We start from the raw sequence: 72,089 nt of genomic DNA on the forward strand, positions 1-72,089 counted from the left end.
TCAGTTGGTAGATAGCCAATTCTTCCACACTGTGGAACTATAGTACAATGATTGTTGAGAATTGCTCACAGTTTAAAAGAAGTCAATTATAATTCAACTAATCAACGTTCCGAACACTGATTAGGAGGGAAAAAACAAAAATATTTACAGCTGTATATACTGTATATTTCTTTGTTAGCGAGGTAATGCCATGCTCACAAATGCAAAAATGTACACTACACTATTATTAAATAATAGTTCCATAATTCAAAGAATTGGACAACTGATGTTGAACCTTTTTCTGTTTATTTCCGGATGAGAGGTTGTGAGATAGGCAATAACTAAGCCAATGTTATTTTTACAATAATTCTAATAGTTAAAATAACACAGCGGATAGTAATACGTACAAATGTAAGCTAAATAAGGATCCTATTTTATTTAGGTTTGAACTTCGGGTAAAATGCTTATAAAATTCGAGACAAGTATCTGACAAATTTTGATTTTGGATCTAGATCAGTAAATTATGGTACCCAAAGTTTATTTAAGTCTAAAGCTCAGTTCAGCCTTTCCACTTTTTGTTGTATAATATTTTTCCCTGCCCGATTTTTGTGTATATTTAACACAGACATTCAATTTCTATGTAGTGAAATGAAGGGTAGGGGTGAGAGATAACAAGAAAAAATGAAGAATACTTCATAAGAAGAAGTGAAGGGATAACTCTCACTTCTTCTGAGAGTCCTACCCACTTCTACTTTCTTTGGCGTTTTGTGTCGGTAATACGTGAAGAGTAATTCGAACCTATTTTAATAAAAAATCCCATCATTTTATGGTTACATGCATGGAAAACATTGTAAATCGTCTTCCTCGAGGCCCGGGTTTACACCGCGATGGCTTTCTTGGACAATTCCGCGTGGAGGAGAGTTGCTATCTCAATCTTCTTCTCGCACTGTGTGCTCATGGCAGCGACTAATGCAATATTTTGTTAGGAATCGACTGCTAATGATGGGTTCTACAACATTCCTCAAAGGGAAATTGTAAAAAAAAAAAAAAATGACCTCACAAATTTGCATAATAGAGATGACTAACTTCATCTGACCAATAAAAGGAGCATTAAAAAACAAAAAATATATATACAGAAACTTTTCCTTGTGGACAGGATGTAAGGAAACAGATTGACATTGTAAAAATCAACATACTTCTACATAGTATTGCTTGTGGGAAATTATAAATTATAAATTTCACAGAGAAAGGAAGATTAACAATTACATGCATATAATGTGTTCGAAACAGAAAAGGGGGAAATCCCCAGTTTTGACGAGTTACATTTTTCATAGTCACTTTTCGACATGGCCTCTAGCTCCTACCACTAATTTTTTTTATGGATTCAAAAGACTCAAAACTGGTTTCACGGAGTGGCAATTTAAGTTTGGGGATCAACAAAAAGTGACACACGGGGCTAAATCCGTTGAATATGGTGGTTGATCAATGGTATTTATTCCATGTGTAGCATTGAATTCACTCACAATCTTGGCCTTTCGCTCAACAATTTCGTTCATCCTACAAATCGTGAAGCTTAGTTAGGTAGACTAACTTATCCAGCTGTTGCAAGCAAATTTTTTTACGGATCGCGCTCAAATTTGGCATTATATTGAAAGACAGTGCTGCCGACCTAGAAAAAAAATGTTTTTAAATCCCTTCAGCACGGGCAATTTCAATTAAGAATTCCCGTTACTTTTTGACAGAATGTACATCATGAATAATTCCATTAGAAACCTCTCATAGCTCAGCGATAGCTAATTAGAATTCAACCAATCAATGTTTAGAACACTGATTAGGCTAAAATGAGTAAAAATATCGATAGCAGCTGATAACGAAATATAGTATAAATTTTTGTATAGTTCTTGTAAAAATACATATTTCATTTCGCTCAAAAAGAAGAATTCAACAATTCCTGCCTTTGTTAATAGTAAGTATTGCTTTGAAATGCAAATTTAGATAAATATATCTATAATTATACTTGTAAGGTTCAAGGATATGTAGATTGTCCCTGAAAAATCTTATCATTAGCTGCTGATTTTGACAGCTCTGGGACGTGTTAAGTCATTGGCGATGATCGATTACTAATAATTAATCGAAAATAATAATTACTGTAGTCAACAAAAGTGTACATTGTCCAAAATGTTTTTAAATTCCATATTCAATTCAGTAAAATTTAGTTTTAGATCATTTTTGAGTATTTTTACAATTTTATTTATTTATTTATTTTATTTTTTTGTTAATTAATGTTTCATGTAACATCTCAAGCAATGTTTGAATATATGTGCTGTTTTTCTTGTGCATTGTTTTAATTTGATCAAAATTGGACAAAAAATGAGTGAACATGAATAAAAAAAGGGCAAAGGGTTTCAGATTATCTAGACGCAGATGTTGATCCAAACAGAATTTAAGGCATTGTCGGCGTGGCCGTCAGGACAGTCCAGAAGATCAGGGGTGGCCAAGGAGAATGGGAAAGGAGTCAACAGAAAGACAGGAAGTGGAGGAAATGGTTTGAAGCAAGATGAAACATTTCTCAATTTCCTAGAGGCTAAGATCAAGGAAGATCCAGGAGCATCAATGCACCGCAAGGCTGACGAGTTCAACGTGGACGATATCACCATTAGCAGGGTAGTTCATGATGACCTCAGACTTTAGTGTTTTGTCAGGACTCCAAGACATCTCATCACCGACAGGATGAAAGCCTTAAGGCTTGAGAGATGCAAAAAAGTCCTTAATTACTTGATAATTAATCATCCGTCAACTGTGAAGATCTTCTCATACAAGAAGATATTCACAGTCGACGAAGTTTTGAACCGCAGAAATGATAGATTGATAGCAGCATTGAAAAAAAATTAAAAATCTACAGTTGTTCACAAAAAATAAAAAATTTCGAAAAAAAAATTTAAATATTAAATTTTTTGGGAAAAAAAAATTGAAAAATTATATCAATATTAAAATTAAATATTAAATTAACGATTTTTTTTTGTTTTTCTGATCGTCCTGAACAGTATAAGAAGACAACTCTCAGTCAGGGAATAACTAAGAAATGACATTTGCTTAGTTACCTGGACAAAAAAGGAATAAATATGGAGAGGATAATATTTAGAAACGAACTCGAATAGAAAAAATTGGAAAGGAACACGCTGTCAGTATAGAATAACTTCCTTAATTATTCCATTATACGGCCTTTTAATCACGTTTTCTCTATATTCTCTATATATATACTTTGTATCACCTAGTTTCCTGCTCTTATCACATAACTAAGACTCAATTTATCACTAAACATAATACCCGTAGATAAAGACACTTTTTGCCCATAGATAAATATTCAATCTTTTTACAGAAATTAATACAGATTATTACATTAATGTACTCAATTATCCTAGATCTAGTTGCATCAAGTCGACATAAGTTTAAATTAAATATTGATGACGTTTATGAATTTAATGTCTACCTAAACTTAAGCTCGACTTAAACTTACGTGAAGTTGCTGCAACCAGGCCGAAGTTTGAGTACGTTAGCAACACAGATGAAGCAAAACTAATATTAACTATATTATATGATTGTATGATAACTTTGTCATTGTAATGCTGAAATAAAGAATTTGACCCTGAACATAACAGAAATATTAATTATGTGAGTATACAGGGTGTCCACGATAAATTGGAACTACTTTAAACTTCATCCAGATCCATAATGTGAAAATTCGGGGTTAAATCATACTAATATAACAGGTTGCGTAAACAATACACTATAAATTCCACCACAATTGTTTTGACAACAAACAATAGTCATCATGGAACAAGCAAGGAGAGACGCCATCCTCGAATTGGCTCGCGCGGGACACAAACCCTCTGCTATCTACAAGCTTCTTAACTACCCCAAGACCACAGTATATCGGGTCTTCCATGCCTGGGAGGTTGAGGGGAAGGTCTGCTGCAAGGCCCACAACATGAGAAGTGACCGAAACCGCAGTCCCCGCTTCTTTGAAGGCCTCTGTAAGTTCATCAAGGCTTCGCCGGAGACTTCCTTGTCCAGGTTGGCCAAGAACCGTGGAGTAAGCAAGCAGCTGGTCTCCAAGGCTGTGAATGAGGACCTCGGGTAAAGGTCATACCGAATGGTCAAACAACACATCCTCACGGCATCCATGAAGGCCACCAGACTCACCAACGGTAAGCGTCTCCCCAATGACCTGAAGAGCCATGGAGGAAGAATCATCTTCTTCTCCGACGAGAAGAACTGGACTGTCAACAGAAGGTAAAACGTCCAAAATGGCAGGTGGCTTGCCAAGGAGAGAGAAGAGGTCCCTGCAGTCTTCACCACAAAGTTCCCGGCCTCCGTGATGACCCTGGGTGTCATCTGCAGCACCGGTGAGGTGATGCCTCCTTTCTTCTTCAATCCCAAGGAAAGGGTTAACACGATAAGGTACAGCGAAGTCATGGAGGAGTTTGTCATCCCCTGGATGAATGATACGGCCGCTGGGAGGGAGTTTATATTCCAACAAGACTCAGCGCCTGCACACATCGCCATGAGGACCATTAACCTTTTCAACTCACACGACATTACTTTCCGGGATCGCAACACCTGGCCCTCCAACTCACCCCACCTCAATCCGTGTGATTACTACTGGTAGTGAAAGTTGGAGAGGGAGGTGTGCAAGGTCAAGCCACAAGAGCATCGCGGCCCTGAAGGGCTCCATTAGGAGGGAGTGGAATGCTGTCGATTCTGCAGAAGTCATCAGGGCATGCAAATCCTTTAGGGGCAGGATTGAGAAGATGGTGGCTGCTGAGGGAGGACATGTTGAATAAATTTATTGTTTAATATCATGTCTAACTTTTTCATAATAACAAATATACTCCAAATTCCATTTTTATCCAGCAGGTTGAATTTTAAGATAGTTCCAATTTATCGTAGACATTGTTTTTTTTTTTTTTTTTTGGTTATTATAATATAACTTTATAAATAAAGTCGACGCTCTAAAAATGAACAGTTCCTTCATGTACCCCATACAATGAAAAGTGGGTCCACAATACTTGTCCTTTAAATATAAAGTAGAATGGGCACTCAGTAGAGATCAATAAGGACACAAATTTGAGCTCTGTACCTTAATATGTCCCAAAGTTATGGTCGATCATTTATTCAGTCAAACTTGAACGGTCTCTTACGGTGACCATATACAATCTTCTACCAGGTTTGACCTAAATCGATTAGTAACTTCTGTCTTAATCTTGGAGACCAACATCCAAACAAACTAAGAAAGAAACAGAAGTAAAAATATTAGACTTCGTTCAACTTTGTTGGCAGAGTTAAAAAAGATTCTACTACAAGGGTATAATGATTTTTAATACATTTTTCTACTTTTTGAATACATGTCCATTAATTTCTGTAAAAAATTTAAATATTTTTACATTAAGAACTTGGCAATTTTTGAATGATGTTTTTATTGCTTTAAAATTTGACCAAAAATAAACATATATTAAACATTAAAATTTTTGACAACAACAGCTGTCTTTTATCAAAAAAATAATACAAATGCTTCAAATATTGATTTTCGTCAAGTAACTCAAGATTGTTTGGAATGCTTCCACGTTCTTCAAATTATTTGGTTTTGTAATGTGAGTAGAAAATCATTCATTTAATCATATGAAAACCTAGGAGTGGCCTATTTATAAGTTATAATCTTTGTAAACAACAGGAAATTTTTTTGACCTGTCTATACAGAAAGGAATACATAAATTAAGTTTTGTCATTCAACTCTCAAATTTTTTACTACAGGGTTGATTTTATTTTAAGTCAAATATATTTGTCGAAACTAAACAATAATTATCCATAGATATTTATCAAACTAACATAGCATTTATATTCACAAGATGAACCTTTGGCTTAATCAAACAAATAAGTTCATCACGTATGTATTGTACCATTGCAACCCTTCCTCTTAAAAGAAACGTAAATTATTGGCCCAAATTAGGTTGTAGTATGTTAATTCTTCCCAATGACCAAATTATTGTTCAACCAATGGCAAATGTTCACAGCTTAACAAATACAAGTTCGAATTCAACCATTTAACATAAATTACACTCATGATTGAAAAAGAATCAGAAATGGAATCGACGTAGCTCATGGACAACACGCTCGGGAGAAATTATTATCTTGAACTCAATGTGCATAAGTTTATAGCCTGGTCATTCCAAGAAAAAGATATATACAGGGTGTGGTTTTACAATTAAGAATTCTTTTAAACTGATTTTTCTTGGAAACCCTTAGCTGTACAGCTTTAAACCCCAGTTTATCAGATTCAGCAGACAATTTTGTATAAGTTATGTTTACAAAGCGTTGAAAATGTCCTCCAAGTACGACCATCGTGCTGCGATCATTGCCCCCCTCCGTGCAGGCCGTTCGCCCAAAGAGTTCATCTATTTTCTCAAGTTGTCCTCTGCCACCGAGTACAAAGTCACAAAGGAGTTTAAGGAGTCTGAAGGGATAGGAACACAAGCAAGGAAGAAGGCAGATCGATCTGCGTACAAAAGTGGCTTTCGGACAATTTGGAGACGTTCTGGTCTCAGGAAATGTGGCCCCCTAGCTCATCAGAATACAACCCTTTGGACTATTTCGTGTGGGGCATCTCGGAGAGGGAGTCCAACAAGCGTGCTCAAAACAATTTGGCTTCTCTGAGAGTATCCATTATTGAGGCTGTGAACAATATGAATAAAGAAGACCGGATCAAGGCGTGCAGCAGGTTCTGCGCCAGGTTGGAGGCCGTGGTTGATGCTGAGGGTGGTTGGGTTGAACGATTAGGTTCATGGAGGATCCTTACGTTTGTATATAAATGGATTTGTGAATATCTCAACTAATTTAAGATATAAAAAGGTTTATGTCCTGGTCTCGAAAATTCTTAATTGTTAAACTGCACCCTGTACAATATGTATATGGACTTCAAAGAAGATTCCTAGGTCACATCGAGTATATTTAATACTATATTTTTTACTTATACTTCATCCGTGCAGCTCCATCTAACCAATTAAAGGAACTTTTTTTTAAAGCAGAGAAATCGAGAGTTGACAAAAAAATACAGATTTTTACCTGAATGACGTAACACCGTGTCATATTGTTAATGAGGAAAAGAGGTTGCATTTTTTAGCACTCTGTTATTTTTAAGGTGGCAAACTGAAGAAGGAATTTTCTTTTCCTAAGCTGTTGTCTTCATTATTATTTAATTCCTGAGAAGCAATACGAGAATAGGATGGAAAATTTGCGTGTGCTATTAAAGACGCAAAGTACCCTTGATGATTTTTTGCGGAGTTATAATTGTAAGTCCATGTTGGACTCAGAGTAGAATTTAGGATCGACGTCGGAGTAATTAGTGTCAATGCCCTTTTTATTTCCATTCCCCCCCCCCCTCTTTATAGCTTCTTCTAGCTGATATAATGATTGTCATGACCGCTAAATTGCTCTCCTCCAAAACATTTTTCAAATTGCTACCCTGGCAATTTTACTTCTTTTCTTTAACGTGCCCATAAAGCTCCTATTTGCATCCCTGCATATTATAATACCCTAACAGCCGATAGGGAATACACAAATTAACCAACTTTCATTTTTATAAGATTTCGCCGCAATACTAAGTAATAGTAATCAATCAAATAAATAAACAAGTAACAATCTTTACATCTTACTACTTTCCACTCTTATTACCATAACTACAGTTGTAAATTCTAAGCATTTTCTCACGTGCGATATGTTTTGTTATTGAGAATATGAGTAGGTTTTTTTTAAAACTTTATTATCCAAAGCTACTGTGTGTACTCATACGAATAACACTGAGGATTTGTGAGGAGTTATAAGTCTAAGTTTTTGTAGGACACAGCGTAGAATGGGTAATTGCTATAGGAGCTCTTCCTGCCTATGTCCTTGCTAGTCACGGAGAGGCATTTGTGTTTATTTCCTTCCTCATAGCGGCTAATATATTGTTTTCATTAGCCATGTCCCGCGAGCTGAATTTTGCTGCATGAGTATTATCGAGTTTCTAAAAAAGTACTCGAGGAATTACATGGTTTACTCGTTACTTTCTTGGATACTCGTTAGTCGCCTGAATACTCGTTACTCATCCTAACCCTTTCGCAGGCTAAAAAACTCGTCCGACAAAAAAATCATATTTTTTAAAGATTTAGTTAAACTTGTAATTTAAAAATTGTCTTCGCCATTAATTTTCCAAGATTCATTTAAAAAATATTTTAATTAGTTTACTCTAATGTGTAACTGTTACTTAAACAAAGAAGATAAGGATAGTTACTAAGATATAATGTAAATGTTAGAGGAATGGGGATTATGTTATAGCTTAAATCTTAACGGATATGCCAAACGAATTATCAGCCGGTAGATTGAAAATACAATGTATCCATTCAAATTTAGGTTTAATACTGCCCGTCCACATGCATTTAGATATATTTATTAATCTTTATTAATGCAGCCAAGTTTGTCGTACGTCTATTGGTCTGAGTATAACTTTTTGAGTGTGTACTTGATAAAATATATACTGAAAATTCCAGTAAAATGTCTAAATTTGCACAGTTTTTTGTTTTGTTAATCGATGAGAGATGAGAAAAGTAGGATAATTAAAGAATAATATCTTATTCATACAATTGTAATAATTCATTTTTATCCACAAATTATAAATAAGATTGAATACTGATAAAAAACCATATCTATAATGCACATAGTATATGATATATACTAAAATTAGGTATTAGAGTGATAAATCTTTGATAGGCAGTAAGGTTTAAGTCGTTTTATTTTGTTAGTCTCAATTTGACATTTAATAATTTACTATTTTTTTCTTAATTTTAACGAAAAAGGCGTTTTCATTGTTATAAAACTTGGTTATTTAGACCCCCAAAATGGACATCATCAACAATACTGACTTCACATCAAAACGCTTCATTAACTAATATAATAAAACGTCATAAGAGCTAATCTGTTCTCCTCCCAAACATTCTTCCTAACATTTATATCCGCAAGATGGCGCAAAGTAAATAAACAAATAAGTAAACAACGTTCACACCCATTGAGATAAAAACAGAGTGATGCACGTCCTTATCTATATTGTATCACACAACCTTTCCTCCAAAAAGAAACAAAATCAAGGCCCAAAATCATCTCTTATTAGCCAAATAAGTTAATCATGCCAACTGCTATGTATATCTTATATACTCGGAAGCTATCCTTTTCATATTATTTCTTCACTATTTTTAAAATAAATTACATATTATTAAATTCTATATAGTATTTTAATGTACTATAATATTGCTTAGTAATATTTGTTTATAAGAGTATTATTATATTATTTCTATGAAGAAATAGCCAAAATTACGTTCGGCTTTAAAAAATTTCCCTTGTTTTTGCTAAGCGTAAGCACTCTATGTATTTTATCTTTATGCTCACACTATAATATTTTCCACTCTTATCACCATAGTTCTTAATTGCAAAATGTAAATGTAACTAATCGGCATCCTCTGTTATCTTCCTTTCTACACCAAGTGACTTTGTATTATTTTAAATCTTGAGGAGGAAAGATGTGTTCTAATTTTGAATTGATCTAATATTATGTTATTTTGAAATATTTTCATTGATTATTTAATTATTTGGTATAGTTTTAGCTTTATGCTCGTATCTGGATATTTTACTTATGTTATATCCACATATGATTAAATGGACAATGAGACATGAGTTTTGTTTACTTATATTACTTTGTAAACAATCATACAGAGAGCTCTAACGTCTTGCAGCAAGATAACACAACTCCCTAAAGTATCATACTTTTTAATACAAAATATGGAGCTACTGAGGTTTTCTAAAGTCTTTATACTAATTTTAATACATTATTATGAGGTTTCTAGTAAACTGCTCTGCACATTTTTGGAAAATACAGTATATCAGCTGTCGAATGCTACGTAATTTTTAAACAAAAATAACTAATTTAACATCAAGAAAGTACGAATGAATTGAAGTGGCGACTTTACTTTACGCTGACCATCCCATTTCTGAGATGATCAAGATATCTAATATGTTTAAGAAGACCGTTTTTAAAGACAAAAACGGTGAAGGATGATGAAAAGACCTCAATGACCGATCTCAAAGTGACAAATTAGGCAAGTTAAGATTTCCAGACGTGGAAACAGCCTTCAAAGTCAATCCAAATATGAGGATGACGACTTTTGCCAAATAGAAGAATATGTCAGTACAGCATAGTGTCATAGGGCGTTGAATAATGCTGATGGCAAGTCTCTCTGATGTATGGAAATACCTTTTATAACTAAAAATTGTAAGAAGTCCGCCTGGACCATTGTAGGCGCCTTCTAAACAGCTTGAAGCACAATAGTGGACGAATTCTCATCTTTTTTTATGAGATCCAGTGATTAAAAAGCAGAATAAGAATCATTTGCTTCAACATTGTAGGGACCTCAGAAAGGTCTTAACCACAAAATACCCAGCATGTGGGATGATGCTAAAGTCGTACTATCAACTGGGGAACAAGATGCCACCAGTCTGATTCTCGAAGTACTGGCACGTACCCCTTTCACATTTTGGATACAAAGATCAAACCTTAGGTCTTGAAGATCACCAAGAAATATCCATAATTCTTCCACAAGATAGGCGCCGACCCAAGTAGCCAAGATTGTACAGTCCTGGTTGATTGACGAAATATTATTTTGCCCAAGAACTTCTGCCCCCCCCTCCGCCCCGAGTCAAGACCTTAAAACTCTGGATTACAGCATCTGGAGTCCAATGCCTGCATAAATCACAACAACTATATAAATAACCTCAAAGTCTCTGTGAACAAATTATGGATGTCCATGAGGAAGAAATACATCATAAAAGCATTTCATTTAAGCCAATGGTACGGTTATTAATTAAATTATATTGAAATATGTTGAATAATCCTGTCAAACTTAATATCTATCATAAGAATTATTTTTAATTCACAAAAAGTGCAAAGACTTTTGAAATCCTAGTATGTTACTATGAAAATTCTTCTCAGTTTTTTTAAAAACAACCAGCTACAGACTGTCACACCACCTTGCGGATAATATATAGTTTTTAGTTTGGTCTTGTCGTATTGACATTCATCACTATTCCATAATATATCAATTATTTCATATTAATATCTAATAACATAAACTCGCATTGTTCAATTTGCATAAGGAACATGTCGTGTGACTAGAGTGAAAACGTTATTAAAAGACCTAAAAGTAAGGTTGAATGATTCAATCCTGACATTTTTCATTAAAAAGAAGGCAATAGTTATAGATGTAAGGGGTTATGTACAAAGTAAGTACGCAGATAAGAGGAACGAGGCTCTCGCGAAGAAAATTTAATTTCTTAATTTGTTAAATATTTCTCAGAAAAATTTAATATTCAACTTTTTTTTTTTTTTAATTTGAGAGCAGCTGTGGATTTTTGAACTTTATTTAAAAATAATTTTATTTTTTGTCAACAGATGTTGATTTTGAAAAATTTCTGTGAATAGCCAGGGTTTTTGAAAAAATTATAAGTCAAATTTGATATCTATAAAAGAAAAAAACTTTTCAATCAAAACTATCGACAAAAACAAACGCCTATAAAATATCTGCGAACGCCCCTGATGACATCAACGTTAAATAATTCGGCCCTCTCCGTCACTTGAAAATATATTCCGGCACAGGTGGAGGGAAGTATTTTGAAATTGCAAACACAAGCTGTACAAAAATACTAAATGCGGGGGGGCAAATTGGGAATTTCTAAGAGCTTAAAAAGAGTTCATTTTCTAATTCAATCAATCAACTTTTAAAAGAAGGAGAAAAAATCAACAACTCATTTCAAAATAAACTGTATATTTTTGTGTCAGCCACATAAGGCCGTGAATCGTGATTAATAAGAACAAGGAAATTAACACAAATAATTGTATTATGTAATAAATTATGAAATGATTAATAAGTTGTGTCAATAGGGAAGAAGCACTGATGCATAAAATCTTATTTAAAGCCGCCTACATACTTTTAATAATCATAATGTACATACATTCTATAAATACAGTACATTTAAGCCATAGTGATTTTAAAAATATTGTATACCGATAAAGTCCGTCTAACCTAGGAATCCTGTTTTAATTTTTGCACATAAAGTATATTTATTTATCTAAGAATGGCCAGGCTTCAAATCTAGACATATTGAGTTCAAGTGAATTCATTCTCCCGAGCACGTTGTCTATTGAGCTCCATCGTCGACTCCATAACTTTTTTATTCATAAAACACAAACGTTTAAATATCTTGCCAAATTTATTATTTCAATACAAAACATATACATTTATGTAGGAAAACCGATTGTTCCTGCCTGACCACCATGAGCTTGTTTACAGAAGTCCAATCGCTGAACCCAAATTTCCATTACTTTTTTCCAATAAATTAACCGATATTGCAGCAATTTTGCGTTCGATATTTTCTCTGAACTCTTTTAAAGTCACCGCCTAATTGGTTAGACCAATAACTTCACGTGACTACAAAGAAAATAATCTAAAGGCGTTAAATCAGACGATCGAAGGGCCTATCAACTTATTTCTCGAAATAACCCGCTCACCAAATTTGCTTTGGAATAACTCGAATGTAGCGTGTGTTGTATGACAAGTGACACCGTCTTGTTCAAACCACATGTTTGTCAAGTTGCAATTGTAATACCTTGCAATTGGGGGCAAAAACAAATCAGTTATCCAGGTGCGATTTCCATTTACAATAATGTGAAGATTATGATACTCTATCCGAAATAATATGTCCCAATGATCCCTCCAGCAAGAAATCCACACCATACAGTCATTTTTTTCGCATGCAATGATGTTTCGTGAAGCACTGGTAGATTGCTGGCTGAACAATGACGTGCTACATGCAAAACGCCTGCGAGGTTTCATTAATATGGCATTAAACTTTTTGTAAATATATATGAGCAAACCACTAAATTATTTATTTTTTTATTATTCTTTAGACGGGTCTCATATTGAAGACTCCGATATACCCTTTCAAATTGAAACTATCATATTTGAGTTTATTTAAAAAAATATTAACAGTGAATTTTACAACACGTGTGTAGATGTGGCATGATAAAAAGAAAGATCAGACGAAATGAGACAAAATGTGCAGTAACAAAACGAAGACCAAAGGAACTGAGACATGAAAAACGGTACGAAACGAAATTAAACAAAGGCCAGACGAAAGGAGGCGAGACAAAACGTCTCAGAAGATACCAAATGAGACGGGGGGAGAAATGTGACAAATCGAAATGAATTTGTGACGAAATTAACACTATAGCAAAGTCATCTACATAATATATGCCTTCATTACCATTAACACTTAAAGATTCTGAAGGTTTCACTTTATATATTTATAACTATTATTCAATTTCAAATCAATATCATCTCAAAAAGATATTGTATTAAAGATTTATATTCTTCAATTAATACCCCATGGGTATTAATTGAGAAATATCATACAGTATCGATATGCCTAAAAAGTTATTATAATACTATATTTTTAATAAACTGTTACAATTCAAACAGGAATGATAAAACTAGGCAATAATCATACTTGAAAATAGCATGATATGCCTGTATACTAAAACAAAAAAGCAAAAATTAACGTGGCCATCCTGACAATTGTAATAACGTTTGGGAAAGAACAGGTTTATTCATGAGGTTTTATTAGATCAACTACAAGCAGCCGTGAGGAAAAATAATTAGACAAAAATCCAAGTCCACATATAGCAAGGACATTTAGCATGGAATTACTCTGATGCCGATCTTCAATTATACTCCGAGTCAAATAAGGACTGACACTTATGACTCCCCCGAGCAAACCCTCAGTGTTACTCGCCGTCTTTCATGAGCACACCTACTATTTATTACATTATACATAGATGTTCTCTTCTCAAGAGTTAAATAAATAATAATGTCAACAGCTTTGGAAAATAAAAAGTCCTGTTGTAATTACCAACTAGAAAAAGCTGCTACCCCCCCCCCCTTTCTAGGATATGTTTTATACACCTCCAGTAATAATCATACTTGAAAATATGCCTGTATCCTAAAATGATAAAAAAACCTAAGATTAAGATGAAAATCATGAGAATTTAAATAATATTTTAGAGGAGAGCAGCTTAGCTGTCATGATGTTTCATTAAATTAGCTGCAAGCAGCTAGTGGATGAAGGAAATAAACATAAACCCAACTCCATATCTAGGGATGATATAGGCAGGAAATGTACTCAGATGTCGATCCTCAATTATACTCTTTTTGGATTGCAACTACAAAAAGCCTCTTACATTATCATATTTTTTTCATCACTATAGAACTCAATAGCATTTCTTACTGCATATTAAGTATGGTCAACTGCTCCAAGTTTTATTTGTGTAATTTCTCGCAAATCCCTTGACAATGCACTGCAGAGCATAAACTCAGAGAAGAACAAAAATGAACCGTACGTCCATTCATCATTTCTCCATAAAAAAAGGGCCTGTCATTCCTCCCAAAGTAGTCATACGTTTCTAGCTGCATCCATGACACCAAATCCTTCTTCTTTGATGCGTCATTTATTAAACAAGATTTCATTACGTATAAAGTTTTTACGTAGCATACCACCCCGTAAAAAACATTCTCAAACAAAGAACTGAGGCGATCCTGCTGTTATTTGATGTGCTGCTTCTGCGTATAGAGTATGGAAGGAGAAGGAGTAACTTGCAGGCCTGCAAATGTATGGATAGTAGAAGTAGGTAGCCGGCTTGCCTACAAATTTAAAAAGTACTTCATTCTCTAATCCACCCTTTTTCTAAAAAAAAAATTATAGGATATCCGAATTAAAATCAAATTATTCATAGGATTTGACAATTCATTCGAGTCGAATTTATTAATTTAACAGATTAAAAAATAACACCAAAACTACGTTGTAGAGGGTAAGCTCTTGAAGAAAGCTGGATTTATATCAAAAATACAGTCAAATCACCTACAACCTAATGTTTCTTCTTCCTTTTTTGCGGGCGCTCTGAAATTGACAGAATAAGTAAAAAAGAGACAACGAATAACTTCCAATGAAGTACGTAGACTCTTAATGGAACAACGAAACAACGGGTTGTTTGTGAGTATATGAAATCTCGTTGAAACTCCTGGAAGAATTGGGAGTCGGCTAGTTCATTATTTTTAGTATTTCACAGGGAGAAGTAACTCTTTGTCCATCATCATTTGAAAGAAAGAAAGTGTTTACTTGTGTCTGTGATTACTGTTTTGATATTTTTATTGACATTGTTGCTTGCATTTTGGATTCTCTTTTATTTATATCGTCAGAGCGGGAAAAAAAATATCGATCTCTTTAAATAATTCTTTGTTCATTTGGTTCTTATTTGATACAAACAATCAGGTCAGCCACAGCACTCAATAATATATTGAGTATTAAATAAAAATGTGAGTTTGTCATTTTGTGATCGCCATTTTTGCTCTCAAAGTAGTGTGACCATTTTTATATTTCATCCATCCTTTGTGTTTCAATTGTCCTCCTTCAATTAGCACAAAACAGTTTGATTTAAAGCAGATACAAAACAATTTTTTATTACTTTTAAATGGTGTACTAATTAGTGAGTTTCTCATTTAATTATAAAGATATATTATATTAAATACTAATTCCTTTGTCCGAATTAAAGATATATATTTATACTAGTAAGGCTTCGTTGAACCTAATATTTATTTGTAATGAGTCAAGCCTCTCAATGCCTTATAAATTATATGTTTTTCGAAAAACATGAGGATTTTTAATTAATTATGATGCTGCGTTGATAGGATGCCTTTTATATGTCATGTTTTATCGATCAATTAACTATGTGGATTTGAAAGCTAAAATACCTATAAATTATTTCATATCTGTCTCGATCACGCATTTATTTCGTGTTGGTATTTACAATGTGGACTAATTAAAATATATGGACTTAGGAAACATATTCTTTAATATATTGTTAATCAATATGTTTACATAATTTATTAATTATGATTTTTTATTAAATTTATTAGAAATTCATTGATTACTCCACCTTTGGCATGACTACCACACCGCCTGATGTTCCTTTGACTGGTAAAGGTTTTATAAATGATCTCTTTATATAAGTAATATCCACTCATTTCTTTTTTTTTTATTGTGTGCCTTCTAGATTCCTGGGTTGACCTTTCTGGCCCATTCAATGTCTCCACATCACCACTTAGAGTAACTCCAATCCCTTTCGGAGGTGAGCAGGATTATTTAAGAATGTTAAGAGAAGCACAAAGAGAGTCTAGTCGTTCATCTAACAAAGTATCACCAATTTCATCGGCGTTCATGTCTTTATCCTCAACATGTCGTAACACTCCAATTCAATCGTAAATATATACATTGTGTAGTAAAGAAAAACATATTTTGCTTCATACATTTTTATTATGTTTTAGACCTAAATCTCGGCCCAACACGCCAAACCCTGACATGACCTTCTATCCTGATGACTTAGATGATGTTTATGTCAATCGTATTAAAAATGAAGAAAGTAGTAAGTCCTTGAACAATAATATTGCATCAGACCTCATATGGGATTGGTCCTCCAGATCAAAGTAAGGGGTTTTAAGGAACTAATCTTGTTATATATATGTTTTTAATGCGAATTTTCAATTGACTTTTCTAGGGAATGGAAGACTGTTCATGGAAATGGTAGCTCTGGAAGAAGCCGTAAATCTTCCTCTTCAAGTAAGCCAAGTATTCGAAATCCAAACTCTATGAAGAAGAAATACTTTTCGAAAAAATTGGCATTGACTGTAGTTTTGACGAATCTTATTTCATTGATTATTGGAGCTGGAATAGGGTATGAAAGTCCTTTGTCTTATATATGTATACAGGGCCGGTTTAAGCGTGAGTGGGTCATGGACGAAAGATATATGTGCGGGGCCCTTTTCTTTCTTACCTTTTTAAAAATTTGACTTTAATTGCGAATCTTATTTTTGTAGAAAATAAATTGTGCCACTTCTTATAATTAATTTTAAGGGTCAGCTATAATATTTATGGGAGGCAAATCTGGAGAGTATGATTGAAAAAACTTAAATGGCTAAATTGGGTATTTTTTTCAAAAATAAGACATTTCTACCCTAAATTGTGTATCTGAAGTCACAGGGTTTAGGATGATCTTATACAAGGTTTAGCATTTTTATTCCTAGGGAATATATATATATTTATTTATTTTTTTACAAAGTTATATCCAGCACGGAGCTCGAAGTAATGCCCACTATAACCGGCACTGTGTTCACATATTTAACAAGTTGTTAATCTGAATTTTATTATTTTTTCAGGGTTTGGCTTTGCAAACGTGGTGGAAGTAATGATTTTCTTAAACAAATAACCGTGTAAATCCATTTGTGGTAGCATCATACTTTTTCTCATTTTTTTTAACTTTCATACCTCCCCTCCTCCTCCTTCCCAATATTTAATTATTTCTTTTTTTTAAATTAAGTGAGAAGACTTCAGTGCAGATTGCCTTTTTCATAAATAGCATTTATACTATTTTTGAAGTGATTGTCACACCTTTATTTATTAATGATTCACATAATCTGTCGAGTGATTTAGACAGTTTTTTGAAAAATTTAATTTGAAAATTTGCTAGAAAATAAGAACAATTAGAAATTCAAACAAATCGTTATGTTAGTCAAATAGGTACAAATACCTTCGTTCGTCTCGTTTAATGAATAATCGATTGAGGTAGTTGCTTGGAAAATGCTTCTCAATGATTGATTCAAAAGAGACTTTTTAATAATAATTTATAATTGAATCCCTATATGGAAACTAAAGAGAGACTTAGTTTAATTAGCTTTCTGTGTGATACATATAATTAATTAAAAAATTATTATGACCATCTACTGAACTCATTTCCTTGTATTATATAATGTATATCACACAATTTTATATACAAATCGTTTCTGTATTGTCATATTTTGTCCTTTTAAATAATTTTTTTATGATCACGTTTGAAGAATATATGGACATATATTTTTTGACTTTTGTATATTCTTTTTATAACGTACTACTAATAAATTGGTTGACGAAAAATCGTATTGATTAATTAATTATTTGATCTATAAAAATATTGAACTTAAGATATCATATATATATATGTATTTCACTTTTCTATCCCATTTCCATTGTTTAAAAATGCAGGGATTTGAAGGCCCAGCCAAAACATATCAATTTACTCCCTGATTCTTCTCTCCGCCGTCTCCTTCATACCCCAAATGCGGTGTAGAATACAAAATAGGTACTACTGAACAGATTATTTTCTCTTTAAAACAGACGACGAACCGTGTGCGTGACTTTTTTTCTTTTTGCCTCCCATTAAAGGTGGGGGAACACGGAAAATAGTTTGGCATGTAGTGCAAATCGGACTAAATTTACAAAAGATGGATAAACAAACGGAGCACACAAAGCCAATATCCACAAGTTGACGATGACAGAAGCAAGCAGCCCTAAAGTCAACTTTGTTAGCAGATGGAAGTCCCAGTTGTGGACGCATTTCTGCAGAGGGCAGAAAGATCCAAAGAAGGAATTGAAGCAAGGCCGCGTTATCTGGAACATTGAAATACATGCCCCCAGTTATATCCGCTCCTTGCTGTAAGAGTGGAGAATCGATTTGAAGCATGCAGGTATCGAGTAGGACATCCAATTTTTGAGCAGTAAAAAACACATTCATGTAGTTCATATACTGTGATGCCGTGTCCCCTGAAGCCGTTATAACCAGGATCCGTGCGCTTAAATCCATATTTTCTTTTCTGCGGCGATTTATGTATGAGAGGGCCATGGCAAGGGATCCAGAGAGTGGGGAATCTGTTTGAGAGGAGATGCCCGCTTCAGACTGGAGAAGCTCAATGAACTTTGAGCGAACCGTTGTTTCCACAAGAGTGAATAACTCATATTGTCCGTCCAACTGTCGTATTTCGTTATCTGCTGCTGGATCATCCGGAGGTGGATAGAGGAAATAGGATCCGGAGGCCATGCTTCCAAGGGTGGCTAGTGCGTTGCTCGGGTGAAGCATGAGATGTGCATTTGCGAAGCAGAGAAGATTGTCCAGAACAGAGGTTAGGGCGGTTGGATCGTGGAGGAATAGCTTCTGGTTTGGATTCATATCCATGACGATAATGAGGAGTTGAGCTTTGCTGTCTCCTCCGCTTCCCGTGGACTCTGATGGACTCATTTTTCAATCTCCAGGTGGAAGGAACTCACGGGCAACTTGACTCCAAGAATATATTAAATTTAATGCAAGAATAGAATGATTCACATACTAGTTACTCCAGTGAAATAAATTCAAGTTTCTGTTTGAATGTGCCTGCTACATTCAATCAAAATGTATCTTTTTAGACTTGCTTCAACCAAACCTAGCATAACTATGACGTCTCACTACAATATTAAATAAATCATAATAAAACATGAAGGGAAGGTAGCAGCTAAAGAGACTAAAAAAGAAAGAGGAGACAAGATAAAAAGTAAACAAAAACGGAGTATATGAATTAAGTTCACGATTCACGCAACCTTAATCAAAAAATATTGAATATAAATACCCTTCGTTAATGATTAGGGTCATGTATTTTTTTTTAAAATAACTTTTTAGAGCATAATTATGATCCAGATACAATGAATCATTGTTTTAATTAATAGTTTAGGTCTCTAGTTAAATCTAAAGAACCATATTCGATACGTTGACTTCTATTAAAATGCATTGGATGAATCTTTACCAGAAGACGTGATAACAATGAAATGTGAAAAAGAAGTTCAAAGCGCAAAAACAAATTTTAGACGAATCAGAATTAGAGATAAGAAAAAACATTCTTGATTGATATGCATGACTCCTCTTTCCCTTATAGTCTCTCTATCAGCAGTATGGGTATTAGTTAGCTATAAAGCTTTAAAACAAAGTAGCGAACGAAAAGCACGTGATAAATATTTGTACAAGGAAGTACCCCTAAAGACATCTCTACCAGAAGTTTTGCCTATTTTATATTCCGACCTAGGCCTTCCCTAATTTCCTTCTCTTCGCCATTTTATTACTTATTCACAAAACAAAGCGCGTTTATAAGCTCAAAAAAACGTAACTTGAACTCCTCAAAATTACTTTACATTTCGAGGAGTTTGTGGAAAGTGACCAACATTTCTTCTCACAAAAGTTATTGAAGAATGATAAATTTCTAGCAACTTAATAAAGACAATGACAACAGACAACATCTATCTATCAATCTTTAATTTCATACAAATATATTACTATATCTATCGGAGATTTCATATGTGATATATTAATAAGCAGAAAAAATTAAATTTTTTGTTAATAGCTATGGATTTTTGAATTTTTTGGGAAACGAGTTTTCAAGTCTATAAATATAAATGTATTTTTCCTACTCATTAAGAGAAAGTGAATTGAACACAGAGTTCAAAATAATTTAATATTTAAAAAAAAATTTAATACTCCAAATTTTTTAGTGAATACCTATGGATTTTTGAAAAAATTTATCTAACAGTTTCATATTCCAAATTTTATTCGGAAACAATTTAATTTTTCAAATTTTTTTAATTAAAAATATTTCATTTTTCAATTTTTTTAATTAAAAATATTTAATTTTTCAATTTTTTTATTAAAAATATTTAATTTTTCATTTTTTTAATTAAAAATACTTAATTTTTCAAATTTTTTTTCTAAAAATATAATTTTCTGTGAATAGCTATGTATTTTTTTAATGTAATATTTGAAAAAAATTCAAAAAATTTAATTTTTGAAATATTTTGTAAATAGCTATTAGATTTTTAAATTTTTTTTCCTAAAATCTAATTTTTTATTTTTTCCCTGCAAAATTTAATTTTCTGTGAATCTCAAAATTTAATATTTGAAAAAAAAAATTCAAAACATTTATTATCTGACATTTCCAAACAAAACTATGGATTTTTGAATTTTTTTTCAAATAAATATAATTTTTTGATTTTTTTACAAAAAAATTAAAAGAAAGTCCCCCCCCCGAAAAAATATATATATATATACTCCTGCGGACGCCCCTGAATAACCTTTTTTTAGAATGATATTGAAGGTTATAAACCACTCAATCTTCAGGGTCTTGATAATTCTAATACTTCTTCGATACCTACTTGATTTGCATGGGGTGCAAATATTTTTGGCATGGGAAAATAATTATTCCGTCCTAAAATTCATGAGTTTTATTCAAATATAACCATGCTATGTTAAAATTCAATATATTATCTTGGGAGTATCTTGGGGCTTATGCTTATGTATAAATAAACTATTCCTTGAAATACACACACACACAAACCAAGAGGTCCAAATTTTAGGTCATGTCCATTCAAAAAGGGTTATTATTTCAATCATCACATCGAAGTTTACATCGTATTTTGTTGTAAACTGTCAATTTTATGTTTGTTTTCTTCCAGGGTTGTACGCAGGGGGTGAAATGCCCCCCCCCCAAGGATTTTTTGTTTAACTTTTAAATTCAACTTTAGACACGGCAACTCGAAGACTTGGATATAAGTTAAGTTTAATTTTAAAGTTAATCTAGAATTTGTCAAGTGTTTTAGAATCGAAATCTGTTATTAGTGTTTAGTCACATGAAGGTTCGTTAAGGGCATCTTCCACGACTGATGGTTAGCTGTGGCAGTAAAAAAAAAGGGGGGTATCCAATTATGTTTTTGTGGAGAATTATCTTCTCGAAAATACTTTTTTAAATGATTTAGAATATACTTTTAAGAAATAGGTACATTCATCATTGGTTAGGTTTAGATAGCACAATTTAAATTATATTTTTTATTTTTGGAAATCATCTCGCGACCCCTCCATTGTGTCCCGCGGCCCCCACTTTGAGAACCCCTGAACTACAGAATAGCTATTAATTACAATTATATTTGTTGTGTACAAGTTACAACTTGTATAAAGAGATTGTACAAGTTGCGATCTTATTTGCCTTAAATGTATAAGTTAATTAAAATATTTAATGGTCTTCCGAATTACCTTATATTAATTGATACTATCATTTCATTTTTTTTTTTTTTTTTAAATCTCTATATGGAGTTCTCTTCTCAAACATTGCCTTCAAAATTTGTTTTACTACAAGTTCCAAATGTTGCTCTGGTCAAAATAATCCATTCAGATGACAAAGGATTTGACATTTCTGCCTGCTTCGAAGTGGAAGATGGCTTATCATTCAAAATATATCATAATCATACTCCACTCGAAACAGCTGGGTATCCCACTCTCTAAAATTTTCTGAAAGAATCAACACTGTAACGAAAGCCATCACGTTGCAGCTTTTTTGGGATCAAATAAGCTTCAGACAGACACGGATACATATGATGATATTTGTAAACAATTCCTTCAATTCATTAACTCTACAGACATTAATCATCTACAACATTCGAAGCTATCATTTCTTTTTCAACAAATGATCCTCATCTTCAAGTCTCCCAAGGCCAGAAGATACTCTCCTTCACTATTTCAATTCCATGGGAAATTTTTGTCTCCAACATTATTTCAATTCCATGGGCAAGATATGTTAAGTCAATATCCAGTGCTTTAATAATTGAAATGGGACTTCCCAGTTCTACTCTCAAGTATCTGAAAGCAACGATCAAAAGCTTGGAAAGTCGTGAGAAACACATAAAGCTCATCATTGATGAAATTTTCGGCCCAAAGGATTGAATTTGTAAGGGGATTTTTTTTTTTTTTTGACAGGAAAACAACCAAATAGCTAAAATAGTCCTCGATTTCATGATTAAGTCTGCGGGAGGAAAGTAAATGGACGTTGTTGCTCTCGTACCATTCATAAACTTTACCGCTGAATTCTGTTTCACAAATATAACAATATCAAGAAGTCTTTGTAGGAAATTGGGTTCACAGTTATTACATTGTATGTCGATAATCATACCATCAATAGGACATTTTACACACAATATCTATGTGATAGCGTTCTCCAAACATCAATCCGTCATTCTCAAGATGATACGAGAAGAGGATATTAGTGCACAATTTTAAAAATGTATACAACTGCTTTCAACGAAGTGACTATTTTGTTGTTCTCAATATTTACCTTCTTGGATCTTCTTTTCTACGTCCAAACTTTGAAAAGACTGAAATACAAAAGTTGAAAATTGAAATTGTAAATCGAGGATATCTTTCGATCTCTTTGGGCATGCTACTCGCTCTTCAATTTCATTTCTAAACATAACTAGGAGAAGAATTGCCTTTTTAACGCCTCAAATCCAAGAGCGACATTAGTCTCTACGTTTATCAGGAGGATGCTTCATAGTTGGGAGACAGCTATTGAGGCAATATGGAGGTCGAAGTGTAAAGAAGGACATGAGTGGATTAATATTTTACAAAAAACTTGTGTAAATCTCTATAATGTCATGTGCCAAAATACAGCTGCAAGTATTGTAAAAATAAAGAACTTCAGTATGGCCCACCAAAACACAAATAAAAGTAGTTAAACTTAAAGGACTAGGGATAGAGTGGTCAAGGGAAAAATATGTTCCTAATGTGGTCGCCCTTATTCTTCTCTTTTCACTAGAGGGGAGAATCCCTCCTTCACTTGCCCCCCGCCCCCACTGGATGCTTGTCTACATGAAGGAACATGTAGCAGCTTCTAATTTTAAGCCAATTAGAGTTAAGAACTACTAAAACCTACCTACCTTGCCTTGAGTGTCCACTCTTTGCTATAAGTCCTTTAGTTAAACTGTGGTCATCTTCTAGTCAAAACAGCATTTACATTATTTTGGCTTAACTCTATCATGCCTTTATTTAATATTTGTGTAACATAATTACGATTTTGAACTGTCTAATGACGTCTCATAACATAATGTCTCTTTATTAAAATATAAATTAATTTTTGTTTAACTAATCATCTCCTAATTAGTCCTTTTTATTTAAAAAAATTATATACTAGTAGATTATAAATTTTCAGTATTTAGGCTGTTTACTTCTTCTTGGGCGGGCACGCTTTTTCTTTCACTTCCATGTGTTTCTAGTACAGTCTTCCTTGATTACAAAATTAAGCGAGCAACGTTAGTTTTGAAAATGTTGTAGCAGTTCGAACCGAGCCCTTTACGCTTTTGACCCGTTGCATCACCATTTCACAACAAACTCACATTCAGAGCTCACATAATAAATAACTTACGCAGCTCCAGAACGCTCCATATCAACCTATACTTGCCGGAGTTCCAAGAATTATGGATGCAAATCCTACACCTGATGAACTGCGTGCCCTCCGAGTCGTTGATTTGAGGCAAAAGCTCTCCGAAGCTGGACTTCCTCAAGGGGGTAAGTCGAGATTAATTTTCCGGGATCATCTTTCTTTGAATCTCTATGTGTATTTGAATTTATAAAAGGTATCAAGGTGGAGCTGATTCAACGCTTAAGTCAGCACTATGCCAAGTTACAGGATCTCACGATGCAGGATGAAGAGGAGTCGAAAGAGGGATCGTTAGAAAAAGAAGCGGAGAATGGGGATGGAGAGGAAGAGGAGGAGGAGGAGAAGGAGAGTGTGGAGGCTTCAGCAGCATTGATAGATGAGGAAGAAGTGAAAATGGAGTGTTCAGATCTCACAGAAGAAAAAGATGGGGACCCGAAAGTATCAGAAGAGAGCGGAAATTCCCCCAACTCGTTAGGGGAGGAACTATCCCTTGAGAAGACAAATGATGAACAAAATGGACATTCAGAGGCTGAAAAGGATGTGGCAATACCCTCAAAAGAAACTCCCAAAGTATTTTCTGGGGCTCGCCTCCCTGCATTTGAAGCGGGTCCTCTTCAGCAGCCTCCATCTACAGAAGATGAAAACTACGTGAAGGAGCAGCCCCTCCCCATCGTGCATTCCGCCAACGAAAAACTTCCTCAAGCCCTCGAAGAAGCATTTGCATTCAAAAAAGAAAGAGCTCTTTTGGCCGGAGTGCAAGAAAATGAGATCCCTCTTGTAGTAGAAAGTGATGGAAAAGTTGGAAGCGTTGTTAAGATGCCTCCTCAGGATGATGTTACACTGAATGCCATCGAAGAAGATGATGAGAAAAAGGGGGATATCATTTCCAAGCGGCACAAAAAGAAAAAGAAAAAACGAAGGAACCGTCCATTGGAATGGGCTATGCAAGCAGAGAAAGAAGAGTTAAAGAAGAAGGAAGAAGCTGAACAGAATGGTGATGATACAATTGTAGAGATCGAGTATATTCACGAGAACATAGACACTGATTTACTTTGTGATCCTAAATATCGTCAGTATGTTAAAATTTTCGAAACCTTTAAAATCAGAGGGAAGGATGAGATGGAGCGAACAAATGAGGAGAGGGAAAAAGAGATTCAAAAAAAATTGCGGGATGAATTTAAAAAAGTCCCAAAACTCTTGGAAGAGGATGATCTCGTCAATGAAGTAGATGAAGACGATGATATCCCCAAGCTATCTAAAAGGAAACTTAAAAAATTAAATAGACTTAGTGTGGCTGAACTCAAACAATTAGTCGATAGACCGGATGTAGTTGAAATGCATGACGTTACGGCTTGGGATCCAAGATTATTAGTTCACTTGAAATCAACACGGAATAGTGTTCCTGTACCCAGACATTGGTGTTTTAAAAGAAAGTATTTACAAGGAAAAAGAGGTATCGAGAAACCTCCCTTCGATCTTCCTGATTTCATTAAGAAAACAGGTATCATGGAAATGAGGGCCGCACTCCAAGAAAAGGAAGAGTCTAAGGGACTTAAAAGTAAAATGAGAGAAAAAGTTCGACCTAAATTAGGAAAGATCGACATTGACTATCAAAAACTTCACGATGCTTTTTTTAAATGGCAGACAAAACCACGAATGACGGGCCATGGAGATCTATATTATGAAGGGAAAGAATTTGAAATCAGATTGAAGGAAAAGAAGCCGGGGGATTTAAGTGATGACTTGAGAACTGCACTTGGTATGCCCGTTGGACCCAATGCTCACAAAGTTCCACCACCATGGCTCATTGCCATGCAGCGTTATGGTCCACCTCCTTCTTATCCAAATCTCAAGATCCCAGGTCTTAATGCTCCAATTCCAGATGGTTGCTCTTTCGGCTATCATGCTGGTGGTTGGGGTAAACCTCCCGTTGACGAAACAGGAAAGCCTCTTTACGGCGACGTTTTCGGTACGTCAGACACAGCATACGCCTCAAGCCTTCCTCCAGAAGAGATCGATAGAAGTATGTGGGGTGAGATGGAATCAGAGTCCGAAGAAGAGGAAGAAGAAAGTGAAGAAGAAGAAGGAGATGAAGTCAGTGAAGAAGTCACTCCAGATAAAGTTGGAATCCAAACACCAGTTGTTGATGCCGGGTTGGCTACTCCATCTGGAATGTCATCCGTTGGACTGGTGGGAGGAGAAACGCCAGAATTACTCGAACTTCGTAAAAAACGTATTGAAGCAGATATGGAAAGCTCAGAAACTCCAAATCTATATACCGTAATCCCTGAGAAGAGGAACGACCGCATTGGTTCTTCTATGATGGGCTCAACGCATACATACGATTTAACTGGTCAAGGTGTTAAAGCCAATACTGGAAAAGGGCCTTTAGATACTATTCCTGTGGAACTAGCCCTTAATCCCGAAGAAGTTGACCTAATGGACACCGAAGCTATGCAAATAAGAGCTGAGGCAGCCATTAAGGAACAACAAGCCTCCCTTGCAAAAGAGGATTTCTCGGATATGGTTGCAGAACATGCGGCTAAACAGAGTAACAAAAGGAAAAGACTTGCGGCGAAAGATGAAGGCAGTAAATCATCGAAAAAATACAAAGAGTTCAAATTTTAAGCCTATCCATTTGGTACTACATAGTGTCATTAAATTATTAATCTGATTTTTTGTGTTATATGGTTAAAAGAATATGAATTTATTTAATAATATATGTTTGTGTCGATCACTTTTTTTAATTGTTACAACACCAGTTTTGTAAATACATCTAGATACAAAATCAAATTGGCTAAAACATCTTCTAATGCTTCATTGATTCCTTAAACCATCTATCAGTGGAATGGCAGACTGGCAAAAAAATTAAAAATACAACAAACTATTTTCTTTTTTTTCTGTCGTATAATCGTATCATAATTTTTTATTAAATAAGATATTATCTTCAATAAAGTAAATATATTTTCTAGATATGAAAAAAAATACATTTAACAATTTGTACGCAACAATGTTGATTATTGTTTATCGGAAAAGTGTATTATCAATATAAAAGACTCATAAAAAATTGCTACCCTAGGATGATGAGGAAGAGGAGGCATCAGCAAGCATATGTTCCTGAATTTCTCTCACCATCAATAATCGTTGTAGCATTTTGTCAAGTTGATGTGTGCTTAATCGGTTATTACTAAACCATAATGGACTGTCAGCAACGCAAGACCTTTCGGGTTGCAAGTAAAACACGTCGTTCTTCGTGCTTTCGGGACTAAAAGAAAGGGGAAAAAGTATTAAGATCATTATAACTTAATAAATTAGGATTTAGCAAAACATAGGCGTCGATCAATAAATCATAAGCGCACTCTCGCTCGTTTGTCCTCGCTCAATTATGTAGAAAATACATTTTTAGGAATGGGAATATTGTTTAAATTGAAGTGAGCGTGAGAAACACGACTAAGAGAATGTCAAAAAAATGTGTAGTGATGTAAATTGTGTGTATATTTGACTCTGCCTTTTTTTATGTTACAAGTAGTGAGTGTATTTTCTTCTCTTAAACTTTTATCCTTATTATTTCAATTCCTGAGCTTTCTTTCTACTAAATCCAATTATATTCTAATCCTAATTGAACGTTTGTATGTACTCATAAAAGACGGAGAGAAGCCTTGAGGATCTATTGCGGAGTTATAATTGTATGTTGGACTCTGAGTAAAGTTGGAGATCGACATCGGAGTAATTCTTTCTAATGGCCTTGTTTATTTCCTTGCCCCTTTCCTCCCTTGTCACAGCAGATGGGAAAAATGAAACGTCATGACTGCAATCCTCCAAAACATTCTTTAAATTGTGAGGGTTGCCATGTAGATTTTCGTTTTTTAACTCAACCAAAATACACACTATTTTGAACACTACTCATTTATGTAGAGAATACGTTTTTGGGATGGGAATATTGTTGAAGTTGCATTGAGCGTAAAACACCACGTTTAAGAGAATGCCATAAAAATATGATAACTTTGAGAGACAAAATATATGCTCACAGTCTCACTCTGTCTGGAAAATATTTATAGTGATAAGGTATAGTGCTCCTTGTTTGCTGATGCGCTATAATTACCAAAATAGAGATAAATAATTAATGAAAGCATACATATCTTGCCTTTAGCAACAAATACTTTTCATTTAAAATTTACGCTCATTCCAAATTTAGACAATATTCACATCCCTAGACATCTTTCTAAAAAAATTAATGAGCGATTTAAACTCACAAGCGCTCTCTCGCTCACTAATGAATAATAACATGAGACATACCACTTTGCAATATACTGTTCATAGTATTTAACAGGGCACCTAGCCGGATTTTCAGTATTCTCATGTTGTTCGTAGCATTTTTTGTCATCAGGTCGGCCTAAAAGTATATATTAAAATATTGGATTAATTAAAGAGAGCTAAAATAGATTATTATAATTATTACCCTTTGCTGAGGGTGGATAGAATCTGAGAAGGACAGTTCTTTGATGATTTAACTTGCCAGGAGTCATTGTCTTCTTCCAAAGCTTCATAATATGAGAAAATGATAGCTTAGCATGTTCATCACAGGTCTTTAGCATAAAGTATTTCGTATTAAGATAAATGAGTGTATTTAATAAGACTTGTGGGGTATGACAGCCAAGTTGTTTTGACTCCCATAAATGCTCTTCCTCAATGCGCGTAACAAAATATCCTAACTCATTTACAGGCAGCTTGAAGTCTTTAACTACCTCGTGAAGGGTTGAGGTGAAGGTTTCGTAGTATTGATCTGTAAAAATATTATCTATTCGACCGTTCTCGAATAAATACTCTTGAATACCAAGAGCCAAATACAAAACACTATCAGGAGCGTAGGAATCTCCATTCGGTTTTTTCACCTCTTTCACAAACATACATAAAGTATAATTAAGTTCATCTGCACGTAATTTAAGTAAGTCTGTTTCAAACGACTTAATATATTTTCCTTGAGATCGTCCTTTTTCAAATTCTGCATTTTTATGAACAACCCAATGCTTCCAGGCATTCACACCATAAGTGAACTAAAAAAAAGTATGAATATATCTTTAACAACGTTAAAATACCTCCTCTACAACGTTCAATCATATTAGTATTTGTAATGTTTCATCGTACAAAACAACAAGATAAAAAAACACATTGCTCACCTTTAAATGATGCTTTGAATCAGGCCTTTCTTTGGGGACTTGATTGAAAGTAACTGTATCATTATTACCAGAAGAGTCTACCCGACTTTGTTTTGATCGTGGAGGACGACCACGAGTTGCCTTTTGAGGTCGACGAGGAACACGGTCACCCTCACGAATTGAACTCCACTCCACTTCTTCATCTTCGGGATCATCTTGAATATTAAAAAAATAGTAATAGTTAGAAAAGCTAAGAAATACAAAAATCAAGTTACGAAATAGAAAAATAACCTCAAATTAATTATCATCGCTTTTTCTCGTAAATATATTTTTTACTCAAAGCTATCAATCAAGCAAAAGTGCGACTGAGCTCAAATTTGGCTAGTTTTTCTCATTGGAATACTTTTTTTAAAGTTTAATATATAAAGGAAAAACTTACTCGAAGATCTTCGCTTTAAACCACTTTTCCCTCGACCTGTAATATTACTATTCAAATTAGCAGGAAGATTTTGAGAAGGATCAACCGTAGGGGGCGGTAATGGCTTAGGCACAACTTTATCTGCAGCAATTTCCTTCTCTAAATCTTCAGTCTGATCAGACATTGAGGCATTGGAGGCACTTTTTTGCGTTTCGTCATTCTCTTTTTCTTTTTGAGCCTCCTCGTCCTGGTTTTCGTCTTCGTCGTCACCCCTATCTTCATTCTCTTTATCATCAACACTGCCCTCAGATTCAGAGAGAGTGTCTTTATCGGCCACAGCGCCAGCCATAGCCAAAACTTCAGCTTCATAGGGGTGTGCTGGTAATTTTGCTTGAATTTTCTTAATTTGCTTGAGAATCCCTTTGATTGAGTTACGTTTAACGGGTATAAACACTGGAACAGGAATGGGTATAGGTACAGGAACAGGTACCGGATACGGAGCCGAATACATTCGCATTGGTACCGGCATGTAAAAGGGAACTGTGACAGGAAGTATACAAGGTGATTCAGATGCAGTGGTCTGAGTGGACTTAGATGAAGTGTTCGGTCGACATGACACTCCTTTAGTTTGCATGTATGGTTTAGTTAGAGTTGCTTTATTTCTAACATCAATGTCCTCTGGGCACTTAACGATATATTCTTTAATAACTTCTTTCACACTTTGAGTCGAAACGGAGGCATGTTCAGGTGGAGGAACGGTTTCGGCAGGAAACATTGGAGAAGGCTCAGTGCCCGCAGCTAAACTGGATACAGACTGGATGACTGGCATGTTACCTTTGGGTGGTACCAAATTGCTAACAGTTGGAGCACAGCGATTTCCATTCCAGGGCGAAGAAGGTACACTTTTTAGACTCTCAGATTTACGTGTAATACTATGAAGAGTGAGGCAATTAATAGAGCAGTAAACAAATGAAGTTCCTTGTTTAAGAGGTTTCTCAATCATATCAAAATTGTATTTTTTTACTTTACACCACTGACACGGAACAATCCTTCTATATTTCATGACATAAACGTTTTGGCATGAAACGGAGCAGAACCTTTTACAATGTGTATCAAAGTAGATCACATTTTCAGAGCAGTGTATATCGTAAGGCATTGAACAAAAGTCGCAGTTGGAAGTATCCAGAGAATTTGCGAATTTAAATGCTGAGAAACAAGGATTACTACAAAGTTTAACAGTTTTTGTTTTGAGGCCAGAACCAGTGTAAGAACTATCTTTCATAAATAGTTCAACCTCTATAGGCTTAGAGTCAGAGCAAACTGCACAAGGTAGGACTTCTTTCTCTTGAACCTTCCCCATGTGTAGAGCCTCATATCTATTAAGACAGGCTTGAATGCAAAAGTCCTTGAATTGGCCCTTATCTCCGATAGGAGCTAAAAACCCTTCGCCACCCGAGATATCCTTTTGACAATAGCAACACACTTTGAGTCCTTTTTTATATTCTTCAAGACACATATTTGAGCAAAATTGCTTTATATTCGATCCAAATCGTACACAGTATTTGCCGACAGACGATGGAATGACTGTCTTTTTACAGGAAGAACATTTATTCAAAAAATTTTGACAATTTCCTGAAATGAACAGAATATGTTAAGAGTACCATTTACAAGTGGATACACAATAGATTTTTTTAATCTTACGCAAACATTTCTCATTACAAAATTGCATCGTTTCCCATATTAAGGTAGTGTTACTATTAATATCAATTTCGTTGGAGCATTGTTTACACCGAGAGATTTTACAGTGTCCACTGACGGGAGTTTGATCGGCTATACCATTTCGACCCATACCAGCAAAACTTGCTAGTTTTAAGCCCACTTTTTTCGTAGATTCCGACTGTGGTAAAGGCGAGTTAGAAGAGGAACCATTGCAATCTACATTTTCAGCTAGAACACGCTAAAAAAGAATGTACTCCTATATTGAAATATTATATTATGGGGAAAGAGTCAAATCTACCTTCGAAGGATTCGTCGTCTCTTTGATAATCTCAACAACCTCATCTTTGGCTTTGAGGTCAGCCTCTGACAAGGATGCAATAGCGGATATTTTGATGACATTGTCATCTGAGTCCTCCACTTGTTGTACAGAGTCTAAATCAAGTATGGGATCCACTTCGGCCTGACAGTCTGAGGAGGAGTTGTCTACTGTCCCGGGATCTTCATCCACCATTTCCACGTCTTCCCTCTCTATTGCATTTTCCGCTCCTGCCTCTTCCGAACTGGAACCCTCTTTCCCGCCATTCACCACTTCCGAGTCCCCTTCCAGTTCCTGGCAAGAGCCACTCTCCTCCATCTCCTCCGCTTCATCTCCTATCTCTTCGCTAGGAATGTCTCCTTCCTTCTCCGCTTCAACTCCTTCGACTCCCTCTCCCTGGGGCTCAACTAACTCCTCCTCCACGGCAACGGCGCCAGATCCCGATTCCGCAACTTGAGGAGTCTCTGGATTAGCCTCTTTCTCATCATCTGTCTCTTTAGCAATGGAGTCGTCATCCACATTAGGCTCTTCCCTCCTCTCCGGAGATGTCATTCCTTGAGTCTTCCACGATTTGCCTCCAATCTCTTATTTATTTTGTTCCCACTCTACTTGTAATATTGTGTACAGTGCGACTGCATCCAGGTGGCGCCATCTGCACAACGCTTCCTCCTCCTTCTTCGCTCCTCTTCTTCTTCTTCTTTTCTTACTAGCTCACCCACAGCACTCACCAGCTACCACCACAAGCCAGTCTTTCTCTCTTTTTCTTTAGTCACTTCACTCCTCTTGCTCCACAACAAGCGACAATTAATAGAATTTTAAATAGTAGTCGGATTTCTAGTCTCCAACCCACAAAAGTCACCAACCCTATCTACCCCCTCTTTCCCTTTCGCGTTCAGCTCATTAACATGCATTACTCATTTATCCCTATATTACTTGATACCCTTGACACGAAAAGACCTTTGATTCAACGCAACCTCTTTATCAAGCCGCTTACTGCTACAGAGGGCAAAATTAGTGATTCTACAGAAAAAAAAAAAGAAGAAATACTCAAGATGGCGTTTGAGCCATGCAGTTATTTTTCTCTTTTGTCTTAAGGCTATTGGCCAGGCATTGCCTACTGTAATTCTCGTGCTTCTCGCTTACTTTCTTATTAATGTCAAATTGCCTTGCTCGGGCTGTTTAAACTTCGAATTTTTTTTTACAGAAAGAGTCGAATTTGCATTTTTCTTTTCAAAATAATTTTAAAAATTATAAGAGTAGTTTATAGTGAAGGACATCAGGTTTTATTTAAAATATCTTGTTGCTTGATATCATTCCACACTATGGAACAATGTTTGAACCACTATGTATAAGGTTGTAAAGTTATCTAAACTTCAAGGTTGATACATTTTAGATTTCGATCAGACCTTAAACACTGAAAACAGTTTCGCTGTTTTAAGCATACATAAGACTGAAAACCCTTGTAAAAGTGATTCTATTTAATAGTCCATAACCCTTTTTATTCAAAATATTAACTGACTACATAGTTGATTTGTTCCGATACATTCAATAACAAATATGGCTCTAGTGTTTTATATTTGACAAAAACTATTTCGATTTAACAAAATATTAAAACTTTGAACTCCAAACTAATAGCCGTCTTTTCTCATTCGTTCTTATTTGTAGATTAGTTTCATAATTTCGGTTTTGTTATTGTGGGGGGAGGGGGAGATAATATGACCGTAGGCCGATAGCTACTATTACTTATAAAATTAATAGCCCCCCAGATTACAGCCCAGTAGATTAATAGTATTTGTATTGTAGTCTCCACATGTTGTATAATCTCACTATTAATAGAACTATTGATAAACCCACAAGTGTGTCCTAAAAATATTGATTAAAATTAAGGTTAACATATTTTAATTTACAAAAAATGACACTTGTCCCAATTAAAGTCGGCTTAGAAAGGAGGAGTGTCAATTTTTTTTAATATAAATCGATTTTCAGCTGTTTGTCCCACGTCAAATCTAACATTTATCCCTAAAACTTACGGGAAATAATATCAATAGGGGACATTCTGAGCAATAGAGAACGGTTAAACTACTCCTTGTATCTTTAATTGCATCAGTATCGAAATAATATTTCGGAAACGACAAATGTTGAGTAAAATTCATTTAGCGGTCTCCATCGTTGAGTAAATACACGTTTTTCCCTGGAAATACAGAGAGGAAAAGGAAGACCCTTTATATAGAGGGGGGAAATCATAGAAAACAGGTTGTTCTTAGCTCCTCTGTACAAGCTTGTTTACAGTTGATCTGAGAAACTCTCTCTTCAAGGAAAGGAAAAATAGCCTTAAATCATATGGTAAATAGCCACAATAGATTATATAGAGCGTCAACTGTGGTAAGCCTCACTGTTAGATATTCTTATACTTGAATATTCTTTGAAAATCAAGAAAGAGAAAAAATATAGAGAGATTATTATAGCATAAATACCCCGACAACAGCAGACGCCATCTCGAGTAAATAACAACCATAGAAAATATATAGAGCGACAACGTTTTTATTGAAGAGATTCTTATCGACTCAAGATGGCGATAGCTGTTGTCAGATTTTCACAAAAATTAAGGATAAGAATATCATACAGCGGGGCATACAACAGTTGATGTGATATTACGTGACACTAGCCCCCTCAAGCGATCTATTTTTATCCATCACTTTCCCCAACTGTTGGGCTATGTTTTTTTTAATATTAAAAGTGGATTATTAGTAAACATTAACTAAAACTACTGTATTAACGTCATATTTTATTTTATTATTACATTTGTAATGTATAGCTACGCTGTGACATAAAATTCTAATGTAAACGCCTTGCCTTCCAGAGGTGAATTTCTACATTTATCATCTGCCTACTGTTTTGGAATGAGCAATTTATTTATGAGAACTTTGTATTTATTAATTTTCAAACCTCAACAATTCTTCCCTTCTATATGAAGAGGTTCTGTGATTTAATGTTTCTTCAAGGAGGGAAAATGCCATGACAAATTTGACTTTGGGTGGAAGCACGAAAACCATTTCCATATAAATTTAATATAAATCTCTTCGTCATTTTATATCTCCTCCAGAAACAAGAAACATTTTAAATTACTGAGGCTTTTCAGTTTAAGATGTATAATTGTTGAGGTTTGAAGCGGTTATAATAAGTAAAGTCTTAGAAATGAGTTCATTTTACAAATTATACACGAATATATTTATGAGTACACGTGAAAAATCACCTTTTTAAATTATGATTAATTTTAAAAAAGGGCATGGAGAAAGATGTTTATGACTCATGATCTTAGCCAGAACGATCAATTATCCTTCTCTTATTTTAAGTAATGTCTTTTTCTATTAAAATCTATAATTAAAATTATACAAGTATTTGACTTTTGAAAAGAAAAAACTAAAAAAGTTTCTGACCACAAGGAGCATTTCCTGGATTTGCTTTTTTTTTTTAAATCTTAACCTGATTTACTGCAAGATTTGACTCGAACACAACACTATATAAGTGATATCATGTCATATATATATATATCCAGCTGCGGAAGGGTATTTAGCTGATTATTTCTAAAGAAGGTCACATAATTCAGGGACCACCAAATTCAATTTTGTTGGTTTGTTATGAAACAAGAGGAAAAATTTCGGCTCTAAAAAAAACGAAGGAAAACATCATTACGTGAAAAACAATAACTACATTTGCTAATAAGTAATTAATATCGTATGAACTGTTATGAGTATCCGTGAGTGGGAGAGGGGTAGTTGGATGCGATCAATCCCACTTCCTTTAGAAATAAAGTATCCCTTTACTCAAGCTTCCACTCAAAAAATAAATATTTGTTTTGATTCAGAGGTTGAGTGATTTATTCATTATTACTCCAGATATGATGCACAATATAATGTATAGTTGGGAATATGGTTGTGTAATTAAATAAATAATATCTATGATATCGAATAATTAATACTTATCCCCGCTCTCCATGATATGTTAATATTTATTGGAATAATATCATCATTTGATATCTGAACAACTTGTTCCGTTTAATTGAATATATATATGTGCGGCAAAAATCGTCAGTTTTACCTAGACAATATATTCATTTTCACAAAAAAGAAGGCTCAAAATTATGAATATTTAGATCCTAGAGCCTCTTTTTAAAAACATTGATTCGCTAGTGTTGTGCCTCAGATTCCCCTAGACTAAAAATAGTATTATAATGTATTTGCGACATGTATCTTATGTTAATTTATCTCGGAGTTGATTGAACCTTACAACTAAACAAAAAGGTTTGGTGATAAATATGAGGGAATAGACCGGGAAATAAACAAAAAAGAAAAATATATCTAGCTAAAGAGAAAAGAAAGAAAAACAAGTCAAATGTAGGAGGTGTCGCGTTTAAAAAGACGTATTTGTAACATTTTCGTCAATAGTTTGTTGTGTAAACATGTAGAAATCGGAGTGGCCATAATAGTTTCTGATCTAAATAGTATGAGTCGTCAGCTGCGACTTATTTACAATATACTTCTTGATGTGAGATGGTCAGCAAAGACGATTGCGGTATCCCGAACAGGGACTCCGAGGGTAGTAGTAGCGGTCCATTGATTAATAAGGAAGGCTATGTGGAAAATGTAGAGACAAGTTCTACATTAGGAATGAATCCCACGAGTGATAATCAGGGAGAAGAAGAGTCCAATAGCAATGAAAAATCAACAATTCAAATAGCTTCAGTGTCGTCTTTATCAACAACAACAACCACTGAAGATAAAATCAAAGAAGAGTATGAAGTTTTGGAAGTGGATAAGGACACCGATGGTAGCATTTCCATGGTAGTATGTAGACACAAAATTTAAATATCTATTATACTACAAATTTACTGGACTTTCTATTATTTTCAGGAGGATTTGAATGATGGAGGGAATACATCACGTGTTAGTTCAGTTCCTTCACAATCCAAAACCACAGAAACGGTGGCAACATCTACGTTGATAAATGACAACGAGGATGCATCAATTTTCACGATTTTCCCAAGAATTAATAATCGTAAAATCTCCAGATGCCAAGTTTGTTCTGAAGAAATCAAGGATAACTTTAAAACTTTATTTTGGGAGACAATGATATTTTGCAATGAAAGATGTTTAGGTACGCATTCAGAATATATATTTATATATATAGTGCACACGTAGCAATTATGTACAAGTTCTAACTTGTTTAAGCAAATTGTGTATGTTGCAATCAAAAATGAGATTGAGAGTTAGCATATTTGTAATGAGGATTTTTAACTTTTTCAATTAAAATTACTGTTTAATTCTGTGGGGTATTATAAAGTTCAAATGCTCACATTTATATAATTCCTAAATACATTATTTTAATAGATCAAAATGAAATTTGTAACATAAATTAGAAGCTGTTAATAAAATGAAGCGTAATGAGACACGTAAACTATAACGTGTTCAATCGGCTTATCCAAATTACAACTTGTGTACAAGATATTGTATAAATAATAATTAGTTTAACTGCTATATTTACAGGTAAATATCAGTCTTTGTTGAATAGCTCATCCTCTTTCAGAAAGACGTTTAATTTAACGTCTATTCGTCATTATTGTGTGGAGTTCAAATCTGACATAGTATTATTTACCCAAAATTATAGCCAAGGTCAAGTTAAAGGAACATCACAATGTGAAGTGTGTAGTGAGACTAAGCCTATTGAAGAAGAACTCTTGACAAAAGATATTTCGATAAGTGGCGATGGACTCAAAACAAAACTTATTAAGTTCTGTAGTGAAACCTGCTTCTCAGTATTTAAATTTACAAATTCATTGGATACTTCCAAGTGCGTCTTTTGTCGTAATTCTTATGATCTGGATTGCTCAGATCATGTACTTTATTTTAATGGGCTTTCAAGATACTTTTGCTCAAGAATGTGTGAAGCTGTTTATTTTTTAAAATATCGCAAATTGGTACTTTGCACGATCTGCCATGAGAAGATGTATAATTTTAACATGATTGAAATTATTCAAGAAAATAGGTACTCTTTGTTTTACTGTTCATTTCCGTGTTTAACTCGGAAATTAAAAAATATGGAAGCCAAAGCCGCTCGTTTCCAAAAAGACTCTTCAATATCATTTAACGATAATTTACCAGTCATCCAATCTGTATCTAGTTTAGCGAATACAAAGTCTACCTTTGCTCCAAGTTTGCCCGTACAACGGGAAGTAGTTAAACACTTCAGATACAAATTTCCTCAACCTATCAGCCTTAAAAATAAAGCGATTTCAACAAAACCCTTTATGAAAACACAAGAGTCCCTATGTCTACCCGATACTCTGGAAGAGTCCACTCAGACAGATTTACCGTCGGACACCCATTCCATTCATCCAATTACAGTCCCTTTCTACTTTCCAATTCCTATGAGAATGTATTCCACTCCAAATCCAATACCTATTCCTGTGCCAATCCCTATTCCTGTTCCAGTCTTCGTACCTGTTAAACGCAAATCACTTAGAAGGATCATGAAAAGAATAAATAAAATAAAATCCAAGTCGATGTCCAAAATTACTCCACTACAATCGGATCTACTACCTCCATCAAAAACTGTTAATATTATAAAAGACGGAATATCGCATTCGGATCAAACAAAAGTACTTGAGGGATGTAACAACACTTTGGAGGAAATGTCAGTTTCACCTAATAATAAGTTAGATCAAGTTCAAAATTCAGAGGAAGTGATCACATCGGAGAATACAATTGTATCTCTAGAAGAACACATTGATGAATCTTCAACCATTGACAATAGCTTAAAGCGGACACATTCGAGTAAGTTGTTTGTCAAATAAATAAATCTATCGATGGATTCACAAATAAAATAATATAATATTACATTTTTAGGTTCTCCGGAAGGAGATGAAAGGAAGGCCGCAAAGGAACACGGCGCTCCTCTTAGTGATATTGATGATGTCCCTTCCTCATCACAAACAGTAGTGGATCAATGTCTTCTATCAGAGCCTAAGCAATCTCGTTTAGATTCTCCTAGTCAAAACGTTGCTTGTAATGCGGATCATCCCTCTTGAGTACTGATTTATACATGATATAGTATGTATCCGATATCGTGTACTAAATGTATTATTAAAGAGCTTAGATATAAATTTACCATGTTTGACTATTACTTGTTGGACATAAAAATATCTAAATTAAATAGGAAACAAATCTCTTTTATTCTCTCATTAAAAGAAGTTGTGTTTTAATGGGTTGTATTAAATAAAATGTAATGTCTTTTATAAGTTATATTTGTGGGAAATTTTTTGTGTATTTTTATTGAGCATAAACTATTGAAATAATATATTTCTTCTCTTATGTCTTTAATAAACTTCATTTGACTTAATTGAAAATAACTTCACTGTCTTTTTGTTTTTTCTAAAGATTTCATATCTGCAAATATATATTTGCACCTAAATTCAAAATCCCGGAATGTACATGTTTAACTCTCAATATAATCAAACAACTAAAGCCAAAATATATATCTAGATGGATGCATATTTTTTAACAATTTAATTTGTAAAATGTTTATTTTTGATTTTGTGAATGGATGAATGTGTCATGACTTGGGAAACATAAGGAATTATAAGTTACCAGTGGTAGTGCTCGTATTTATTAGGAATCGACGAACATACAAATTTTGAGTAAATAATATAGAAGATAACTCAACCAACAAATCATTGGTGTTACTCTCCGTTTCTCATGAGGACGCTTACTCGTAACAACTCAATACTTATATCAATTCATATCACGTGATCCCACTTCAAGAATGAAAAAATAATAAAAAGATTTTTTTAATATGATTAGATGAGCCAGGGAGTACTTTAGCTCGTTGCTAAACCTCATTTATTGTACTTCCCTCTTTATTTTATTTTTAATATGAGTTGAACTGGTGATCTAAATCGAGTGTATTTTTTGGCTGTCCCGGTTTTTTTGGAATTGGTAATCTGAATAATGAATTTTCTTTTTTTTAGCTTTTGTCATCATTATTTAACTCCTGAGTAGTGAATTTCCTTATTTACAATTTGCGTGTATCCATAAAAGATCTGGATGATTTGTTGACGAGTTATAATTGCAATATTAAATTCCAAAATTAATCTCTTTCAAAGATTATTAGATAGTTAATGAATTGGTAAAACATCCCCATCTTTAAAATAGTAAACTCATTTCAATTTTTCTCCACATTCCATTCTAAAATTGAAGATTTGTTGGAATACCATCATAATGAATAAAATATAATAAACTCGAACATCATTTCTTCATAGTAGATACATTTAAAAATCTTCACTTGCTATGAGACGTTGTAAATTACCTTACTTAACCGGATTGACATAGTCTGAAGAATCCTAGATAAATAGAATTATAGTTATCAGGATCTTTTTCGACATCAACGAAACATTCATATTATAATTATTAGTATATAGAAGTATTTTCTCAGTACTTTTTTTATTTTCTTAATTAATTTGACCATCTTCGATGTGATTTCCCTCTCTCCCCTTATCTAGTTATTTAATAAGTCTTGGTGTGTTAACATCTCTCTATAAAACAGTGTTTCGCAAAGTGGTCCATACCGCTCCCTAAGGGCCGTTGAGGTGACCAATGGGGGTGGTAAGAAATTTCCTCTTGAATGGGGGCGTTGAACACAAAGTGCTATAGATATCTTTAAAATGAGGAATTTAATTATTTGGATCAATCTATTATTCGAAATATATTTGAAGTTCCAAATTTAAAAAGAAGGCTTAAATCAAATATAACTAAAAAATAAACCAACATACATTTATGTTAAATATACAAAAATTTTTTAGTTATATTTGATTTAAGCCTTCTTTTTAAACTTGGAACTTCAAATATATTTCGAAATACTCTACTTTGTCGTTTCATTAGTTCTTATTCTGAGAATATGGTTCATAATGAATTACAATTTCATGGAGTGTGACGTTTTCAAACCTACTCTAACATTGTTATGGTTCTCATAAATTGGCTTGGGAGTATTAATTAACAGTCTTAGATATACAACTCCGAAAATTCAAGTCCTTTGATTCACTACGTAATGCAGTCTGTTTCATTCTCTTTGGACAAGAGACATGGTTTATGAAGAGACGAAGACCATCGTTCTATTGCAATTTTAGATCGCTCCAACTGTACTGATCTGTACAGTTTTCCTCGCACACTCCACTGACCAGACCTGAAGTAGTTGGAGTGGCCTTAGACTTTCCTTCTTTCTAGCAAAGCTATGTGATCCACAAACCGAATATTTGCGATTAGTTGGGAACTCCAAAGCTATAACCCATAGTGGTTAAACGAAGTCCGCGTTATTTATATTTGTAAAAAGTAGTAGTTAAAGCGGAACTTTTATTCTCCGCTAGGAGGATGTGTATACTTGAATGTTAGTCTATATAGGGCTATAACTAGAGTTGAGTTGTTTGCAGTGAAAAACTTCCTTTAAAAATTAGAAAACGAAAAACAGATAACTATTTAACAGGTTGTCGTGGTGTAAGTATCTCCCTCTGAAAGAAGTATTATTACCTATTGTAATGTATTCGTGTTTCCTTCCCCCTTGTTCTCTTCTCTCATTTTCTTGTATGTTTATATATGTGTAAAGTGCAGTCTTTTACCTTGTTTTAAGTATAAATAGTCGTGTATTTTATGGATGTATCAGTGTAGGTTATTGTGTTAATAAGAATATAATTGTTCATATTAGACAACCTTTGTTTTATTCCTCCACGTCTTTCCTCTCCTAATTTCTCTCGGTCATCCTGGATTCCTTGGTTTAATTAGTTTGTGTCTCCCCACCTTCGTCAAGACGCAACACCTATCCTTATTTTAAAAAGTATTTATAATAATATCAACTCTTCCTTTCTTCAATCTAAAAGTATATTTCATAAAGGCAATTAAAACATTTCATTGTGGGACCATGAGATACAGTGAGTTGATACAATTTGACTGAATTGAGTGAAGCATCTGATATCTTTTCAAAAAATCTTGCTGAAAAAGTCTCTAAAAAGTAACATTGATTCTACTTAAGAGTAATCTAGAAAGTAAAATATAACGTATGGAAACATATCACTGGGTGCATTGTACCTATATAGTGATCCTTGATTCATATACCAATACAGTATAAAGGAAAAAAGGGAGGGTGATTCTGAGTGTAGAAAAAGTACAGAGACCTGCCTCTAAGCAGTCATAATTGATGAGGATGATGTTGTACATAGAACATTTTATTTTATGATATTTTTTACTATAACAATCTACATTAATGATGAATTCGGTCACCATCAGCCTCAATGACAGCCTCCAACCACCGCTGGACCCCCTTGCAAATGTTGGCAACGTAGTCCTTTTTCATAATCCTCCACAGGGGTTACGGAGGTCTTCAGGCCAGCATTATTTGGGCGGTGGACTTTGTTTTTAAGGTTGTCCCCATCAGCCAAACGATTTCTGATCCGACAGAATGTTGCCTTGCTGACGTTTAAGGCCTTCATGATGTACGAGGTCGTCCTCCCGGTGTGGATTAAATTTCCTATGATGGTTCTTCTTGCTTTCAACGCGACATATAGAGAATTTTTGTTGAGAACATGTACATCAATCAAAACCTTAGAATCTAAGCTGTTCAAAAATAATCGGAACTTTAAGATTTAATCAATAACATCTATTCAAAGCTGTATTTTTAGAAGATGTCATTACTTTTTAAACACACGGTATACAGGAAGCACTATATAAAATAAATGAAATATCGCAGGCATTTAGTTCAACCAGCTCTTAATTCAGTAGTACCATATGTCATGCTCCCGCCTTCTCCTCGCGTTTTTTTTTTTTTACAAAGATATAAACTCTATCTATAACAATCTAAAACAAGGAAGAAAAAGATGTTTAGGACAATAAGATAAATGATAGTGACGTCATTTTATGTTATCATAAAAAGCAACATCTTACGTGGGAAAAAAGCTATCATTACAAGTGCTAGGATTTTTGACTCTTTTTAGGAAACTAAATCCCTTGAATCAGTTCACAAATAAGTTTTGTTCACTGAATCAGTTCTAAGATACCCCTCCCCCAATAAAAAAATTAACACGATTTTTTTTGGAATGATTCAGACTGATATTTAAAAACCAGTATTGAATCAATTTAGAAAAATTTTGAAAGATTAAATTCTGACGCAAAAATTGTAAGCTATTAGATATAAATTTATTTAATATATATAAAATATACATAAAAAATATTGTGGATCATTGATTACTACATTACGACCAACTACATTGAATCCAAATTAGTATTAAGTAATACAAGCTGGTTGACTTTAGTTGGACTTAAACAATTTCTGCGTTCAGAGATTATATGTTTTATGTTGCTGAAGACACGTTCCAATGGGACGGATGTAGCAATAATGCATAGTCTTTTTTTCATTAATTCACCAAGTCTAGGATATTTTTTCATTTTTTTTCAGGTTCGAAGTGAAAAGACTCGAGACAACGCGAGACTTTCAAATATCCCTTAATTTCAAATTAACATAATTATTTAAGTGTTATTTAAATTTTTATGTCATATATAATTTTAATATTCATAATTAGTCTATGAGAGAATCAAATCTGGGAACTCGTACTCGATTAGCAAATTTCCACATTGAGAAAACTAAGAGTGATAAGAATGTTCTTGTAGCCAAGTTCCAACTTGCTGACCTTGCAGGATCTGAAGGCCAAAAGAAAGCCAAAGCCACAGGTGAAAAACTTGAGAAAGGTATCGATATCAATATAGGTCTCCTTTTTCTTGGAAATGATGTCGTAGCTCTTGTAGGGGAGACAACACTCTTCAACTTGCAAACGCATTCCATATAAAGATCCCAGGCTAACCAAACTACTTCAAAAATCCATTGGGGGAAATTCTCATAAATCGATGATTGCCTGTTCTTCATAAACAGATTCGAATTTGGATTATATGATTTCTACTATAAGATATCAAGTTAGATGGTAGAGCCAGAGGTAATGAGAAAGAATGGACGAACAACTTACAAGACCGGGGACATGATTCATGTGATCATGTCCAAGGACTACAAGAAGTAGTCCTTGCCATGTCACATGAATATGGAGAACTAGGATAAATAATCCGTCGACTTTGCCAACAGACTAGAGGGTCTGAAGTTCTTGATCATAAAGATTCTGCTACAAAAATACGAACTTCTAAAATCCCATTTAAAGAGGCATTATAATATTCTAAAGTCTATCTTTAACCAATTCAAAATTGGAAGTCCTCACTGAACATGAATTTGAAGGGATGAAATAATCCTGGGAGGTTTTAAATCCCTCTACCTAGTATTATTCTATATATTTTTTCTAAAATATATATAAAATAATAATTTCTTGAAATTGAGCCCTTTTATTCGAGGGATCGGGTAATTCGCCTCTTCTACCTCCAAGCTTGTTCGGAAACTGTCTACTCAATAGGATAATGTTACCTTCTAATAGCTATACATTTCTCAAAGCATAGGGATTAGGGATGCTATTGAATAGAAAAGGAAGGGCGTCGAGACTGCCCCCAAAAAGGGTGCCCACTAAAATTATTATTTTAGAAAGGTTGGGGTAAAATCGTTGCATAGTAATATTCGTCGAGCAAACTATTGAATAATAAAAAAAATCCATCATATATACTAAAACACACCCGCCCCTCGGCAGATTAAATTCTTGCACAGCCCCTTTTCTGAGCATCAAGGATCCCTTGTAATATATCATAATACACTCTGGTTCAATAGATAACTTGATGCAAAAGCTCACATGTCACTTCAACATTCCTTATACATATTATCTAAAAACTTCCATATGGCACTAATAATTATATAACATTTTTAACATAATGAATTACAATTTCATGGAGTGTGACGTTTTCAAATCTACTGTAACGGATAAAAACCGTCTGAGTTGATTATACGTAGTATATCTTTATTAAACATTTTGCTAATAAATAATTTCGTTACACCCTCAAAAATCATAATAAAGCAGGCAACTGATAAATCAGTGATCATCATATCAGTATTTTAAACAATGATACCATATTTCTTTCTCCCCCTCCCTTCTCCTCGCACGCGTTTTTCTCTACAATATTATCAACTATAGTCATGACGTCTCAGTATCTTTAATATCAGTGTTACCAAATAACTGATTTTCATCAGGTTCAGTTAATCTTAAAAACCGCAGTTCCTAAGGATTTAATCATTTTTTTTAAATTAATATAAATTATAGTACTCATATTAACGGATATACTTATCCAAAATTAAGAAAAAGTATCCCAGCTTGCTTTTATGTTATCGCCACACATCTTTAGCTTGTCCTTTAGCTAACCCATTATTTATGTAAGCGTTCATTTTAGTTCATAAATGATTATTGGATAACATCACCAGCACAACCTGTGGGCCATGGTTTATTTTGGATATTAGAAGGTTACTTTGATGCTCATGGAAGCAACGGTGGATAAATTTAACTTGCCTCAGGGTCCAGCAGTTTTAGCCAGGGTGTATTATATCATATTAGAAGAGGTCCTTGGTGCTTAGAAACGCGGCGGTGGTGGAGTTTAAACTGCCTCGGGACACACCACTTCACCTGTACAACCTGTGGGCTGGAGTTTATTTCGGGATTTTAGAAAGGTTCTTTGAAACATAGGGAAACAACATCGGATAAATTTAACTAGCCTCGGAGCCCAGCAGTTTAGCTACACAACCTGTGAGCCAGGGTGTATTACAGATTAGAAGGGTTCCATCCTGGCACGTTTCTTCATCATTCAATAGTTTTATCCTCCGAATATAATATAAATTGCACACGATAATATTGTCTTACAATGAAATTTCTCAGAATCATATTGCTTAACGATGAAATTACCCATAATGTTTTTGTCTCACAATGATAATGTACAGAACGATATTACCATGCAACGATATTATACCAACGCTTTTGTTCGCAACCTTTTTACCATCATCATTTTACCGGACCCCTCGTGTTCTGTACGTACACTAAAAAAGATTAGTTCTAAAGAAAGAATTGTTCACGAACGACACAGCACTAATCTGTACAACCAAGAATCTACTCAATCTAACAGTCACGTTTTACCACTTTGTTTTAAAGCTCTAAGGAACCTCAACTATAGAAAGTCTTTCAATTAATTAATTATTATCATATAATGAATTAATTTATTAGTAAATTGAATAATAATGATCCAGAGCGTTCGCTGGGGCTGGAGCCCCTCCAGCCCCCTCATTTTTGAGTCTTTATTTATTCATTTATTATTTATCTAGTATAAAAAGTCCAACCTAAAAAATACTTATTAATATAAAAAATCCCTTTTTGTTTTGCTATACATAAAAATGAGCCTCAAGAGCGTAGCTTACTAAAAGCAAAACATGCAATCCCAGGGGTCCTAAAATTATTCTCTCAATTTTTATGAAATGGTGTCCAATTTCTTCAAATTGTTTTTATTTTAAGTAACCTCAAAATAGAGGCAGTACTTTTATTCAAGGCAACCTCCAATTTATTTTCAACAGCCTCCCTCTTTTAAAAAATAGCTGAACCGACATATTTTTTCAGAGTTACTTTATTTAATGGAAAGGTTTACTCGTGTCATAGACAATATAGGCAAAGCGAAGTATGTTGTTCATTCAATAGTGCTATAATAGGCGCGAAGAAAAAAAAGAGTCACTCCAAACCTAACCCAACTTTCAGGCCGGGTTTTATTTTTTTATTTTCAATTTTTTTGGAGAGGTCTTCTTTTTAATTGCAACATTATGGTTCATCTCTGGGATCTTAGTTTATCTATAGTTGACAGCCTATAAAACTTGGCTCTGGTTGGTTTTTAATTGTCAGGCCCATCCGGGTTTTATTTTTTTATTTTCTGGCTGAATTTTTTTGAAGAGGTCTCTGATTGCTTTTTAATTGCTTTGTTGATTTTTTCATAAGGTTGTAATCCCTACTATATAAATGAAATATAAATACAAGAAGCAAGAAAGAGAGAAGCGTCTAACGCCATCCATGAGTTCATCTCTGATATACCCATATATATATATTGTGATCTTAGTTTATCTATAAATGTCTCTCTCTCTAAGTTTATTATATAATTATTGGTCGGCAACTTCATAAATATATGACACTCTGATTACATAGTGTTTTGGAGCTTCAGTAAATTAATTACCTTGGGTTGGAGTTCACAATGAAAATCTATATGTAAGTGTAAATGATATATAATATCTTCTCCAAAAATAGAGCAAATAAATTTGGTATGTTACAAATGCCGATTTACGGAGTTAAAAAAAACTTCCAGAAAGCGTGTACGTAAGTATAGAAGAGTTTTGGGGATCCCCATAGAAATCTTGGATTTTTATTACTTAAATGGTGAAAATCAAACTTATGTCGTTTATATTAAATGTAGATAAATTCTTAATATTTCACTTTGTTTAGATTTTTTTCAATCCATTGCTTCATGTAATTGCAAACTTGGATGTAAAATAAGTCATATCAAAATAGTCTTCAAAGTTACAAATGAACTGTAATGGATTAAATAAAAATTATAATGGATTTAACGACATATATTTATCTAGTATTTTGTAAAGTTTTTAGTTAATTTGTTATTGAGACGTACATCAATTTTAATCCGACATTAGCAAGTTTAATCTTTATTACTGCATAATATGAAAAGACTTAGTCTTAATTTTTAACTTCTCTATTTTTTCAATAATTCTCATTTACTGAAATGGAAAGAGTGAGAAGATATTCGTATCCTCAAATTTCCTACACCAAAATCTGGGAACTAATAAAATATGATATTTCAATGAAACAATACAACTTTCTTAAACATCTAGAAAATTGAATTAAATTTTCAGGAATTACAGAGTACAGTATTGTGCAATAGATAATATTTTTAAATAACTGCGATTTAATTCTACAAAATGAAATTCGAATATCTGAATATCTTCGCACGATATCCAGACAAATTAATGATCGATATTTAAAAAAAAGGAGAGGTTAAAAATTGAGAGAATGTACTTTCATATTAAGCAGTCATAAACATTGAAGATGCTATTATCGTATTAAAATTTATGTACTTCGCATTAACAGATTGAATAGCAACTTTACAGAATACTTGATTATTAAATGTATTAACGTCTAGTTAACCTTTTATTTGATCCATTATTCTTAATTTGTGATTTTGAAGGCTATCTTGAGATGACTTATGTTACAGTGAATGGTGCAATTAAATGAAGCAACGGATTGAAAAAAAATTAGACTAAATAAACTATTTTTAGCCACCATTGTAGATAATTATTATAATTATACCCATAATCAAGAAAAAAAGATATAGTAATCTTCGGAAAAAATAGCCAAAAAGCTTCTTCTTATTGGCTTGGGGATCACCAGAGGAGGTCAAAGGGTGTTCCGTACAAAAAATCCGGCCCAAACAATGGTCCTGGGGATTGTGGTGTCAGACGGCAAGAAGATGCCTTCCTTTTTTTTAAGGCTGGCGAAAAAATCGGCCGGGAACCTACTACAAGGTGCTGAGGTTCACCATACTGCCATAGCTGAAGGCCACCTTCCCAGAGGACAGGTATGTGTGGACCCAAGACGGTACACCCTCACACACTTCGGCCAAAGGCCAGAAGTTCTGCGCCGACGACATTGCTGATTTTTGGCCCAAGGACGTGAGGCAGTCATCTTCGCTGGATTTGAGCCCGTTGGAATTTACTGTGTAGGGCACTTTGGAGAAGGAGACTAACCGGACATCTCACCCGAACGTAGGCTCCCTGAAGGCACCCATTTTGAAGGAGTGGAACAACTTGTCCGATAAGTTCATCATCAAGTCCTGTAAGACTTTCCGCCGCCGTGTGGAGGCTGTGATTGCTGCTGAGGGTGGCCATATTGAGTGAACATGTTCACAAAGGTAGTGTCTCAAAGTTTTGTTTAAAAAATTTCAAAATTATTTATCAAAAAGTAAAATTATTGATATTTTTCTAAAATCAGTCATTCAGCTCACGTTTTGCTTCCGAACCCTGTACATATATTGTTTTGAACTCGATATATTTACATTTTTAGGCTGAAAAATAATGAAAAACGACACTCTTCTTTAGACCCTTATAACTTTTATAATAAACTTATAAATATACGTAGCGATGAGGAATATAATAGCTTATATTATAGAAAAATATCAATGTATAATTTTTAAAAAAGGTCTATTTAAAAAATATACATCTTCAAGGATTTTTGTTCCATTTTGTAGTGATCCCATTTTCTATGGGATGCACTAGCAAATAGTCAACATTATAATCATATTTTTTGATTTCAGTGGTGCTTTCATGACCTCATGCCGTGTGAAAGGAAGATCGGGGCAATCGATCGTTCTAACTTGATCATCCATCTCAAGAGATCTTCGAGCTTGGATTCCGAATTCCACGATGGACGACAGAAGATAATTCGTCAGAGAAAACGAATAAACCTCATAAGGGGGGTAGAGTGGAATTAGATATCAGGATGGAAACAATAAAGAACTTTTAAAATGGGATAATTTAAAAAATATAACAAAAATTCTTAGACATGCATGTTTTTTTAATAGATCTTATTTGAAGCTATATATGGAATAATTTTCTATAATTTTTCCTATAATATTCCTCATTTGTAATTAATCCAATCATGATTTCCTTGTTTTGATATTTTTATTTATTCAAATAATAATTAAACAGGGGCGTTCGCAGGATTAGATTTTTTTTTTTTTTGGTAATATTAAATTTTTTCAAAAATCGATGCTATTTCGGAAAATTTTAAAAATCTATGCTATTCACAAAAAAATACATTTTTGGAAGAAAAATTTCATAAATCCAAAGCCGTTTACAAAAAATTTGAAAAATTAAATTTCTAATATTAAATTTTTTGGAAAAAAAATTTCAAAAAATATTGGTAATAAAAAAATTAATTTTCATATCAAATATTACATTTTTTACTCTGCTGCCTAATTAGTGCACATAACCTTTTTCTAAGATTTTTTTTTTTTATCCTGACAAAAAATATTCCAGTAAAAAACCTTTACTTGGGGGAAGGGGGCTATAGCCCCATCAGACCACCCCATCCAAACACCCCTGGTAAATCATTTTTTGCTATATTAAGTTAGGATGTTATTAATTTTATTTTAAAAAAAAAAAGTTCTTGGCCCGATCAGTGTCGTATTTGAGGTGGATGTAATATTTTTCAAATTTAAGCATTAAGCAAGGTTAATAGAAATACAAGGTTAGACCATTATGTAATCGGGCTCGCTAGAATTTTCAATCTGGTGTATTGTACCGACTGGTGCGTAAGATAGGCAGATTTTGACAGACCACGGAACCCCTCATAGTCTATGACGTCAATACTGCTAAATTTTCAATTTAAGGTACCATACCGACTGCTTGGTAGGAAAAACAGGTTTTGATATAGCACACAACCACTCATCTACTATGACATCAATATTAAAATCGTGTGGAAGTCAAACATCAGTCGTACAAGCGTTACAGTATAAACTTGTATTTCTATTAACCTGGAGCATTAAGTAATAATCAATTTATATTTTGGATTTTGTCTTTCTATAAGTTTGTAGAACTTTTTTCTAAATCTATTCCCCACATAAAGCTGTACATTTCATTAATTTTCTAGAGAAGATATTTGGTCACCCTAATTAACTTCAGGGCTTTCAAGTTTTTAATTAAATTCGGCTTGATATTCTTAGGCAGAAAATCAATGTTTATCTTTATGACGTCATTCAACTTGGCTGTCAAGTTCTTTCATGCATAACTTATGATTCGTGATGAATTGGTCTAAAAAAACTGCAATCCTCCCAGTCCGGTCTTAATGTAATTTTTCAGTCCAGTCCTTATCGGTCTTTTATGGTAACTACAATAACTAAAATTAAAGGACTCTAGGCAAAGAGTGGACACTCAAGACAAGGAAGGTAGGATTTAGTAGTTCTCAATTCTGAATGGCTTAAAATTAGAAGCTGCTACATGCTCTTCCAGCTAGGCACACAACCAAGGGGGGGGTGAAGGACTGAGTCTCCCTCCCAATGAAAAGAGAAGAATAAGGGCGACTACGTTAGGATCATAGTCTTCCTTGTTTTTAGATTGAATTTTGTTTATCTTTCCCTTGACAACATTTTCCCAAGAGTCCTTTAACTGAAATGACGTAGTTAGTAACTACGTCATTTCAGCAATTGAAGTTTTATCATAAATTATGATTAATAACTAAGGGTGATAATTTTGGTAAGAATAGAAAAGCGTGCGAGGAGAAGAGAAGAAATACTTATGGCATCATTGATTAAATAATATACATCTTCTTCTATCAATCAAGAACGTTATCATTCCCGCCTTTATTATTCAATATTAATATAATATTAGATGGTGATAGTCGATAGAGAACTGAATAAAATACCTAAAATTTCGTCGCCTTCTGTCTGGATTTCTGAAAATGGAGGCCTAGGAATTTGGAAAATACTTACCGGATGAGAAACAGATGGTTTGTCGGATTTGTCGATATAATAGTGCCTTTAGTACCCTGTCTAGAATTACACGCCACTCATTATCCTCATCTCATAACAAGAGTATGGATATTCATCTAAAAAATCAAGTTAATGATGAATACATCATGTCATACTTTAACTCTGATCTCACAAAGATGTTTATTGCATGTAATATAACCTTATCCATGGCTAATCATCTACGTTCAAAAAATTTATGGAGAAATACACGGGTAAACCTATCCCTTCCCGAGGAATCATTATTAAATTAATGGAAGATGTCATTTATAGAAATACATATAAAAATGTTTTGAGTTATCCACACTAAATGACGATCAAGTTATCAGTAAAAAGTATAAAATATTTACTAATTTCGAAATGGAACTCTGAATTTTGTACTATCTAACAGTAAGTATTCATTTTTCTTATAAATCTAATCATAAAATATGATTCTATTTTGGCCAAAATTATCAAGAATTATGATACACAACTCATTCAATGGCAAAAAAGTGCTTAAATGGTCACAACAACGGGAGTAGTAGCTTTGGATGGTTCGCAACTGGAACTTCCACATGAAGAAGAGGGGTGATTATCTTTTTGATTAAACTCCACGTCTCACTTGTATTTTGCAACCTAAAGTTATGACATATTTAACTGGATTCCGGTGTCAAAACAAGAAAATATTATTTGGATCAATCTATTATTTCAATATTCTGTATATATAGTTTATTGTTATTGGTTATATGATTCCAATTGTTTAATTTTGTATATTTAACATAAATGTATGATGGTATATTTTTTATTATGTAGATTATATTTAATTAAAGACTTCTTTTTTAAACTTGGAACTTCAAATATATTTCGAAATACTCTACTTTGTCGTTTCATTAGCTATTATTCTGAGAATAAGGTTCATAATGAATTACAATTTCATAGAGTGTGACGTTATAAAATCTACTGTAACGGATAAAAAACTTCTAAGTCAATTATACGTAGTATATCTTCATTAAACATTTTGCTAATAAATACTTTCGTTATAATAAAGCAAGCAGATGATAATCACATCAGTATTTTAAACAATAATACCATATGTATTTTTTTCCCCTTCTCCTTGCACGCGTTTTTCTCTACAATATTATCAACTTTATAATAATAATCCACCTATACTGGATACTCAATGGCAAAGAAAAGGAGAGTCAACCGCCAGCTGATATTTTATATTATATCTATTGAATAAAAAAACTAAGTAGTAGTAGTATTTATGAATTATGTAGTAGTCAACAGCTGAAAGACAAGTTGCTCTTTTTCTCCTTTTTATTGTGTATTTTTTTGTTTATCCAGTCATTAATCGTTATATAGGTCTGAGTCATAATCTCTCTGAACGAAATAAGATACCTGAAGTTTAAAAAGGGAAGTGATCGTATTATTATACGTTCTAGCTATAATTCATTATTTTTTTCGTTTTTATATCCTTCAATCCTAGCTAGTAGTAAAGGAAAAAAAATAGTTAGGACTCGAAAATAAAAAAATAGTTGGGACTGAAGAAAATAAAAATATATCTAGGACCGTTGAACGGTAAAAAAGATCGGACCGATATATGTATAAAAGATTGATAAGGAAAGCAGTTGTAGGACCGATCCAACACTAGTTTTGTTAAATAAAGAATCATGAATTAAATAGTTATCAAATATTTTTATTGACTTAAGATAAAACATTAAACGACACTTTTGGCTTATTTTGAGGCCTTTATGACGGGGTTGGGCAGCTCCCATTTGAAAGATTGAAATTATATCCGCCATTTTAACATACTGTTGTGATACGTGAGAAATGACATGTGTGGAAATATGCAAGTCTCACGCCAATTGTCGAAAATTGTGATAACCGTGTAACTTTATAGCAATAAATTACAATGGCGTAGGAAACACAGGGGTTCCCCCTTATAAAAAATGCAAGAGTACCAATATCTTTCGCTCCCTCCCAATCTGTCGCCAATACGAAAACGCTTCCTTCTCCCCTGAATTAGTCGCATAAATTTAATTATGTAATTGCTTCATTATAATTCTTTCCTATTTCATTTTACAAATCAAATGCTGAATTTACGTAAAGATTGCAATTAAATAATCACTTCTACGCAATATCTTTAAAGGCATTTCTTATGACTACAAATATTTAATGAAAGGAATGTTTTAGTTAGTAACTTCATGTCTTGTAAAAAATAAAAATATATTGACATTATGCAGTTGGATCACTTATCTATATCTACTCAAAAAAGGCATATAACTTAATTGTAAGCCTTACCCACAACCCATTTATGAGAGTAAAGGCATTTTTTCAACTCCTATTGTAGTGAATTACATAATATATAACATAATACATATTTACATAAGCTTAGACGTTATGTATATATTCAGGATATCCTTTAAGCATTTTTTAGTGACATATACATGTCTCAAAATTCAAATGACTAACTATGAAAGTAAGAACATGCATGCACTACGTGACCTCACCATTATGAAATGAGAATCAATAAAGTTATTATATACCCATTTAGAGTATTTCTTTCCTTTTGTATATATCTAAAGAAATCTTAATTATATAACTTTCTTACAATATAAAAACAAATCACAATATTTTGACGTCATGTATCACGTCATTATTGCAGGATGGTTGTTAAACTACTTAAGAGTTTATGCACTATTTAATGACAGTTCATGACATATTAATCATTTTAATTATGAATTTGCGTCCTTTCATTTTTTTAAATGAAGAAAAATCCCCATACTGAAGGGTCAATGCTTAAGTAATCCTGTTGGTTGTTGAGAACGTTCATAGTAACAGTACTATGGCCACAATCAGCTGTTAAATATCACCTTTCCTTTTTTTTCCCTGACAAATAAAAATTATGAAATATTATTATTAACATTTACGTTAGTCTTTATTCATATGTTAATAGAATAAGTTTGGATCCAATTATAAGATAAGACTTAATAAAATTAATAGGTAATGGTGTGTGGATATTAAGAATTATATTTGTGACTAGTGCCTATATACTAATAAATATCAAATCAACTGATTTTATTATTTATTTTTAAAGAAAATTCATCGAATTGGCGATTTTTAATCTGTAATTTTAACCTTATGTAATGTAACGTTTCTTAAATTTTATGGAAATTATATCTCCAATTCTTTTTGGCTATTAACATTGTTGTAAGCTAATTTCGTTGTGTTCGGTGCATAAACTATGGAATGAGATAATTAATATGCTGAAAGCCGAGTAGACTCGTTTCTATTTATAGCTAAATTATTAAAGAGTTCGCCTATGTATAAGTGTGCTCTTGACAAAATCTACTTTCAACAGATCATTTATAGCTACTAAGTAGGAACGCTATCTTTGAGTAGTTAATGATGATAGCAAATGATTTTCAACAGGTTTCCTAAGTCATTGTGCAAAAATATTTGATATTTACACAAAAATATGCACGTCACTTTTTATTAAATGCGAATCGTAATTCAACGTTTTATCATTTAAATACAATATGTCTAATCCTTGTATCTTTTTTCAAAAGACATGACGTCTCTTGCCCGATTGGCTAGTACTGTTCGGAAAGGTATTGTCAAACCTGGAATAGCCTCTAGCACCAGAGGTCTTCACTTCACTGTCAATGGACAAAATAATGCCAAAGTAAACAACGATGCGTTATCACACGTCTACCCAGTCGTTGATCATGAATATGATGCTGTCGTAGTTGGAGCAGGAGGTGCTGGACTTCGAGCCGCTTTCGGCCTTGTTCAAGAAGGCTTTAAAACTGCTGTTATTACCAAATTGTTTCCAACACGCTCACATACCGTTGCTGCTCAAGGGGGCATCAATGCTGCTCTTGGAAACATGGAACCTGATGATTGGCGTTGGCACATGTATGACACTGTCAAAGGTTCTGATTGGCTTGGAGATCAGGATGCTATTCATTATATGGCTAAAGAAGCACCCGCTGCTGTAATTGAATTAGAAAATTATGGTAATATTGAATTAAATAGTGCCTTTTTTTTGCTTTTGCTGAGCTTTTGTATGCTTTTAGGAATGCCATTTTCTCGAACCACCGACGGTAAGATTTATCAACGGGCATTTGGTGGACAATCCTATGAATTTGGCAAAGGAGGTCAGGCTCATAGATGCTGTTGTGTAGCTGACAGAACTGGTCATTCTTTACTTCACACTCTATATGGACAAAGTTTAAGGTATAATTGACTAATTAAATGAGTTATTGGGATTTACTATATACATAAATAGACACTTGTTAGAATGGAAGGGATTCACGTATTTTAACTTTAGTACCTGATACATGTACAAAATCATATTTGATAGTAAATAAACACCATCAAACTCAACTAAAATTCGACATGTATTTCTATACATTAAATATAGATTTGTTCTCAAATTGGTTTAACGATTAAACACCAATATTTGGATATTAATAATATTAAATTGATATTCCTAAAAAATATAATTTTTATCAAAGTATCTTGTAGTGTTGTTCTATATACAAAGGCTTTTTATCGTTCCCTTTAATTGTTCACTTTTTTTTAAATACGATTTATCTCACTAAAACGTTCACTTTAACTCGTTCACTTTCTAACTGCTTTTTCGTTTTGTTTTGACTAGTTTCAGAAAAATAAAATGCATTATAGTAAATCAACAAATTTTCAACATTTTTTAATAGATCTAGAAATGAATTTGAGGGTGTCCGGTACTTTTTCCTTGAACTATTTTCACTTGTTTTTAAGCTACTTTCGCTGAAGGATATTTTGCCTTAAAATATAAATGAATAATGTTTATTTTTGGGTTGAAATTGACTTTCCCTTTGAATTTTTTAATCAAAATATGTAATGTGTATTACTATAAAACACGTTAGATGGTTTATTTTCTGTTGGACTAATGATGGAATTATTCTCTTTCCTCATATTATACTTTTTTGTCAATCCATGAGTCTTTTCTCACATGAATAATCGATCATGTTTAATGATAATTAATATCAAAGTAGTGATTGGCACTTTTTTCGTTCGAATCGTTGTCCTGTTATATTATTTTTATTTATTATACTAATTTTATTAACTGTTTTGTCTCTAGTTCGAACTCATTACATTGTGATATTTCGATAGTTTATGTATTGAAATGTTGGGCATAATTCTATCATTATTCACTTATATTTTTAGGTGAAATATCCATGAGGCAAAATATCTTTAAGGCAAAAATACATAATTCCGAATTTAAGGTACGGAATCATGAGCATACTCTCATTCAGTGAGGAGAACAATTGGAGCAAAAACTTATACATATAGGGTTTTTCCTAACTTCAGCAAGGTTTTCTATAAAAAAAATAAGCTGGAATTAATAAGCTCACGGTTAATTGAATTGCAATTCCCTTTTAATCTTTATTCCTTTGATGTGTTCCCTATTTTTATTTATTTCAGATACGATTGTAATTACTTCATTGAGTACTTTGCACTGGATTTGCTTATGCAAGATGGTGAATGTGTCGGAGTAATTGCCATGTGCTTAGAAGACGGATCCATTCATCGTTTTAAGTCCAAGAACACAGTTTTGGCCGCCGGTGGTTTTGGAAAGTCATACTTTTCCGCTACCTCAGCTCATACTTGTACTGGAGATGCTACTGCTATGGTAACCCGAGCGGGACTTGCAAACCAAGATATGGAGTTTGTTCAATTCCATCCTACTGGTATTTATGGAGCAGGCTGTCTCATGACTGAGGGTTGTCGAGGAGAAGGAGGCTATTTGGTTAATAGTGAGGGTGAAAGATTTATGGAGAGATATGCCCCTGTTGCTAAGGATCTAGCTTCTAGAGATGTAGTTTCTCGTTCAATGACCATTGAGATTAGAGAAGGAAGAGGATGTGGTCCAGAAAAGGATCACGTTTACCTTCAACTTCATCATTTGCCCCATGATCAATTGGCTCAAAGATTGCCTGGTATTTCTGAAACTGCTATGATCTTTGCTGGAGTGGATGTTACCAGAGAACCAATCCCGGTTATTCCAACCGTTCATTACAACATGGGAGGAGTGCCAACCAATTTCAAGGGACAGGTAATTTTTTAATTTTTTGACGCTCAATCTCGCAATTAACATTTATATATATATATAAAAAATACTTACTTAGGTTATTGGTCATAAAGATGGAAGCGATTTTATTGTCCCAGGTTTGTACGCTGCTGGAGAAACTGCTTGTGCCTCCGTTCATGGAGCTAATCGTCTTGGAGCCAATTCTTTATTAGATTTAGTTGTATTTGGTCGTGCTTGCGCATTAACTATTGCCGAAGAAGACGCTCCTGGAGACAAAGTCCCAGCCTTAAAAGATAATGCGGGTGAAGCTTCAGTGGCAAATCTTGACTCAGTAAGATATGCTGATGGATCCATTCCTACCGCTAAACTTCGATTGAACATGCAAAAAATCATGCAAAATCACGCCGCTGTTTTTAGAACTGGAGAGGTTAGTTTTTTGTCATTAGTAAGCGGTCTAAGATAAGTGTTTTTATTTATCTATTTAGGTAATGCGTGAAGGTATTCACAAGATGAATGATATTTGGGCTCAAATGAAGGATTTGAAGGTATCTGATCGTAGTCTCACATGGAATTCTGACCTTGTTGAAACACTTGAATTGCAAAATTGTATGATTAATGCTGTACAAACCATCGTGTCAGCCGAAGGGCGGGAAGAATCCAGAGGAGCACATGCTAGGTTAGTTCAATGAATATACATTAGTTTGGCCCGTTTTCGGATTAATATTTTCTTCACACGCACAAAAGAAACTTACTGGCAAAGTTTGAGGGTTTCAGGCATTTTAATTTGATAGTAATCGAACTTTTGTTGCGAAATCGGTAGTTTTAGGCCTCTTTTACCGTCCCAAATGTGATGATATCAGTCAGAAATTGTACTTCTTATATTTTTTAGTATGTCAATTATCTGTATAAAATAACTTCCACCTTGTTTAAAAAATTTAAAGGGTCTAAGATGTGCTCAATTATTTGGGATTTCCCTGTTTTATCAAATATAATGCTCCTCATTTTCAACTCTTACTTTAACTAGGGTTAAACTTTGCTGTTATGTTTTATAAATAGGTAAATTGAAAACCATTGAGAAATCTGAGACTGTGCATAGAAAATTGCCCTGGAGAAAATTGGCAATGAGAAAATTGGAGTTGGGGAATTTTTTTTCTGACAAAATCAGAAACCACAAATCAGGTTATAAACCAAAGCCGCCACTTCACAAAGCATGTAGGCTCTTTCCATTTGCTCCAAAATAAATCCCGGGCCCATGAGTTGATTAAAACTACGACAGGGTCACCAAACAGGTTAAAAACCAAAGCCAACACTTCATAAGCCATTTCAGCGCCCTCAAAATACTTCAAAATGAACCCCGGCCCATGGATTTTAAACTGATTAGTATTTTTGGCGTAGCCTTAATCTACCCATGGTGCAGGGTTTATTTTGAAATATTGGAGGTTGGGGGAGGGGTCAAAATACATTGTGAAGTGTTGTTGGTGGTTTTTAACCTGCTTGGTGGTTCTGACATTGCATAAAACAAGATTTGGGCTGCTGAGGTATTGTGTTTTTGTTAGTAATTGATGGGAAATTTTCATAATGGTAATTTTCCATACCAGACATTTACTCCATGGCAGTTCCACCAAATGACAATTTTCTCAAGGGCAATATTCTTAGAACCATCTTAAATCCCTTGAATTATTAAAAACAAGGCGACTGACTTTCAGACTACATAATGTTTTATTACTCAAAATTTCTTTCTTTCGATATTTTATCTATTTAGAGAAGATTTCAAAGACAGAATGGATGAATACGATTATTCCAAGCCTTTGGAAAATCAACATGCTAAACCAATGGAACAACATTGGAGAAAGCATACCTTATCCCATGTTGATGTCAAGGACGGAAAAGTTGATTTGGATTATCGCCCAGTAATAGACCTTACTTTAGATGAAAAGGAATGCTCATGGGTTCCTCCAGCAATCCGATCTTACTAAATTTGTGATCTCGTTTAAGTTGGAAACTATTTCTTTTATTGATGAATGAACTATTTATTTAATATCTTTAAAAATATATCACAAGTCAAAGTGCTTTGATGTTTTTTTATTGAACACAAAAATTACTGATGAAAAACTAAAGTGTTATAAAACAAAGCTACTAATTCGTGTTTTATTTATGCAAATCTTACTGTTCCTATTTTCAAATAGTACCTACTTCGTTAAAATAGTAGCTTAAGGCATAGAACATTGTTTAAAACAACTGTTTTTTTCTTCTTTTACTCGGCTATTCCTCTTTACAATATGTTAACAAGCCCCTTTTATTTTCGGAAGCTTGTATTAGAATTTCTATATAATAATTATCTTAAATATAATATTTAATAAAACCATATTTTTAATACAAAACTGCGTAATTGGTCAGTTTGTTATTTGACTTAACTTCGTTTATTTTAAATAATTATTAGAATAAATTGTGAAATAGCCATGACGGATCAAGTGAAATGAGAGAATCGACAACCGACAACAAAGTTCACGAGATACTTAAGTGACAGAGGTAAACTTCTTGTATACTCTTCCTAAAACCCGAGTTAGACATGAGTTGATATCAAAATATTTTCTGATATTAAAAAAAATATTATTTGATTCAATATTAAGATCCGGTATTTTACAAATGATTAGGTGTACCCTTAAAAACTATTATCATATATTTTTAGGTTTGTCACACTTGTCTCGTTTTATATGCCAAATACTCATTTACAAAGGATACACCAATAAAAAAAATCATTTATAACTTTTCTAAGGCAAAATAAGGGCAGTTCTAATTTAGCGAAACATATAACTTGGCATAAAATATTATTAAATTTTATATTTAGGGTAGGAAAGTAGAAACATATTAAAATCTAATTCTAAATGGCCGCTAATTGCTTGATCTACAATCCAAAACCTCTTGACAGCACTGACACCGTGTGTTAGCTGGAGTCTTTAGCCCCCAAATTAAAGAATTTTTGCTATTTACATGAACTTTTTTCGTCATTCGAGCAAATTATGCAACAGATAAAAAAAATTACTATTATTTATTTTTGTAAATAGCTATGGTTTTTTGAAATTTTTTGTAAATAGCTTATTTTTTTAAATAATTGACTAACATATCAAATTGAGAACGAAATTGAAGTATGCCATGTTTAAAATTTTTAAGGTCCAGGATTTGAGCTCGTGACTGAAGGTCAAAGAGGCAGTTTATTGATTAAAATTATTAGTTATATAATAAATATCAACCAATCCGAAGGTTTTTAAAGCAGATTAATATAATTAAAAATATAAAATAAATATATGTCTAAAAATGTGGGTGCTGACCTCGATCCTGAAACTTTAGGGCCCTTTAACCACTAAAATGGAAGTCAAAAAAGCTAAAATTTTAAATTTTTGAGTTTCTATCTAATTTTAAACTCTATGTAAAATTATAAAAATATCAGAGATTATATAAAAACGCTATTTTCTACGCCAATTGGAACATGTCCTTTTCATCGATTTGGTGTGGAATGACCCATTTGCAAAGTTCGATAAAACAAATATTGTCGACACAGTGATTAAATAAATTATCGGAAAACTAACGGTTACTTCAAGACAGGTTTTTAGCAATTCAACATAGAATAACAAAATCAATTTAACCAAACTAATTAGCTAATGAACATCCTTTTTAAAACGTGGTTAGGTTAAGTGATGAAAAAGAAACCCAAAAACGTAACGTATTTAATTAAATGATAAACAGTTGAACGATTTAATTTAAATTTTACATCATTTTTTTACTTATTCCATCCATTTTAAACTTATGTATATGAATTAAAATGCAAAAAAATACAAGTACAAATATAGGACGTAGAGAAAAAAATATATCATTCATTTAACATAATCTTAACAGCATAAGTTAAGGGTTTCGCCAAGACAAAATTTATTATTCATATAGTAAAAATAAAATTTATATGAAATATTATTTCTTTAAACAAATTGGGGAATTAAATTATTTACTGAGGTTATTTGTAGTCTTCTGTCGGTTTTTATTTAGGACTGATGGCTGCAGTCCTGTCCAATTCAGTCTTGGCCTGGTACAGTTCAGCCCTGTATATAAGTTCTAAAACTTATGATGTTCGGTACTTGATGATGTCAATCAATTAAGTTTCTTATTTTTTTTTAATCAGTTCTATTACTAACAATCTGCAGGAGTACGGTCTTAAAGACTCGTTCAAAGTACTGATAAGGCTGGAGCAAGTAATTAAGAACTATAATAAGAGCTATGATATAACAATTTTGTAGCTTTTATTGTATGCCTGATTCCTCACATTGAAAATATAAGGAAAGTCAAAGAAATGAAAAGAAAAAAATAAAGGTAGAACTGTTAATTAAAAAAGTTAACTAAACTAACTAAACCATATTGCAATATATACGTATAAATCATAAACAAAACTGTATCTAGATAAATAATGAGATTCATATCATCAGATTAAATGTTTTAGGAGAATATTGAAAATTCTTGACAATAAAATGTATAATTCACCAGAATACAAACCATTTTTATAAGTCTATGGGTCCATAACATCCCAGTTTACTAACGGAGGGTTAAATTAAATTAAAGTTAAGATATTGAAATTAAAAGAAAAATAACTAGTGAACTTAAATTTAAATTAACACTCTTTAAATAATTTACTAGTTAAGTTAAATTGCATTAATTTTCTCGACTTTGATTATGACCCTATAATATTTGTCGTAGTTGTAGTTTTATATCAACATTACCTTGTATTTTAAGCAATTCTTTCCATTTTGGGATAATATTTAAAATCCTAAAAAAATATTTTTTACCAAAAAATGATGGATTGACTTAATGGATACAACTCAAAATCAAAGTAGATATATGCTCAAAGGTTTTTTAATGTAAACTTTAAAAACATTATTAAACTAATCATTTAAAATTATAAATTTGCCCTGGATAATAAATTGTACACTTCAGATCAGATTTGTAAAAGATTTTGTAGGAAGTTTCATTCAAATAATATGAAATATTATATCCTATATTAATCTTTCAATATTAATGTAATTAATTCATAACGATGACTATGTATTTATTTACATGTTAGTTGCCAAAAAGAAAAAGAGAAAAATCTTCATATAGGTTGCATCGATTACTCATATCCTCAATTTAAAAGATTAGAAGGATAACAAAGAATGTAATTTTAAGTAGTTGCAATTCATTGAGCCGGGATTAAGAAAAGTTGCATTTATAAAATGTCAAAGCATTTTAAGTGAGAGTACTCCCTAATAAAGTTGTAAGTGAAACGTTGATTTCAAAGGAACTTGTTAATAAATATAGCATCTAAATAGACAGCTCAAGTAAAATAAACATCCAGGCAGCAAATAAGACTGAATTGGTTTATAAATATCCTTGAAATATGGAATAAAGAAAATGAATTACGCTGTAAGTCCCTCCAGATTTACAAGACTTAATTTCGTGGCATAATTTAGCGACACTTTAAGTTATTTTATGCTAAAAGATTTTCTAAAAAACAATTATATGTAATTCGGTAACCAGAACTCTTTGAGGGACTCGCAAAAGTCACGTTTGCTGACAATATTATGAATGACGAGTCTATTTTTCCATTCACGTTTTGAATGAGTCAGAGAAACTTGATCCAATAAAAATCTATGTAAAAGAAGATGGAGAAACACACTGGATATAGCTTTAAAGTAAAGCTACATTATTCCTGATGTTCTCTCTTAACATACTGTTTTCGATCCCGCAGAAAGTTAGGAATTATCAATAAACCCACTAGTCACTCCACTAATTGATCCGGCTTGAAAACTATTGACAACTGTTGGAAATAAAGATTCCTAGTATAAAATACTGATACACACTCAAAGTTAAAGGTTGAAATAAAAGAGACTTACCTGCAACTGGGAAGTAAAAAGGAACATTACTACCACTCTTTCAGGTTGGTTTAATGACTAATACGAAGTGATATATATTTTTTTTGTGAGAATAGTAAAAATTCCTAACTAAAAGTAGTGAAGACAATCCTCCAATGAGTCCGTCACAATCTAGCAACTACGATACGGAGTACGAGATGGCCATTGAGAAATGTTGTCAATTGATGAAGGAACAGAAAATGAGAAATGATGGATATCGTAGAGATTTATTGAGGGCATATAACTTATGAGTTCTACTCATAGAGAATGTATTTCTTTCTTTTTCTCATCTGACACCCCATATATAAGTCTGGGAACTGGGAAGGAATCCCTGGCAAAGGAATCCTCGCTTAACTGCCCATGGATACTAGGATTGTATTTTCTGAGGATCTACTTCTAGGATTGTATAACGATGTAATAACATGTTTTTAGTCTATAGTAGTGTCTGATATATAATCAAACTTGGCATTAGAGGGATACATTTGTGATAGACAGTAAAGCTTTAGGTCCTTTTATTTGTTGGTCCCATTTTGACGTCCAAATACAAATAGTTTTCTATTTATTCATAAGAAAGCTTTCCATTCTTAGAAAACTCTATAATTTATGGTACTTACTCTAGAAAAATATATCATCCACAATCTGTATGTATACATTCCCACACCATTGAACCTAGTAGCCTGAAATTTTGCATGGGTCTCTATTTTGAGCTAGGACTGGATAAGACGGGGGGTGTCGATTTTTGGGGAGGTTAAATAAGTGTGCTTATGCTATACCTAAAACCCAAAAACTGTTTTTTTTGCAGCTCCAGGAGACTAGATAGGGGGCTGAGTTATTTATAAATAAGTGATTAGCGTTTCGAAAACAACTATACGAATTACTACGTTTTCTAAATTAATTCAAAATCAAAAAAGTTAGGGTCTAAAAAAGAAATGAGGGAAAATTGCAGTTTCGTTTATTTCAAGTGCAAAAAAATAAACTTCCAATTGAATATGGGATTAGTAAATGGAATAAAGTTTGTAGAATTTTGTCTGGAGATTCGTTTGCATATAGATTTGCCAAATAAAAATTGATGTTTTTTATTTTTATTTTTCTCTTTTTTTTCCATTTTTCCATCAAACGTCAATTTTCAGTTTTTTAAAGAAAAAAATGACACAAGACGATTCTATTTTCGCAAAAAAAGCCGATGCAACTGTGGAGACGGAGTATTTTCAATTTCCCGTACATTTTATTACATAATTTTTGCAATATTTGCAAAAATGAACCTGTTATCGAGGTTTTTTTTCGACATTATTCCTCATAACTTTTTTATTTTTTGTAAGTACACAAAAATATTGAAAGGTATTGTGTTTCTTTTATCATACCAATAAATGCTGCTAATTATTTTGCAAAATTGGTGCATTCTTTTTTGTAAGTTTCTTTGCGAATTTCGATTTTGGAATTTTTTGAAGTAAATAAAAATTTACTTCTCATCTAGAAAATTTTTTAGAAGCATATATTTTGGTATGTTATTTCAAGTTCATAACACATTACTTTTTGTTATATTCAGAATAATACTATTAAGGTTACAAGAGGCAATAATAAAAGTTTAGGGTCTTATTGGAAATGGTATAAGGATTATTAGGGAAAAATATATTTCCATTCTAATAGTTTATTTTTATTATTTTTAATTAATCAAATATGATTTTTATCTAAAATGTGAAAATAAGAATGTATAACGATGTAATAATGTATTTTTTATAGTTAGGGTCAAAATTTCTATATTAATAAAACAAAGTTTATCGGTATATATGCATGTGTGAATAGCTTAGATGCCTCATGCCTTAAAACTTAAAAAAAATCACAAACAAATTAACTTAGGGCAATGAAAGATACATTGTTGGAAAGAACAGTCTAAAGACCTTTCTTTTTAAGTCATACAATTTTTTGTAAACAAAAGTCAGTTTTGTGATGTCGTCGAAGAAATGCAGGGTGCTTGATTTGCTGTACGTGATAGTTCCTGTTTCTGAGGTGGTTAAGATTGTGGAAGTAAACAGGTCAACTATTTTGAGGATCAGGAAAGCGTTTGAGGCTGGTGGCAGCTATGAACGGTAGCCTCGGAGTGGGGGACACAGTATAAAGCGATTAGAGGAGTTCATGAGTCCCTTGGACTCCCTTTGAGGTATTGAGACAAATTCTCAAACCTCGATGCACAAGCTCGCAAAAAAGCATACAATGTTAGTCAAGGAATGCGTGAAAGACATGGGGCTCAATTATGTGTGGCAGCAGTAGTTTGCCCGCCCACAGGTCAAAGGAAACCCAAGCATGGTGCAGGGATAATTAAGTCAATATCTGTCCCGGGACATTGTGGCCTCCTTCCTCACCAGAACGGAGCCCACTTGACTATGGGGGTTCGGGTGCCATTGAGGCCAAGGCCTGTGCTATTCCCCAAAGAAATACTGTTGAGCTCAATGGCTCTATTGAACGGGTATGTCATCAGAATGTGCAATATCTTTTGACCTCGTGTAGAGGCTACAATTGAGGTAAAAGGTGGACATTTTAAATTTTAACGAACGAAGGTTTTTTTTTTAACTAGTTCATAAATTTCAAGGTGCTAATCTTAATCACGTTTGAGCTCTTGAAGATTTTGTTAATGTTGTTGGCTATGATGTAGTTTTGCTAACACATACTGTATGGAAAAGAGTCATAGGGTCACTGATTTTTAGAGAGATTATATCATAAACATTTTTTTTATTTAAGCAATAAACATGTAGTTGTATTAATGAAATATGGCAGGCGTAGCCTGTACAAGAGGTAGCCTTTCTTTTAACTGAGTGGTGCTCTCTTTTAGTACCTCGAAATTTGCTTTGATTAAAGATAGGTCTTATGCAAGAGAGGTATCTTCGAACAGCTTCTTAGACTCATCGTTAGCCCTGCTCTCGTTGTCAGGCGTCCGCGGGACAAACTCTTTGATAGTTCTGAAGTTTTCTCAGTAGTAGAAGACTGCCTCGAGCCATGCTTCCTAACTTGTAAGAACTGGCTCTGGAGGGAGGGCACACTTAATGAAAATCTTATTCACTTCAGCATTGAGTTTGTCCACATTTGGAAAACGGTACCTAACTAATTCGGCACCACGGTTGAGGCCGTGGGTGAGACAAAGACAGTAGATGAGGTTGGGTTACATCTCTTTCAGACCTTTGCCAGCCTTGTCACAGCAGGGAGCACAGTCTATGAGAAGCAGCAGCACCTTATCGTAATTTAAGTTGGTTATAAAGAGCTCAAACAGAGAAGAGTTGATACAATTCTGTACAGTGTGGTTGTTAGTGGGACATAAATTTACTACGTTGATCAAGTATGGCTTCTCCAGATATGTACTGTCCAAAGGTCCTGCAAGGACTACACACATGGCCTTACCCAGTCTGTCTGTGGTTTTATCAATGGAGATAAACAATAACTTATCCTTAAGTTTCTCTTTGATTTTACCCACTACTTCCTTGCTTGTTTTCTTCATTGTCCTGGGCATGGTGGTGCGGCTATGGATCGTCTTTTTCGAGTACTTCGAGTATACAGCATGCGGCTGTTGTTTAATAACGAACTTTGAACGCCTGCAACACCCGCATATGCAGAAGTCTTTGAACTCCCTGTTGTTAATCTTGGGAAGAAACATATTAGTAGAGACCAAGGCCTTCACTAGGACAGTATTGAAGATGCCATCGTTGGTATAGTTGGAGGAAACGAGGCTGAGAACCTCCTGTGTAGCTTTGTCTCCCTAGTTGTTTAAATTTACATCCGTTTTTTGACTGGCTCACTAGCCATGCTCTTATAGGACACACTTCCTATTGGATTCAGTGCAAAAGTTGCAAAGATTGCATAGCAAATATTTTGTTTCAGGCACATAAATTCAAATCTTGGTGACACCGAGCTCCTTAATGAGAACTGAGGGGTCTACTATCTTTGGCATTGTCAATTTAGAAAGAAGTTCTTTCACTACGAATGAATGTAAATATATTGAAATAAATTATATAGGATGCCCGTTTATATTTATAGAGAAAAGACGGATTGTAAAAAATTTAAATAGCTATGGTGGGAAGATGGATATGATATATTGTTGAATACCCGAGTACCTTTCCCTTTATAATTCATGGCGCCAATGGGTTCATCTTTTTATCTTCCTCATCCAATACTCGCACTCAATCCTTCATTTACTCTAAGAACTGAATATTTTTTTACCTTAAAATAGCGGGTGAAAATGCAAATAAAGTTAAAAATGCACATGAGAGCCCAAAATGCAAAAAAACGTTATTTGCATAATTTGGACATCACTGCTCATAAACATTGAAAATTGGAGATTGAGGAGACATATTCTTTGAAGTCCTTGGGCTCTCATGCATAGGACATGGGCGTTGCCATGTGCACCTTCCAAGACACAGTCAATAACTTGAGCCTGGATAAGCTGGAGAAACCATTGTTGACTTACAAAATTAAGCAATGGTATATCTAACGTTGCAACTTTTTAAGACACAACAGGACATTTATAAATTTGTGGCCACCATACTTGCCAGATGCAAAATCCCTTGGTTATTCAATTTGGTTGAAATATTTAGGCCAAAGCTTGTCGTATTCACCACCCAATATGTATGCTTAAAATAACTCTCAATAAGAGCTGGACTGGCATCTCTAAGGAGTACATCAAGAAGTGCTGTGGAGTCTTCAGTAAGAGATGGGAGGCCATCATTGCAGCTGATGGGGGCTATATTGAGTAAAATGTTATCTATAATAAAAACCTTTATTTACATAAAAATGTCAAACTAACATTCGACATCTGAGTCTAAACCTAAATCTGTTGGCACCTGGTTGAAGACGTGTGTACAATGTGTGCAATTTTTTTTGGTCATCATTTAAACAAGACTGGTCTGAAAAGTTTACAACCTGAACGTGAAGATGGAGGCACTACTAAATAAAAGCTAGTCTCACATCTATCTAGTATCTTTTGACAGTTACTCAATAAAGTTTCTGTCATTTTGGACGCTCCAATGATTCTCCCATCTCTGTAACCCGTCCCATGGAGTTACAAGAAGACCATGCTAAAAAAAAAAAAAAAAAAAAAAAAAAAATCAGAATTTTGTCCCCACAAAAACACAATAAGAACTGCGCCTCCAAAATGGCCTGAAACTTTGGTGAGTAAATGTCAACAGGATGTATTCACTAACCCCTTCTTAATTGGTCAAGCGGACTGTGTTATGATAAATCATATGTGTCTGGACCTCCGCCGAACCCAGTTTAAGAACCACTAGACTATATTTTCTCCCTTAATTATTCCAATTTTTCACATATATTTGCTCAAAAATGAACTATTTTCTACTCACCCTGTTGATCCTTGAATATAAAATCCAAGAATTAAACAAAAAACGATAATTCCATATCTACCTTTGTATATAAATATGAAACCTTAGGGAAAATCTTATAATATATCATTATTAAATGATACATTCAGTGAGCAAATTTGTATTTTAAACTTTGCAGTAATTTAAAACGATTATTTTCCCAATATTTTTATAAAGAAAAGAAGAATTTAAAAGACCGATACTATATAATATACAAACTTATATACCGAGCTTTGTTAAACAATTTAATTAATTAAAGAAGAGTTTAAGTAACTAATGTTTTTTACTTAATTACTACTCAGGGTATTAAGTTTATAATGGCTTTCAATAAAAATAGAATGTGAAATACATAAAAAATAAATGTAATTAATTTGAATATACTTTTATTTGAAAAAATAAACTCCTTACGACGTTTATTCGGCAAATTAATGATTCAAGTAATTGAACAATGCTTATAATTACTTCCCATATCATTTAAATTTTGTACCATTTTTTACAGAATGAATCCAGAAAGCTAACTTTAGATATGTGCCTCGTTAACCAGATGTGCACATTCCGCTAATAACTTCCAACCAGCTAATTAGAGGACTAAAAAACATTACTGGGTTGAAAAATTAGCGGATGAGTGATTATTGATTAGCGATTAACAAAATTGTAAGAGCTCTACTTCTACATAACTTCTTAATTACAATGTGATCTACTGATTTTTGAAGATTTGATATTTGAGTATTTATTCCACAATTGTAAAAAGGTAGAGTGTCCGTGTTGCGATCCGCGCCCAACTAGACAATACTGAGATTGAAAACTTCTTAGACTTGGACAAGTCCTATGTCGTGAGTCAGGGAAGAATCTGGGCGGACATTAGTCTCGCAGCACAATTCTGCTCCATACCAAAATGCAAAAAATAACATTAACTTGATTATCAAATTTTCTTATTGACATTTTTGGACCCCGTGCTTGGCCTCCAAACTCACCGGACCTGAATCCCATTGACTTCTTTTTGTAGGGTGCAATTGAGTGTTACGACAAAATACCTTTCTTCAGTACTAAGTCCGAGCTGATGCTCAGGATTCGGGAGGAATTCTGGAATATGCCAAAAAAGACTGTCATCAATACCTGCTCTCGTTTCTGAGGTCGAGTCGAAGCTGTTATTGACTCCAAATGAGATTATATTGAATAATAATAAACAAATCGATTCAGTTTTCATTTGGGATTGTTTTTTTTCAAATTAGATAATGTAGTTTGGATAAAGTACATTTAAAAGAAATCGTTTTGGTTGGGAAGTAGAGGTCGAACCCTGTAATAGTTTGAGTAACGATTTGAGTTTGTTCTTAATGAGCCCACCAAAATCTTATTTTCAATTGGATATATTTATAACCCGTTTTTTCATGTTAGTGAAACTTCCACAAGGTCAAGTGAGGACGAAGTCTGAACACTCTAAGTCTGGGAGACAGCCCATCTGACCAAGACAATATGCCCCCAATCCACTGGCGCTGGAATATAATTTCAAGGCAAAATTATATAATCTTGACGTTATCAGGGGCTTTTTGTTGTCAATTTTGGCAAAAAGTTTTTTTTATAAAACAAAATTTGACACAATTTTTTGCTAGAAGAGATAAAAATAATCTATTTTTAATTTTAGAGTTAAAAATTTTCAGAAAAGACTAAATTTGAACGAATACCAATGAAAAAAAAGGAAATTGATATTTATTTCCCGGAAATTATGACATTTAATTTTTTTTTTTGTCAAGAGCATTTTTTATCATGTAATATCTATAAAATTCTGCAAAAGAGAAGGGGGCCAATGGCGCCTTGCCCCCTATGGTTCCGATACCACTGACTCGATCTTTTGCTGCATCAAAACTTACATTGGCATCGGCTAAATGAATGGGAGGGCGTTATGCATGATCTTCTTCGGTGGCCTCCAACTACAATATTTTAGGTCAAGACCAAGACACATTTCTGCTCCCCACTGAATATTCATAATTCCTCCGTGGTTGGGAACCTCTGACCTAGACGGATCCCTTGGAAACCACGGTTCATTTAGTGAGTCTGATGACACCTGATGAAACTTTTTGGACGCAACGCCTCTTTTTACGTCGTATTATAAAGCCATATTATCACTGTTAGACTCGGAGTAGAATTGAGGATTGAGATCTGAGTAATTTCTACCTATATGATTGCTAGCTACGGAGTGGGATTTGCATTTATTTCCTTCATCTGACAGCTGCTCGAAGTTAATTTTGTGAAACGCTATGCCAGCTATACTTCTCTTCTTCCAAGCATTATTCAAGCCATCTGAATGACAACGTTAATTTTGGGTTCATTTTTTTTTAGCATACTGGCAAATCATATAATGTTCATCTTATATATATTTATAAAACTGTTCTTGCTATTATCACACATGAAATCCAAAAATAGTCAAACAAAGCAGTCTGAAATTTAACAACTATAAAATAACCAATCACGTTCTCTGTCTCTTTTCTTCTACTTCCATTTTTTGTTTCCATTTCACTCTATTCGCCCCATTAACGCTAGTACCCTCAGCTAGTTTTATATATAATGTAAGAAAATAAACTGAACATTTTTCTTTTTTAACTTTTGTTCAAGATTGTATTGACTCTTCAAATAGATGCTTGTCAGCAAATTTTTGATAAGGATTCTGCAATGAATAAAATCCTAAATCAAATGTTCCTTGAAATAATAGGATCTGCGCTATATGGGGAGAGATGTAGTGGACCTTGTAGACTTATAGGGATTACTTAAGAGAGAGATATATATTTCAAATGAAGCAGTTAATAGGGAATTAGCTGAAAAAGTTTTTAGAAATAATGGAATGGCAGGAACCAGTTTTAGAAAATAGAAAATTGGCATATACGAGTATATCGGATACGTCAATCAAAGAAAAACATTGTTTTAAGAAATATTTTGAATAAAAATAACGGTTTTATGGCAAATCAGTTTTTGGAAAAAGAAAGAATTATAAGAAAATTGTTTTTTTAAGAGATGAAAAAAAAAACACCTTTCAGATAGTTTTTTTAATTATATGAAAATGATTGGAAACAAGAGGCTGAGAATGCTTTTAGTGAGTAAATCAAAAGGAAATCAATTTTTACATCTGATGAGGAAGAACAGAGATAGGGTTGACTTTAAAGCCTCCGTTGGGATATAGTCAGAGGGATTAATAAGATGGTAGACAATTCCTTATTTTGGTTGAAGTCTTTACCAACTTACTAACTATATGTATGTAGTTTATATTGCAGAGCATGTTTCTTTTGTAAATAATCACTGAAGAGATCCCCAT

General features: G+C 33.6%; 6 protein-coding genes across 17 annotated transcripts; 4 read left to right on the forward strand and 2 right to left on the reverse strand.

The window, feature by feature from the left end:
- The first annotated feature begins 14,789 nt into the window (after positions 1-14,789).
- Positions 14,790-18,135, forward strand: BNIP3 (BCL2 interacting protein 3). Of its 11 annotated transcripts, none has more exons than XM_040720218.2 (7): positions 15,064-15,162; positions 15,239-15,485; positions 16,086-16,152; positions 16,223-16,427; positions 16,494-16,652; positions 16,724-16,900; positions 17,382-18,135. In XM_040720218.2, the coding sequence occupies exons 3-7, from the start codon at positions 16,113-16,115 to the stop codon at positions 17,437-17,439; spliced, it is 639 nt and encodes a 212-aa protein (XP_040576152.1). In that variant the 5' UTR covers positions 15,064-15,162; positions 15,239-15,485; positions 16,086-16,112; the 3' UTR covers positions 17,440-18,135. The 11 variants fall into 11 exon arrangements, with proteins under 11 accessions (XP_040576150.1, XP_071747405.1, XP_040576152.1 ...); XM_071891306.1 differs by having other exon boundaries at positions 16,086-16,146; XM_071891305.1 differs by having other exon boundaries at positions 15,239-15,441.
- A 49-nt stretch (positions 18,136-18,184) lies between these two features.
- Positions 18,185-19,952, reverse strand: Tfb4 (transcription factor B4). Its single transcript, XM_040720214.2, has one exon. The coding sequence runs from the start codon at positions 19,271-19,273 to the stop codon at positions 18,356-18,358; it is 918 nt and encodes a 305-aa protein (XP_040576148.1). The 5' UTR covers positions 19,274-19,952; the 3' UTR covers positions 18,185-18,355.
- A 3,408-nt stretch (positions 19,953-23,360) lies between these two features.
- Sf3b2 (splicing factor 3b subunit 2) lies at positions 23,361-27,265 on the forward strand. The gene is made up of 2 exons (XM_040720583.2): positions 23,361-24,385; positions 24,454-27,265. Exons 1-2 carry the CDS (start codon positions 24,295-24,297, stop codon positions 26,883-26,885), a joined length of 2,523 nt encoding a protein of 840 aa, XP_040576517.1. The 5' UTR covers positions 23,361-24,294; the 3' UTR covers positions 26,886-27,265.
- Positions 27,145-32,632, reverse strand: LOC121125386 (zinc finger MYM-type protein 3). The gene is made up of 7 exons (XM_040720582.2): positions 31,849-32,632; positions 31,533-31,788; positions 29,853-31,463; positions 29,435-29,628; positions 28,717-29,311; positions 28,554-28,650; positions 27,145-27,522 (listed from the first exon to the last, which is right to left on the reverse strand). The coding sequence occupies exons 1-7, from the start codon at positions 32,416-32,418 to the stop codon at positions 27,333-27,335; spliced, it is 3,513 nt and encodes a 1,170-aa protein (XP_040576516.1). The 5' UTR covers positions 32,419-32,632; the 3' UTR covers positions 27,145-27,332.
- A 3,594-nt stretch (positions 32,633-36,226) lies between these two features.
- Positions 36,227-39,268, forward strand: LOC121125280 (uncharacterized). Of its 2 annotated transcripts, none has more exons than XM_040720439.2 (4): positions 36,227-36,710; positions 36,777-37,020; positions 37,410-38,696; positions 38,769-39,268. In XM_040720439.2, exons 1-4 carry the CDS (start codon positions 36,417-36,419, stop codon positions 38,948-38,950), a joined length of 2,007 nt encoding a protein of 668 aa, XP_040576373.1. In that variant the 5' UTR covers positions 36,227-36,416; the 3' UTR covers positions 38,951-39,268. The 2 variants fall into 2 exon arrangements, with proteins under 2 accessions (XP_040576373.1, XP_040576374.1); XM_040720440.2 differs by having other exon boundaries at positions 36,227-36,707.
- Positions 39,269-54,163: 14,895 nt separating this feature from the next.
- Positions 54,164-59,627, forward strand: SdhA (succinate dehydrogenase, subunit A (flavoprotein)). Its single transcript, XM_040720198.2, has 7 exons — positions 54,164-54,419; positions 54,986-55,435; positions 55,496-55,655; positions 56,889-57,519; positions 57,593-57,922; positions 57,981-58,171; positions 59,258-59,627. Exons 2-7 carry the CDS (start codon positions 54,988-54,990, stop codon positions 59,469-59,471), a joined length of 1,974 nt encoding a protein of 657 aa, XP_040576132.1. The 5' UTR covers positions 54,164-54,419; positions 54,986-54,987; the 3' UTR covers positions 59,472-59,627.
- Positions 59,628-72,089: the final 12,462 nt, after the last annotated feature.

This window comes from Lepeophtheirus salmonis, chromosome 10 (genome assembly GCF_016086655.4).
Source record: "Lepeophtheirus salmonis chromosome 10, UVic_Lsal_1.4, whole genome shotgun sequence".
Taxonomy (NCBI): Eukaryota; Metazoa; Arthropoda; class Copepoda; order Siphonostomatoida; family Caligidae; genus Lepeophtheirus; species Lepeophtheirus salmonis.

Coding starts and splice junctions, on each gene's coding strand:
- Sf3b2 (XM_040720583.2), top strand. CDS start 24,295: ATGGATGCAAATCCTACACCTGATGAACTGCGTGCCCTCCGAGTCGTT. Junction 24,386..24,453: donor AGCTGGACTTCCTCAAGGGG/GTAAGTCGAGAT, acceptor AATTTATAAAAG/GTATCAAGGTGGAGCTGATT.
- LOC121125386 (XM_040720582.2), bottom strand. CDS start 32,418: ATGACATCTCCGGAGAGGAGGGAAGAGCCTAATGTGGATGACGACTCC. Junction 31,789..31,848: donor AGACGACGAATCCTTCGAAG/GTAGATTTGACT, acceptor ATTCTTTTTTAG/CGTGTTCTAGCTGAAAATGT. Junction 27,523..28,553: donor GAACAGTATATTGCAAAGTG/GTATGTCTCATG, acceptor CCTTTCTTTTAG/TCCCGAAAGCACGAAGAACG.
- LOC121125280 (XM_040720439.2), top strand. CDS start 36,417: ATGGTCAGCAAAGACGATTGCGGTATCCCGAACAGGGACTCCGAGGGT. Junction 36,711..36,776: donor ATGGTAGCATTTCCATGGTA/GTATGTAGACAC, acceptor TATTATTTTCAG/GAGGATTTGAATGATGGAGG. Junction 38,697..38,768: donor CTTAAAGCGGACACATTCGA/GTAAGTTGTTTG, acceptor TTACATTTTTAG/GTTCTCCGGAAGGAGATGAA.
- SdhA (XM_040720198.2), top strand. CDS start 54,988: ATGACGTCTCTTGCCCGATTGGCTAGTACTGTTCGGAAAGGTATTGTC. Junction 57,520..57,592: donor CAACCAATTTCAAGGGACAG/GTAATTTTTTAA, acceptor ATACTTACTTAG/GTTATTGGTCATAAAGATGG. Junction 57,923..57,980: donor CTGTTTTTAGAACTGGAGAG/GTTAGTTTTTTG, acceptor TTATCTATTTAG/GTAATGCGTGAAGGTATTCA.
- Tfb4 (XM_040720214.2), bottom strand. CDS start 19,273: ATGAGTCCATCAGAGTCCACGGGAAGCGGAGGAGACAGCAAAGCTCAA.
- BNIP3 (XM_071891304.1), top strand. CDS start 15,136: ATGGAACAACGAAACAACGGGTTGTTT. Junction 16,153..16,222: donor TGTTCCTTTGACTGGTAAAG/GTTTTATAAATG, acceptor TGTGCCTTCTAG/ATTCCTGGGTTGACCTTTCT. Junction 16,653..16,723: donor GATTGGTCCTCCAGATCAAA/GTAAGGGGTTTT, acceptor TGACTTTTCTAG/GGAATGGAAGACTGTTCATG.